Source organism: Syzygium oleosum, unplaced genomic scaffold (assembly GCF_021117445.2).
Source record: "Syzygium oleosum isolate NSW1041296 unplaced genomic scaffold, Sole_v2.1 Sole_v2.06, whole genome shotgun sequence".
NCBI lineage: Eukaryota > Viridiplantae > Streptophyta > Magnoliopsida > Myrtales > Myrtaceae > Syzygium > Syzygium oleosum.
The window spans coordinates 1,896,681-1,967,511 of NW_026607490.1; the positions used below are offsets into that span (position 1 = coordinate 1,896,681).

General features: G+C 41.0%; 4 protein-coding genes, 2 long non-coding RNA genes and 2 pseudogenes across 9 annotated transcripts in view; 4 read left to right on the forward strand and 4 right to left on the reverse strand.

The window, feature by feature from the left end:
- Positions 1 to 9,560: 9,560 nt before the first annotated feature.
- On the forward strand, positions 9,561 to 20,518 carry LOC115688808 (probable inactive ATP-dependent zinc metalloprotease FTSHI 4, chloroplastic). Of its 4 annotated transcripts, XR_008816870.1 has the most exons (18): positions 9,563 to 9,913; positions 10,704 to 10,959; positions 11,633 to 12,008; positions 13,084 to 13,342; positions 14,270 to 14,401; positions 15,623 to 15,697; positions 15,841 to 15,966; positions 16,054 to 16,163; positions 16,256 to 16,334; positions 16,411 to 16,548; positions 16,643 to 16,754; positions 17,170 to 17,333; positions 17,452 to 17,557; positions 17,703 to 17,779; positions 18,416 to 18,559; positions 18,678 to 18,849; positions 19,471 to 19,529; positions 20,053 to 20,518. XR_008816870.1 is itself a non-coding variant. In XM_056312664.1 (17 exons), exons 1-16 carry the CDS (start codon positions 9,644 to 9,646, stop codon positions 18,819 to 18,821), a joined length of 2,568 nt encoding a protein of 855 aa, XP_056168639.1. In that variant the 5' UTR covers positions 9,563 to 9,643; the 3' UTR covers positions 18,822 to 18,849; positions 19,513 to 20,004. The 4 variants fall into 4 exon arrangements, 3 of the variants coding, with proteins under 3 accessions (XP_056168640.1, XP_056168639.1, XP_030470592.2); XM_056312664.1 differs by lacking the exon at positions 20,053 to 20,518 and having other exon boundaries at positions 19,513 to 20,004; XM_030614732.2 differs by lacking the exon at positions 20,053 to 20,518 and having other exon boundaries at positions 9,564 to 9,913; positions 19,471 to 20,004.
- A 1,296-nt stretch (positions 20,519 to 21,814) lies between these two features.
- Positions 21,815 to 24,251, forward strand: LOC115688809 (pentatricopeptide repeat-containing protein At1g62720-like; annotated as a pseudogene).
- Positions 24,252 to 26,159: 1,908 nt separating this feature from the next.
- Positions 26,160 to 29,098, reverse strand: LOC115688810 (uncharacterized). The gene is made up of 5 exons (XM_030614733.2): positions 28,647 to 29,098; positions 27,787 to 28,288; positions 27,435 to 27,636; positions 26,844 to 27,320; positions 26,160 to 26,726 (listed from the first exon to the last, which is right to left on the reverse strand). The coding sequence occupies exons 1-5, from the start codon at positions 28,996 to 28,998 to the stop codon at positions 26,325 to 26,327; spliced, it is 1,935 nt and encodes a 644-aa protein (XP_030470593.2). The 5' UTR covers positions 28,999 to 29,098; the 3' UTR covers positions 26,160 to 26,324.
- LOC130138535 (uncharacterized) lies at positions 26,886 to 27,764 on the forward strand. The gene is made up of 2 exons (XR_008816891.1): positions 26,886 to 27,026; positions 27,481 to 27,764. It is a non-coding gene; the product is annotated as an uncharacterized LOC130138535 (long non-coding RNA).
- A 14,987-nt stretch (positions 29,099 to 44,085) lies between the features above and the next one.
- Positions 44,086 to 46,331, reverse strand: LOC115688785 (uncharacterized). The gene is made up of 2 exons (XM_056312796.1): positions 45,088 to 46,331; positions 44,086 to 44,376 (listed from the first exon to the last, which is right to left on the reverse strand). Exons 1-2 carry the CDS (start codon positions 45,210 to 45,212, stop codon positions 44,100 to 44,102), a joined length of 402 nt encoding a protein of 133 aa, XP_056168771.1. The 5' UTR covers positions 45,213 to 46,331; the 3' UTR covers positions 44,086 to 44,099.
- Positions 46,332 to 53,866: 7,535 nt separating this feature from the next.
- Positions 53,867 to 57,929, reverse strand: LOC115688811 (uncharacterized; annotated as a pseudogene).
- Positions 55,145 to 56,022, forward strand: LOC115688815 (uncharacterized). Its single transcript, XR_004006615.2, has 2 exons — positions 55,145 to 55,283; positions 55,739 to 56,022. It is a non-coding gene; the product is annotated as an uncharacterized LOC115688815 (long non-coding RNA).
- A 10,367-nt stretch (positions 57,930 to 68,296) lies between the features above and the next one.
- The window catches only part of LOC115688812 (uncharacterized), a 3,103-nt gene continuing 568 nt past the window's right edge, over positions 68,297 to 70,831 (reverse strand). Inside the window, exons 3-6 of the mRNA XM_056312408.1 lie at positions 69,896 to 70,397; positions 69,515 to 69,716; positions 68,921 to 69,400; positions 68,297 to 68,698 (exon numbers count right to left, since the gene is read on the reverse strand). Coding sequence (XP_056168383.1) covers positions 68,297 to 68,698; positions 68,921 to 69,400; positions 69,515 to 69,716; positions 69,896 to 70,397 — 1,586 coding nt within the window. The remainder of the gene's footprint in view (positions 68,699 to 68,920; positions 69,401 to 69,514; positions 69,717 to 69,895; positions 70,398 to 70,831) is intronic.

Below are 70,831 nucleotides of genomic sequence, written 5' to 3' on the forward strand. Positions count from 1 at the left end.
GATCGATGTTTAGCAACAGGGGGAAGAAGTTGTGGCTGGACTTTAGGTATGAAAGACTCCCTCACTATTGTTATTCATGCGGAAGATTGGGACATTATGCACAACATTGTGGAGAAGTTCCTTTCACCGAAGACCGTTTTGCAAATAGGAAAGAATTACCCTTTGGTTCATGGTTAAAGGCGGAGGCAAACGAATTCAGCCCCTACTGGGATCTATTTTATGGAAAGAAGATAGAAGAACTAATGGAAGAAGATGTTATACCTGAGACACCAGAGAATTCAAGGCAGCTAGTGGTGTATGAGGGTACTCCGGAGATGGAAAGCAGCAGTAGTGCCGCCGCAAAGGGCAAGAAAGTCATGATGGAGAAAATAATTAGGGAAGACATTGACAAGACAATGCTGGATCCTGCATCAGAATTGCAAGGTGGCACAGGGGTACTTTTAGCTTGTAACCAGCAAGGACCATTGGTTGTCGAGAAACTGAAAAAATGCAAAGGTCACAAGGCTAACATGAGTAAGAAGCAGAAGAGGTATTCCCCATATAAATTGCAGCTATCCAGCAAAGAGGCGTTAGATGAGAAGCGGTTATTGGACACTCCCATCCAGACTATGGAAGAAGCTCAAATTCGGGCTTTGGTGGCTAGCCCTAATAAGCCACCGGGGTACAAAAGAGGTTACAAAGCATTAGGAAAGTGAAATTTCTAGACCCTTTTCATTCAATTTCTTCTTTATTAAAAAAAAGAAAACTTTTCTGGTCTCGTCAACGAATTGCAAAGTCTTGGGGGCTAAAGCACACAAAAGCATTGACGCTCCATCACCTTTCCCGACCATTTGCTTTGCTTTTGGTTTTTCCTCCAATTACGACGGGTTCCAGGTCACGCTCAAATTTCTATATACCGCTTCAGGGCCGTTTGGTTTAACTTTGCAAATGAGTCTCGGGGGAATGTAAATATCTTTAGATTAAAGCTCATTGGAAAAATGCAAATGGCGTCCGGTAAAAAATCCTTTGTAAAGCTATTTTGACCCAAAAATATTTGACAAATTTTTTTTGCAAAGGGCTTTAGGAATTTTCCTTTTTATTAAAAAAAAAAAGATTACCCTACCCTTCGCAGGAGTCGGTGAAGCGCTATGGCCGCCGGTGAGCTAGATCTAGCACCGACGGTTGTCGCCCAAGGTCGGGCGACCCCTGGCGAGCCAAATTTGCCCCTGCTGGCGGTCGCCCGGGTTGCGCGACCTGAGGTGGACGTCGCCAGGGTCGCTCGACTCAAGTGACGGAACCTGGGGTCGGGCGACCGCCCAGGCGGCCGTCGCCTGGGGTTGCGCGACCTAGGCGACGGGCGCCTGGGCGGTCGCCCGACCCCAGGCGACCGTCGCCTGGGTCGGGCGACCTCGCCGGGGCTTCGCCGGCCAGATCTGCCCTCGCCGGTCACCTTAGCCGGTGAAGAAGATGAACAGTAATAGGGGCAAAATCGGAATATTAAAACTAAAAATTGCCAAAGCTCTTTGCAAAAAAAATTTTACCAAACACTACTTAGGCCAAAGTAGCTTCACAAAATTTTTTTTACCAAACACCACTTACATTTTCTCAAGTGACTTTCACCTAAAGGTATTTGCATTTTCCCAAGTTGCATTTGATAAGCCGAACCAAACGGGCCCTAAGTCTAAGCTAAAGTAACTTTTGAATCTCTGTCACTCTTTTTCCTTTTGGTCTTTCAATAGTTGGGCGGACTTATTTGCACACCCTTTTTAACAAAATACAGACACTTTTTAAATAACTGACCAAGATAATTATCTCAGTCGATCAAAGCACTTTTTTCTCTCGTTCCTAGTTTGCAAAGAGTCAATTTTCTTTCTTCATCTATCTCACTATTTTTCCTTTCCTTTGGTTATCTTTTTAATCAGATTAAAAGAAGTGAATTTCTCTTCTTCCTACAAAGAGAGAGAGAGACTCGATCGAAATTCAAAGAGCATCGTGTTGGAAGCTCGATTCCATGTTAGACATTCTTACTATTCAGATCTGAAGTATATAGAGACTGAAAGAAAAATGAACATAAAATAAGAAGCAAGAGATAGAAAATAAATTTTGCGCATGTTCTACCAGATTGGTGTGAGATTCTACCAAAAGAGTAATTTGAGATTGAAAGTGAACATGTTGTAATGAGAGAGCCAACCTCCATATTTTAAATTAAAATACCGTATATAAAAAAATTTTGATAAGTTTTTTACCTAAATGAACAAGAAACTTTTGGATCTGGGGGCGTGGTCCATCGCTAGTCCTCTTAAGTTCGTCACTGCATACTCTCAATCTCTATTTATTGAGGCAACTTTATTCTTGCCAAAAAGTCAACAAAGTCAAGATTGGGTAGTTAAAAAATGCTTTTTCAAGCTATAAAATATGATTTTACTTGAACTTTCTCCGCATAAAATCTGAAATTAAACAAGAGGACGAAAGAACAATGAAACTATAAAAAGTTGTGTTTCAGCTAAAACAGGTGTGGAAATAACCTCGTCCTTTATTGGGTAATATTTGCGTTATCTCAGCCTATTACTAACACGATAGACCGAATTTATGAAACTCTCTAATATTTCACAAAACAGTATGCGGACTATAGTATGTCCGCATGGTTTATAACTCTGGTTTCCCAATTTCGAAAATTAGTTTAGGCTTCAGAACTGGAGTGTTGGCTTCTGCAAACCCGACATTCGTAAAAATGACCTGCCTTTGGAATTTGAATTTTAGCAAAGAAGAAAAGTGTAGATCCATGGGATTCACACTTTCGGAATCCCCCCCTTTTTGCAAAATTCGAGTTCCAAAACCGATAACCAAAGGATTGTACGTATAGTTCGTGTAATATGTATAATGGAAAGTCTAGACACATACGTCGTAGACATAATACCATTAGACAACTACTCTCAAAGGAATTATCTCAATTGACTACGTAAAGTCAAGGGATAATATTGCGGATCCGTAACCAAATGGTTAAACAGAGAGTTAGTTAAGAAATCGACAAGAGGAATGGGACTGAAGCCCATGAAAGAATAAGTTGATATAAAGGAAACCCAACCTAGTTGACTGGAGATCCCAAGATCTAGGTTCAAAGGGACAACCTAATTATATAAACTTAGTGATGTCACTATGGGGTTATCCCTAAAACCATTCCTATATAAAATAACAAGTGATATTGTAAAGGAAAGGATAGCATTTTTGCTTTAATGATTCTTAAGTGGAGTAAACAAATTACTCAAAATTAAGTAATCACCTATGTGAGAGAGAAGTGGGGCCGCTTCAAAGGAGAATTATTAGGCTAAATTCTTTAGAAACTCTTGCAGAACCAGGTTGATGTTCATGGCCAAAACGAACATAACTATGAGAAGCTGAACAAACGTTTAGATGATTCGTGTGAAGTGTATGGTTCATTTACATAAGAAAGTTGGACAGTTCAAGGACATCATGTCTCTGGACAACTAGTAAAAGTAAATATACTTTCACAAGGAAGGTTCAAAGGGTAATACCTACCTATCCTATGCAGGGTTTCAATTGTTGAACACTATCACGAGTCAAAACTAAACAATTTTCATTCATGTGGGGGATTGTTGGAAATATGGGATAAATTGATGGGTGAATGAATGAGAAATTGATGCTCAAAGAACACCCTTGAGTTGGAAGTGGGAAGTGGAAAAACACTATTCCCACATCGGAAAAAAAAGAAGGCTATGGAGTCTTTATATACGATTTACACTTATTTGAAGTGGTAATTATCATAGCACAAACTCTGCGCCTCGCGCGAGCGCGAGGGGAGTGCAAATCCGACGCCCGACAAGGCTGAAACTTGGGCACGATTGCGGGACCGAAAAGTGGGCCTCGCGACAAGCCCAATTTTGCCTTCTTCGAAATCATTCTTCCTTTGGTTTTACACGCTCTCTGCATTGCACCTTTTTTTGGTAGTGTTCATTTCGAGTTTGTTCAAGTTCGCCGGAAGCTTGGAAGTGCCGTGCTCTCTTCTCAAAACCCATATGGTCATCTCCTCTCTCCGAGTTCAACCTTCACCCCTCCTCCGTCGTTGCCACTAGCGGAGTCGCCACCAGTTCTGGCCGACAGTCGCTCGGTATTCGTTTGTATCGATTCCAACTTTGTTATTGCAATTTCGTTTCTTTACAATTCTGTATTGTTTGTAATATTTATGCTAATGCCGATTTGAATTTTTCGCAACATAGTTTACTATGAATTTGCAGTTCTGAAAGTCACATGGGATCTTGAAGTTGACACGCCAGGCTCTGTAAGCATTGAAAAGGTTAAAAATTCTTCGACAGTCATGAAGATTTGACGTAGTTTGACTCTCTTTAGGCTGGGACTTTCACCTTGTCTTCTGTTCTCTTATCCATTTCCCAAAAACCATTCGAGGGCAGAGTCTCCTCTCCGCACTTAACCTAATTCTCGTGTGATGCACCTCTTCCGACATATTTGGCTTGACCTTCTGTGACACCTTCATGTCATAGTGACTTTAGGTATATGCATACATCTAATTGTCGTGATCTTTTCACTTGGCAAATCCAACAACCACACAAATCAAATAAATAAACCTTGGAAAATGTCGTCTTATCAATAACGTTACTGCTCTATAAGGCCATGAATTGCATAGATTCCTTTTGCGTAATAGTCGGCGAAGGATATTATAAATGTCAAAAATTGTGTACGATACTCACTTTAGTATCAAAAGTTGTGTCTGACACTCATTTTAGTATCAAAAGTTTTCACCGACTCATTTAAATGCCGAATCGAAGAAAAACGATCGGTTAAGTGCCTCCGGCGAAAAATTCCGGCCAAAAAATCACGTGAATTTTATAATTATAAATTAAATATGACTTGGCTTTTTTTTAAAAAAAAAAAAATCAGTCCACTTGGACATTTTTGGCTATCGTCCGAAGAAGAAGAAGAGAAAATATTGGCATTTTTTTCTCTTCATCTCTCTCCTCTATTACATTCTGTCTAAGCTCGCTCTCTACAACAATTGCGTCAACCCTCTCTCTCACCTCCACACCTCCGGTCCCTCTTTCTCAAAAAACCCATATGGTCATCTCCTCTCTCCGAGTTCAACCTTCACCACTCCTCCATAGCGGAGTCACCACCAATTCCGGCCGACAGTCGCTCGCGAAAATTGCTCATCCAAATTTGGCCTCGTCCATCTCAGTCTCCAAATGCCGTTCGTCCAGATTTGACTGAACAAAAAGAAAAACTGAAAGAGAGAGTAGACCTTGGCTTGTGGAAATAAGAAAAAAAAGGACAACAGAGGTGTGGGCACAATACGTGAGAAAGAAGAGAAGCTGTTGAAGTGTACGTGTGTAAAGGTGCTGGAGATTGATCATTTTGACTCACTATTTATTTTTCTTACCAAATTTTCTTCTGGTAAATATTTGACCGGGCTCGCCGACGAGCCACGTCATTGGAGAACAAATCAAACACAACAGTTGTTATTCATTTCAATCAAATTTTGCCGCAAATTAAAAAAATTTCTGTGAAACTATAATGTTATACGTAACTCATTGATTGTAAAAACACTTCGATCATCAATAACATTTTCAATTTCTTCTTGAACATTAACGATAAATAAATAAAAAATTGAATGTGCCATCGGTTTCATTGGCTTAATTGGGAACTGAACATGATCGGTCCAATTTCAAGAGACACCGGTCCGGTTCCCAATTTTTGATCGGGACAGATAGCCCGAAAACCAATCACTTATATCTGCAATTATTACGACAGCATGTACGACATTACGCCTCCTGGGGACGACAAATCGCTCCTCGACGACGCTTTGATGCGTTTGGAATTTGGGTCTCGACAAATATTTTATCTATCGGAAACATTGGATATGCTGCGTCAAAAGAAGGAACACGTTATCATCACTCAATCTTTCTCTCCGATTCATGCGGGAGAGAGAATTGCTGGTGCGTTTTAGTGTTGGATCTCCATTGGCCAAGTGCTCACCAAACACACGCACGTAGCGCTTTCGAAACGAGACCCGCCACGCCATTGCCGAACCTCCACGTTACGTGCCCCCAGCGCCGGCTCCTCCTCCCTACGATCCGTGGCCACCCGATCGTGGCCGCCCACGCGTCGGTTTCCGTAGCGCATCAGCTCAGTGTCGCCGGCGACTTTTGCAATATAAGGAGGGGGAGGAAGAAGGCGACGTTTTCCATTCCCCTTCTTCGAAACCCACCTTCATATGAATCACGACACGAGACATTCTCTCTCTCTCTCTCTAAAATGATGGAAGAAGGAGGAGGAGGAGCATCAATGGCGCGCATGGAGGGCAGAGCGTCCATTGACAGCGAGCCCAAGACGCTCAGCTTCCATCAGATAAAGCTTGCCAGGGTAAGGATCGCGTATATAATTCAGAAACCTCTCCGCTCTTGTTGTTTTTCAGTATAAGCAGATGATTTTTCGCTGGGAAACTAACTAATCAACGTGAGTTTGGATGGTGGTGATCGACATCAACGTCCATGGCGTGCGCATGGGAAACAGGAGGCGGCTCTGTACGTGGTGAATAGCTGCACCATGGAAGAGGCCTTGAGGATCTTCACCAAGGTAACGTGTTCATCTCGAAGCATCCTCACCTCTTTATCTTATACTTCCTCCTTGATGGTCATGCGTGATCATCTACATATGCATAGCGGTATGCAAATCGAAGCAGCAGATGACAATGAAACTAGAGGAGTCGATGATAGCTTTCTTGTGCTGAATTCTAAGTCCTCGCCATCAGTTGATCCATATCTCGGAAGTAACGGGAGATTTTCGTTCTTTTTAGGCATGATGGCACCCCTTGTTCGCTCAAGTCTATCGCCGCTCAAAGCAACATTTTACGATATAAATGACGGGAAAATTATTAACACTTGACATGTGATGATTGATTTGAATGGATAGAAACGTTATAATTTTTAGAGCACCTAAAATTTTCTCGATGTGATCTTCACTTTGTGTTTTACATCGTTTACATGTCATTGCACATGCGCCTACCTTGCACACATGGATTCTTAAACCAAGTTGGTCACATGGGTGCATGCGATAATATGTTGGATCCAGGTCGGGACTAACTATTCGGGCACACATAGAAACATGACATGCATATATACTAAGGGTTCTATATCCTCCACGAATAGTTTGTCACATTCGTGTTGCTATTGTTGAATATTATCAATGTTATCGGGTTAATGAAGTTAAAAGTTATTATAATTAAAGTGATTTGCCGGTCTGTATCTTTGTCTTCTTATGAGCACATACGTTATCTTCGTGTGTAAGTGTGTTGTGGTGAAGAGTTCTCTTCATTCTTTCTACTGATGTGGTAATGGCAGACTTGCTGCATCATACAGGGCTTGGAACCAGTAATTTGTTGTGGCAACGGACTCAATCTAGTGGAAGAGCCTAATGACGACCATCATGATGAATTGCGACTGCTGTCTCCGAGGGATGCCGTTTCTGCGCCGTTCTAGCTAGCTTTTAGCCGGCGGGGGCTTTGTACAGATGCTATCGGACTTCTCTTTTTGATACGCTTACCAATAAAATTATTCGATTCATTTTCGCCAACGATCTAATCATGTGATTAACTTCGGTATGGAAACGAAAATGAGCATTATCATTAATCATGTGATTAACTTAAGAAAAATTGTCCAAAAAATCCTCAACCTATTACATGGAGAATTCAGTCCTAAACCTTTTCAATTGTGCTAATTTAGTTCTAAACCTTTTGAGGATTTGCCAATTTAATAATAAAACTTTTGACGATTTGTCAATCACTACAAAAAAAAGTTGGTTTTAGCGACGAATTTTGTCACAAAAAATTTGACAAAATTCGCCGCTAAATGAATTTGCGACGAAATTAGCGACGGAAAAAAATTCGTCGCTAATAGGCCGTCGCAAAATTTTACGACGGAAAATTTCAATTTTCGTCGCTAAATTGAGACAAAAAAAAATTCGTCGCTAATTTTTCGTCGCTAATTTGCCCTGAAAAAACAAAAAAAAATATTCTAATTTTTTTATAAAAAGAAAATTCGTGGCTAATTTGCCACGAAGTGTATTTGTCGCAAAATTTATCGCTAATTTGCCCCGAAAAAACAAAAAAAAAATGTTCTATTTTTTTATAAAAAAAATTCGTGGCAAAATTCGTGGCTAATTTGCCACCAAGTGTATTCGTTGCAAATTTGCCCCGCTATTTTTTTTTATAAAAAAAATTCGTGACAAAATTCGTGGCTAATTTGTCACGAAGTGTATTCGTCGCAAAATTCGTCACTAATTTGCCCCGAAAAAACAAAAAAAAATATTCTATTTTTTTATAAAAAAAAAAATTCGTGGCTAATTTGCCACGTAGTGTATTCGTCGCAAAATTCGTTGCTAATTTGCCCAGAAAAAACAAAAAAAAAATTCTATTTTTTTAATAAAAAAATTCGTGGCAAAATTTGTGGTTAATTTGCCACGAAGTGTATTCGTCGCAAAATTCGTTGCTAATTTGCCCCGAAAAAACAAAAATATATATTCTTTTTTTTTATAAAAAAAATTTTGTGGCTAATTTGTCACGAAATGTATTCGTCGCAAAATTCATCGCTAATTGTCAATCATTTTACAATGAAAATATGAAGTTTTTGTCCATGCTACATGTGCATAAATGAAGAGATGATATCTAACATTGATTCATGATAAGATCTCAAAAAAAAATTATATATATATATCACCAGGTGTAATGACTTACATAATAACTCATGTTATTTTTGTAATATAGATACACCTAACATTTTCGTATATAATCGATGTTACACATACATTTGGATCAGAAAATAGATGGACCTAACATTTTGAGATGTAATCAATCTCAACTTCTCGTTGGATCAATCTTATAACAGTTGAGATAACGTCACTCTAGGTGTTATAACTTTTGTATGACGTTCGTTTAAGGGGCATAAATTTTTTTTTTTTCGATAACTTGAATGCTATAACTTTTAAAAATCATTCACTTAAGTGCTATCGGTGACTTTCCGATACGAAAAATCCCCACGAGACGTTAATTTATTATAAAATCAGATTATATGGCTCGCTAGAGAAACCCAATCAGCAAAAGAGTGCAAAAACGACATCATTTGCTATTTGTTTTTGCTCCAAATCGACGAATTGGGGCTAATAGCTTCAATCGAAACCCTTACCTCAAGAATCGGTCATGTTGAAGTTGCTTCGTGTCCTCCTCTTCCTCTTCTTGGTTGAGAATGGCCATGTCTCTTCCTCCTCCTTCCCTCCTTCGGTACCTCAAAGGCATCATCTTCTGCTCCATCGCCTCCCGCGATCTCTCGGTTCAGACCATCGCAGTTGAACTCAGGATGCCCAAAATAAAACTCTATCGAAAGGTTTCAAGTCGAGTTCTAACGCACTTGTCCTTAAATTTTATCGTAAGGTTTTAAGTCAAGTACAAATTGTGAAAATCCCTTATTCAGATTGAAACGACGTCGTTTCTCACCTCCTCTAAAACCAATCTAAAACCCGCAAACAAGAAAGTCGAGGATAAAGCTCCGCGAGCACCGTCGTTGCTTTCCTCTCTCACGAGAAGGAGCTGCTTCTTCTTCTTCTTCTTCTTCTTCTTCTTCTTCATGGTGGAACGGCAGAAATGAGCTCTCGCAGCTTGAGACCTCTCGATCTCTCCCTGATCCCGAGGCCGTCCTCCCTCTCCGGAGCCTCGTCCGCTCGGTTAGCATTCTCCGTGTCTTGCCTCGGTCGCTCCAAGCGTGTTGGTGGAGCTGCTTCTCGGTCAATCCTCCTCACCGGGCGCCGGAAAGGGTTCCATCGTGGCATACCCAGTGCTTCGAACGTGGGTTCCGGTCCCGACTCAGTCGCGACGACCGCAGAGGAAGACCCCGAGTCGGCCCAGCTGTTCGAGGTTCGGTTCGCCTGTGGCTTCGAGTTCTTGAATTGAATGCGTTCGGGTCTTTGTTGCTTGTGTTAATTTGGGATCAGCGTCGTGGGTGGTTTTGGAATTTTGGGTTTTGCTTTGCTCTGATGAGTGAGGCTGTTCGATGCTGAAAGGTTGAATTTTTGGGATAGTGCATTGGTGGGATGTATTCAAGCGGAACACTCTTGCGTTGTTGCTCGCGTGAGCTTGGGGGTGGTTCTGCTTCTGTAGCCCTTACATTCTATGCTAAAATTTGTTCGGCTAGATAAAGTGGAATTTTTGCCGACTTAGCTAGATGAAGTAGAATCACCCTTTTATCGTTCGGCTCATGCAAAGTATATCTGGTTCTTCGGACTCTGTGTAGCTACTCTACCTTTTCTTATTGGTACAGCATACCTCTCTCGATTCACATATAACTTACGAAGACATTATTCATGGCTAGTGGGATGGTTTAAGGGCACATTGTATTTAGTACATTCTTTTCTTATTCGAGCCTTTTAATTAAAATTAATATGGTAGAGAATGCGATGAAAGACTTGAGGGCATCGGTCATAAAGTTTATGGACGGTTCCCGGCTACGAAGCACATGAAGGGGATGATCCTTCTGTTCTCTGTACTATTCAGATTTGCTGCTAGGAAGTTGCTTTGGCTGTAGGGATTTGAGGTTCTTATGGTTCATTGATGCTTGTCTGCAAATTCATAATTTAGCTGGTATCGATGCTGCATCCCTTTTGCTTTCTTAATTTCTTAAACGCTCTAAAAGTTTCTAAACTTTCAGAAACTGAAAGATGCCGAAAGACAACGGATAAGTAAGCTGGAAGAGCTTGAACGGAAGGCAAACGTCCAATTAGAGAGGCAGCTGGTCATGGCTTCGAGTTGGAGCAGGGCCTTGCTGACTCTTCGAGGAAAGTTGAAAGGAACAGAGTGGGATCCTGAGAATTCGCATAGGATTGATTTCAGTGATTTTCTGGATCTTCTTAACTCCAATAATGTTCAGTTTGTTGAGTATTCGAATTATGGCCAGACAATGTCAGGTTAGATGATTTTCTCGGCTGCTATTATTTTAAAATAGAAAATTTCCGCTATTTTGTACTATCAATCCCTAAGATCACGCCATTTCAACTAGTTTCAAACGCCTTCTTGTTTAGCTATTTCGGTATCCATTTTTTGTGAATGAAATATTGCAATTTTCCTACAGTTGGTTCTGACAGTGGGACAGTTGGAACACATATGATCATTTTCACTAGTGATCCTGGTTTTCCATCTCATCTGAGCCTGTGGAGGTGTATCATGAGCTAATGCTATTGCAATAACTTGATATGTTATATTGTTCCACAAATACCTTTTTAAGGCCCGTACCCCTCACAAGGAAAAGAAAGTAAGATAGAAAAGAAGGAAAAGGATTAACAACAAATAACCAGAAGAAGAAAATTTCAAACTTATGAAAACAGTTACTGTGTATGAAATAAGAATAAAGTCTGTTCTCCTACTAGGTGCAGCTGCTTCCGTAATTTTGAATTCATAACGTTATGTTTATCATCTAGAATGCCTGTGTCCTGGTATTGATGCTGTGTGAGTAGCAGAGAATATATGTTTCGCTAGCTTACAATATTTCCCTTCTCGAATATGCTAGAACACACGCCACTATATCATGCTCCATGTGAATTCTGATTCTTATCTGATAAATGAATTTTCAATTTTCTGCAGTAATCTTACCGTACTATAAAGATGGAAATAGACAAGGAACCCAAGGGAATTCACAGAAAGAAATAATTTTCCGGCGCCATGTGGTTGACCGTATGCCGATTGATTGCTGGAATGATGTTTGGCAAAAGTTGCATCAACAAATAGTGAACGTTGATGTAATTAATGCAGACTCAGTCCATGCTGAAGTTTACTCTACTGTAGCGACTGCAGTGATATGGGGTATGCGGCTTGCCTTGTCAGTTGGCTTGTATCTTTGGATTGATAACATGATGAGGCCAATTTATGCAAAATTGATACCTTGTGATTTGGGAAAACCAAGCGAGAAAATACCACAGCCAGTTAAGCGACGGGCGCTTGGATCATTAGGAAAAAGTCGGTAAGTAAATAGTAGCTTGCGAGTTCTGATTTTTGAATTTGCTGACTTCCTGTTTGATTCCCTACACTACTCACTATCAGTTGTTTGGCTTGTTCTTGCAATTTAATTCTGTGTGGAAACTTTTACCTCCCTTGTTGATTACTCATTTTTATTTCGTTTGCCAAGTTCATCATTTGGTTACTCAATTATAACCAAGGTTCACTGTGGGGTGCAGATCAATAATCTTGATATTACTTTCATCTCAAATTCCTAACTAATTTGGGACATAAATAATCTGATTACATCTTTCAGATGAAATCTTCTATTACTCAGTCCACTGCAAAATTATTGTGATCTACTGGTTATGTCAGTTTGATATCTATCTGAAATTGATAACAGGCATGATATTCCTTTTTGTCAATAGGAAAATTCAGGTACTTGATAAAGCAAACTTTTATGCATGAGAGGATATACTCATGCTTTCAGAAAGGGCTTTTGGATGGGACCTTATGTTCATAAGCCTGAATCCTAATAGATGTGTCTTCAGGGGATGATTAGTTTATAAAGGGAGAAAACACTTAATTCTGGTTTTAGTTATTCAGTGGATACCTATGTGGCAATGCTTTCTTCCTTCATATGAGAAATGTGCACACATCTACCAGGAGAGAATAGTATCTTTAGCCTTTATCAATCTCTTTAGAAATGGACACTCTATGCTGATGAGCAATGCCTGAGGGAAATGGTCTGAGAAGATTATGATCACCATTTACTGTTCAGTTTAAATTAGTTGATTACTTTCGTCTTAACCAATTAAAAATCCAGCAAAAACACTTCCAGAGAAGAGTTATGTCATTTATTTATTACAATTTTTGTTTTTGCCCCTAACATGGAAAGAGTTACATTCCTAGTTGTAGTAATGTAACCCTTGGTCTTTGTCACTTTTTTTTTTTTTTGACCTCGGAGTAACATCTCATGCATGCAATTGTGAAGGAGAAAATGTTTTGAGCAATATACTTTTGCTGTCAAATATGATAACCTGTAGTTTGTGCTGATAACAGTTGACTAGGATCTAACCTTTTTTACTGCTATTACCCAGGGCAAAATTTATTTCTGCAGAAGAAAAAACCGGTGTTACTTTTGATGATTTTGCTGGTCAGGAATACATCAAGCAGGAACTGCAGGAGATTGTAAGAATCCTTAAAAATGAGGAAGAGTTCCAAAACAAAGGAATCTATTGTCCCAAAGGTGTGCTTCTCCATGGCCCCCCTGGAACTGGAAAAACATTGTTGGCTAAGGCCATTGCCGGTGAAGCAGGGCTACCTTTCTTTGCAGCCAATGGAACGGACTTTGTGGAGGTGAGGCATTAGTTCCTATCCGGAATGGTTTAGCTAGAGGGTGGCTACTGACAGGTCTGTATATGGGACATCTTGCTTTCTTAGATACGAAAAAGAAGGCTTCCATAGTGATGATCCGTCTTACTGAACAAATCAGGATTGCGAAGCATTTGAGAGTATTTGTGTGGAAGGTTCTTATTGTGTTAAATCATGTACACAAACCATTGGGATGAACAATCCCGAAATAGCATGGTGCCATATAAGGTGTAATCATGTGTTCAACACATGTAATATCGAGTTGCATATCATGTTATGTGATGGTTAGCAATTGTTTTGATTTCTTGTGACATGTTGATTGGGCAAATGTGCCCACAATAACTATGGTGGAAGTCTTGCATTTGAAAAGCGGCAGTTCCCGTGTTAATTGGCGCAAATAACTCAATTTTTATCACCTGTGAGGATGCATGGAGGATTTGGAATATTTGACCTTTGCACTCTAAGTTTCTATGGACTTCATTCTATGGTTCACAACTTGGGCCAAAAACTATGCTGACCACTCCTAGAAGTGAAAAACTTAAGTGTGTTTTAGCGGTTGAGAGCAGCGGGTGGTGCACTCACACTCTATGTGACTTGTCCATAAGAGTTGTGGGGTCTGTGATTTTAGTGACTCTTTACTGTTCTTAGGGTTAGTGGGGTGTTTTATAGGCCCGTGATTTACCTGTTTTTGTCTTTGCCCATTAAATTTTCTCTTCCTTTATTTTTGTAAACTAAATTTGATTGACTTGCAGACAGTATTCATTATCTTCACTTGATAGTTGGTACAGCTGCTGGCAAAATTGCATTATCTTTGTCATTTCTTTTTTATTGTAATAGAATAAATTCTTGAGTCTGTATATTGTTCCTGAGGTATCACAAATAAACTCCTAACTTGTATTTCGTTTTGTCCAGATGTTTGTAGGTGTGGCCGCATCTCGAGTGAAGGACCTTTTTGCTAGTGCCAGATCATTTGCACCTTCCATTATTTTTATAGATGAGATAGATGCTATTGGTAGCAAAAGGGGCGGACCTGATATTGGAGGGGTGAGACAGCACATTAAAATTTCATGCTCCATCCTTAATAATAATCTGCTATTTCTGTAAAATAAGAAGTGGGTGCGTTCCTCTATACTATCTTAGTAAAAAAATTTCTTGCATTTGAAGGATTTTAAAGCATTAAGTGATAATTGATTGGTCCCACATCTGTCCAGGAAAACCAGTGCAATTACTAACATGCTCTTACTTTTGTCATCTGGTAGCATCTCCCAGGGTAGAAATTCTAGCTTTCTGTCAGCAGCAGTATGCACATTTGCATAATTCGGGTGTCTTGTGATATTCTAACCTGCTTTAAAGCTTCTATCTTTGTTCAGACATGAAATTCAGGGGGTAATTCTGGACTGACCATTTCTTTTTCCTTTTTCTAATTGCTGATCTCCAGAATTTGTTTGAATGAATGTGGGATCGAGGTACCTTGAACGTTGCTTTTGCATATGTTTGACATTATTTTTGTTAGCTTTACCCTTAAGACTAGGCTGCCTCTTTGGATCAAAATTTGGACTTGGTCTATGAATTTTTTTCGTCAACAGTTATGGGGATTTAAGTCTTCAAAAGTATCTATCTAAACCAAGTTTTTGCGGTTCACTCTTTTTTGTTCACTGCAAATATGCTGATCCAGCTACAGAGAAGGCTATGAAAGAGCACTAAGCTCGTTCCTGCATTTTGCTAAACTGATGTGCTCGCATGCTATATGTGAAATTTTGTGGGATTATTGTCAACTAAGCTAAAAGTTTAAATTTGTTAGATTAAGACTTGATTTAACAATTAAATGGTCCGACACTTCCATTCATGTGGAGGCTGAAATTTGATCTAAGACCAAAGCAGGAAAATTATTATTTGGGGAGGCAAATGTTGGACTTGGAGAGATTTGTACATAGGAATTTGTGGGACTACTGCCATTTAATCCTAATGCTAAAGTTATTGATGAAAACACGGTACAATTTTTTTTGCTTATATAGTATGGAACAATTTGTTTATTCTTCATCATCCTGGAAGGCTTTCCATTGCCTGAAGCGGTTATTCAGTCTTAATAACATTGTAAAGATAGTTCTTTGAACTTTTCAGTTGCTTGTACTTTATTCTCCTCAGCTTCAAGTTGAGATCTTACTTAAGCCTGGCATTTATGTGTTTTATTTATTAACTTTTCAGTTCTTATCATCTCTCTTTCTCTCTCTCTCTCTCTCACATCTCTACCTGCTGCTTTTATAGGGTGGTGCAGAGAGGGAACAAGGTCTGCTTCAGATACTGACAGAATTGGATGGTTTTAAAGTCTCTACATCACAGGTTGCTTCCTATTTGTATAGATAAACGTTGTACTTGCTTTCAGTAATTTCCATATATTGCAACCATTGGTGCCTCTGTTGAAAATTTAACTGCAGATAAAAGGAAAATGAACCAAAATATCACTAAACTGCTGATCATTTCAGGTCTTAGTTATAGGTGCTACAAATAGGCTGGATATTCTCGATCCAGCTCTTCTGAGAAAGGGTCGATTTGACAAGATTATACGAGTTGGTTTGCCATCTAAGGATGGTAGATTGGCCATATTAAAGGTACTTTGGTTGCTATTTTGGCTTGCAAATTCTTGCATTGTGATGTTTGCATGGTTTAATGTTTCGGATGGTCTCTGCCAATTACAGGTGCATGCTAGAAACAAGTTTTTTCGCTCAGAAAAAGAAAAGGAGGTGCTACTGGAAGAGATTGCTGAGCTTACAGAAGATTTTACTGGAGCAGAGCTGCAAAATATATTGTAAACATAAATTAATTGTCATTAACACTAAGGATAAGTGCAGAGAGAGAGAGAGAGAGTTTGTGTCTAATATTCATTTTTCTCGATAACAGGAATGAAGCTGGAATTTTGACTGCCAGAAAAGACTTAGACTACATTGGGCGAGATGAACTTCTGGAGGCCTTGAAGAGGGTAAGTGGTGGCTCTCACCCTTCTGCGTCTCTTTGAGACAACCCTTACATCACTTTGATGTTGTATGGCTTTGCAGCAAAAAGGAACATTTGAAACAGGCCAAGAAGATAGTACTGAGATTCCAGAAGAATTAAAATTAAGGTTGGCATATCGAGAGGCTGCTGTTGCTGTTATCTCATGCTACTTTCCAGATCCCTACCGTCCTTTTACTGAGGTCCGGGGACTATGCTATCTGGCTCATGCTGTTTGGTGTTTTAAACTATTCTTATGCTCACAAAAAGTTTCTCATTTGCGTTTGATTTCTGCAGACAGATATTAATTCAATACGAAGCCAGCCGAATATGCGCTATAAGGATATCTCAGGCCAAGTCTATGCAAGGAAATCAGATTATGTGAACTCCATAATCCGAGCTTGTGCTCGTAAGTTACCGATGTATAAATTTGATTTCTTATTGCCATTTTTCTTGTCAATTAGGGAAGATACCCTCATTCTTCTCTTTGACAATAGTAGCTTTTTCTTTTATTGTATCTACTGTTCCTGTTGTTTTGTTGGGGTGGGGCACTTGCATTGGTGGTTGGGATGGCAAGGCCCTGTCTATAAATTTTTTTTGAAGCACTTGGACTTGCCTGCAAAACCTCATTTTCTATTTTCAATGTCTCTCAAACTTTGAATAAGGAAGATGGGATATAAACCCCAAGGCAATTTAAATGCTGTTTTGTGTTTCCATCGTGGATGTATTTTCAACTTTCTTGATTTACAAACCATCTTCCTTTGATTTTATTGTGGCCTTCATCTGCATTTTTGTTTTTTTGGTTTGTTGACTCTATTCTGCAGCTAGGGTAATAGAAGAGGAAATGTTTGGGATCGATAACATGTGCTGGATATCGTCTAAGGCAACACTGGAAACTTCCAGACTTGCAGAGTTTCTGATTCTGCAGACAGGGATGACTGCATTTGGAAAAGCATACTATAGAAATCAGGGCGATCTTGTGCCAAATGTATGTATGGCTGATCCAAGTATGACAACAATGTATTTTGCCCCATAATAGAGCTACTTTTTGAAACAGTTCTCCAAATATAGTGAAACAAATATAAAAACTTGATTAATTTCAACAGCTAGCAGCAAAACTGGAAGCTCTTAGAGAAGAATACATGCGGTTTGCTGTGGAAAAATGCGCCTCGGTATTTCGGGAATACCAATCAGCTGTAGAGACAATCACAGGTTATGATTCTTATATAACAAGTCATTTGATGTTGAAGATAAATGGTAGTGTACTTGGAGATTTTATTATTAAACTGGTTTTATGTGCCTTCTTAGTGATACTAAATTCTCTTTCTCAGTTCCTTAATGTGGTTATGCTTCACAGATATTTTACTGGAAAAAGGAGAGATCAAAGCCGAAGAAATTTGGGCTGTTTATAATGGCACCCCTCGGATACCTCAGGTAATTCTCGAGTTCATGACATATTGAAAATATTTACTTCGGTTATTTTTTGGTCACCTTCCTGCAATTGGCTTGGTTAGTTATCCAGTGATAAACCAGTACGCATGTGATCCATACCTGCTTAAGCTATGCCACATGCAGTGAGTTAGGAGAGTGTGGTTGGAAGCAAGCTAACACAATAAGAATCTTCATTATCTTACCGAACTCCACCACCTCCAGTTCTGAGGATTGGAGAATCATAGTTGAGGAAAAGGACTAATGAGAGCTAGCATAAACTTATTTATTGAACCATATCTTCATTTAATATTTTAAAATAGTTGATCGATCCGTAAAACTCTACAAATCTTAATTGACCATTACTTGGATGTCTTCAACCACCATCCTAAACTGGAATGGAATTAAAAAAAAATGTTGATGCACACTAAAAACAAAAGAAGGAATAGGAAATTTGGCAATAGAGTGAGAACAGAAAGTGGTACATGTTCATCGCAAAAAGTAGAGATAATTGTTTGTTGTTTCATGACTCAAGGGAATCTGTGAATTATGATTTTTGAACTATGTGGTTTCATCATGTAACACTGATGTCAATGACCACATGGACCTGCTAAAAGCACTATTTTATTGGTTCTTGTTCAGCCGTCTGTGAGTCCTGTAGACGAGTATGGAGCTCTCATTTATGCTGGACGATGGGGTATTTACGGGGTAACACTTCCAGGGAGGGTTACTTTTGCACCCGGAAATGTTGGATTTTCCACATTTGGTGCACCTCGTCCAATGGAGGTATGTGTAAATGTAGTTTAGTGAGGTTTTATGTTACTATATTTGTGCCCAAGCAAAATGACGTTGCCTTGCCTTGTGAAATGATGTTGCTTTGCCTTTCTGTCCCATTTATGTGCAGACTCAAGTCATTAGCGATGAAACTTGGAAGCTGATTGATGGTATATGGGATAAAAGGGTTCAGGAAATCAAATCTGAAGCTGCCATGGAGATAGAAGAAGACATTGAAAAACCTCAACTTCTTATGGCGAGCCATTTCTTTTGAAACGACAACACATCAGAATGTCTTTGAGGTTTGTCCATAATCATGGATTTCCTTTCCTCATAGCAACTGTTATTGATCAGTTTTGTAAAATTGAGCATTTGTTAAGAGAACATAGTTGACATGTACATAAGCAAGATGAGACAACTCGATCTTCTGAGGGGAAGCCACTGTGTCCCGTCAAAGCTAGTAAGAGAGAGAAACTGATAGCAGTAGACTCATATGCATCTTTTTCTTATATTTTCCAGTTCAGGTGATACGTATTGCATGATTTTGTTATGGTTGAATGCTGCAATAATGTTTTTTTGCATCTTCAAGGGATAATATACCGGGGTGTAAGGGAGCCTCTGTGCATAGTCAAAAGCTTGTTTAGTCCTCGGATGTGTTTCAGAGCCCATTTTTGAGCTGTGCGTCCATGAAAATGACATGTGATGCCTTCTGTGATGATCTGCGGGAGATAAGTGGAGAGTTGCTCCGGTTATTCTGTCATCAGTTGTTTTTAGTCTTAAACAATGAGCAAGTTTTTACCATTTCCATTGAGCACTGAATGAGAGGAACTGCTGAATGGATGCTACCGTGCATAATTACACATTCCATTCTATCATTTCTGCTCTTATTTGGTATTTTTTTTTTTCTTTTTGTTTTTGGCAAGGCTCTTATCTGCAACTCGAATAACAAGGTGCCTGATGAGCAGCTAGATATATCTCCAGGGTAAGCAGCATTACTTATTTCAGGGCTTCTGCTTCACAACAAGCTTATAATGAATCCCATGGAATCTGAGTACTCTGAGGTCTGATCCATCTGAGAGGTGCTCTCGAGTGACTATTATCCGTTTGTGGACAGCATGATCTCTGTGAATCCTCACCTTGACCGTGCTAAACTACAAGCTTGAGCATGCAAGAGATCTGGGAAGATTTGAAAACTAAGATGGCAGAGTGAATTGTCTCGAAATGCACCAAATGTAGTTCAGTGTATAGAATTTCTTACATGTTTTCAGTTTTGCAATCATAAGGTGGGCTGCGGCCGTCATTTTTGGTTTTATTTTTAAGCACGGCACGGCACGGCTAAACGCTAGCAGTGATAGTGGTACTTGAAGTTTCAAGGTCAATGAGATAAAGAGATGCAGTTTCTACATACACTTCTTGGGGACAGAATGAAAAAGAAAGAGCAGATTGTGTCATGTCAAGTCATTTTTCAGTTATCATCTCTATCTCTCCACGATATTAACATGCAGGATTTTCACAATGACCCTGGATCTTGATCGACCGGATTCGGAAGCACATACGGCTGGATCGGCTTCTTCTGAGTCTCATGCAGGGCGGGAAGTTAAAGGGGGTTTATTGAAATCTCTCGCCCTCTTCGACTATGATGTATTCCTCCATTCTCTGTGGAGATTTTTGGGTCGTTCCCTAGCCTCGCCATTAGTCGGAAGCTGCACCAGTGGATGGTACGATACGAATGCCGAGACTCATCTGTTTTCGCATAATTTTCATGAGCTCCTTCTCTTTTGAGGATGTATCAGTTGTAACTTATTTGATAACCAGGAGGATGAGGAGTGACTAATAAGAATTAAGAGTCATGCCCTCTTGGGGAGGGTCATGATCTTTCACCAAAAGACAATTAAAGCAACGATGAGGATGATGAATGGATGAATGAATATATAAATGATCAAACAAATAACTAAATTATTCATTATTATACTTTATATAATACTCCAATAATTCCCACTATTTTATAAGCATAATAATTCTTCACAAGTTGTTCCTAGAAAGGATCGGAATTGATGATAAAGAAAAGGTGAAATAAACAATTGAGTATCTGTACAGTGCATAACATAAATCTTATGCTTGTACAATTCAAAGTATGACAAAAATCTTGATCTTAGAATGTTAAGAAATTATTCATCTTGAAGGAAAAATTTCAGTAGTTCTTTCAAAGCAAGGTGTTAATAGGTTATGCACTTATCGCGGCTTAGGAAACGCTTTAGAAATTTACCACTGACTCATTGGAAGCAACCCTGACTTCCTCCCATTCAAGGGCGAATCTCTCTATTGCTTTGTTTGTTTGGTGAAAAATAAATGATTTGAAAAATATTTTCATAAAAATAATCTCTTATATCTTTTACAAAAATGAATAGACGAAAAAGAATTTCGTTATTCATGAAAATATTCAAACATAAATTTTTGTCGATAATAAATTTTTTTTATTAATTAATTATTTCTAGAGTGTACGCAACCACACATTTGCTCCTCTAGTGTGCTATGGATTCGTTAAGAACGATTAAGTTCAACCTTATTTTGTTGCGAATAAAATAATGCGCTGCTAGGATGGATTTTTTCATTTTTAATTTCAAACCAAATTACCTCATTAATTCCAAAATTTGGTGCACAGAAATGTAACCTAGCATCAAATTTTCTCTGGACCTCAAATTGGTCGAATTTCCTTAGAACTCTAACAAACAGTATCATTAATTTGCATCGTTCGGTTTTCTAGGTACTTGAAACCTTAAATAAGTTTTATGTATTTTTCTTGATCTATTTTTTTACGTGATCATGCGGTGTTCCATGACGTTAAATGATGAATGTATAATCCGGAACCACTAATTTGAGTTTTTATTTTATGACTTTTTAATGAAATATAAGTTGTTAGTGAATTGCAGCAGAGCAAATGGTAGTCATTAAAGGTGATGGTATGAGACTTGGTAGCTTCCATGTTTCAAAGTATGTAGGTTAGGTTTAAAAAAAAATGATGAACCTGTTTTTCCATGGATAAGTTCAGGTTCTTGAGGTTCCTTTCGCGAAAAATAAATGATTTATGGCTTATATTGTTTGAAAAAAAATTGAATAGAAAATTCTTTTCATCGCCTACGAAAACAATTATCATCGATAATCAAAATATTTTTTCATTAGCGAATTTTTCTAAACGATGTAAATAATTATTTTTCAAAAAATATTTTCCAAATCCCATTTCTCGCTTCAAATTTCTTCAAAGTCTTGAACTTTAAAACCCAGAAGAGGCAAAACCCTACAAACAAGAAGCCGCTTCTCTCTCCCCCTCCCCCTACGAGGGCCACAGCAGACGGCAAGGAGCAACGCGGCGGAGCGCCGCCGCGTCGGGAGAGCACACCCCTTTTCCTCGCCGCCGCGGCCGACGGCAGCGACGGGCCCGTCGCCTGATGGTAGCGGCCGCCGACGTCGCCAAGCTCCTATCTTTTTTCAGACCCATGATTCCTCCTGCGTTGGCTTGCCCGAAACGAGGAGTTCGAATTCCGGGAGGTCTTGTGGTCTTCGCGGGCGCATCCACTTCCTGTGCTGCTCGAGCCATTGAGCCCGATGAAGCGAGCGAGTCCGGCGACGGCGACGATCATGGCTACGCTGAGTCCAAGCGGAGGATGCACCGCTTTGCCTCCTTGGGCCAGCTAGGGAGAGCGCTGGAGGCGTTGAATTGGATGGGCCATTCGCCTGGGAAGCCGACGGTGTACGACTACAATGCCTTGATGTACCGTTACCTGAAATCGGGAGGTGTGGTTTTGGAGGAGTTGTTTGGAGTGTATCGTGGGATGAAGAGGTTTGGCCCTGCGCCTAATGCTCTGACTTTCAATACGCTTCTCAATGGAATGTTGTCTCTTGGGCGCTTGACGGATGCGTGCTTCATTGCTCAGGAGATGAGGGAGTGTGGCTTCTGGCCTTCCTTTAGTTGTTTGTCGAAATTGTTGAAGAAATCGCTAGGATTGGGGAGCTTGGCGGATGCACTCCAAGCGTTTGAATTAATGCTGAAGTGTGAGTATCGCCCCACTGAACCCACGTTGAGATCCTTGATCTCTGTACTCTGCAAAAGCGGGATGGTCCAGGGGGCCCATCGAGTTGTGTCGGCTCTCTTCGACAGAGGTTGTGTTTGTTGTATCTACAGTTGTAATCCGATTGTCTGGGCTTTGTGCAAGTCTGGCCAGAGTTGTCGTGCTCTGGAGTTGTTATACTGGCTGAAGAAGAGAGGTGTTCATCCTAATGTTTCCTCATACACGGCTTTGGTTTATGGATTTAGCAGGGAAGGGTCGTGGGAGGAAGCATTTCAATGCTTTAATGTCATGAAACGCGATGGATGCAAAGCTAACGTGATAACTTACACTGTAATTATAAAGTTTCTTTGTGACAATGAGCAGATTAAAGATGCATTAGCCCTTTTGTCCAAGATGGATAAGGAAGGATACTGTCCAGACTTGTACCCATACAATATCATTCTCCGGGCATTGTGTCATCTGAATAGACTCGTGGATGTTTCAGAAGTTTGTGGGATGATTGATGAAAAGGGTCTTTCACCTGACCCATACACATATTCTGCTTTGGCCGGAGGCCTATTAAAATTTGGCGGAGTAAAAATGCCGGCCAAATTAAAAGATGGCAGAGTAAGATTTGCAGGCGATCTATTATGTGATGCAATTTCTTCGGGCTGTAGCCTGGATATTTGTGTATATAATATATACTTATTGGGTCTATGTTGCATTAATAAAGCCAAGGAAGCTTTGTCTGCCCTTGAATGTATGATAGAAGGGCGGGTTATTCCAAATAATGTTTCGTTGAACACAATTTTGTGTGGTTTCTGTAAGGAGAACAGTATTGATGAGGCTTTACAGATTTTGGACCGTTTTAAGTGGATTGGCAGTGGACCAGATGTAGTTTCTTTCAATACAATTTTGTCTACAGCATGCAGACATGGAAACTCTGCGATGATTAGAAGGGTCTTGTACCGTATGGAGTACGAAGGCATTAAGCTCGACGTTGTAGGTTTGACTTGCTTGATTGGATATTTCTGTACATATGGAAAATTTTCAGAGTCTTTTAAGCTATTGGAATCCATGATGTTGAATGGACCCAGACCGACAATTATTACCTTAAATGTGCTTTTAGACAAAGTTTGCAAGAATAAGCTACTTGCAATTGATTACTGGATCTTCCGCGGCATCGGTCATGGAATCCTTCCTGATATTACCTCATACAATATTCTCCTAAATGCATACGCGGAAGAGAAAAATTATGCAATGGCTGGTAAGCTTCTCATGGATATGCAAAAACAGAAACTAAACCCCGATGTTGTCACATGTGGTACCGTGATTAAGCAGCTCTGTGAGGAAGGGATGGTTTTGGCTGCTCTTCAACTCAGGGATCAAATGATGAAAAATGGGCTTACTCCAAGTATTGCAATCTATAACACCATATTAGCCGCCATGTTTCAGAGAGGGAAGTTTTCAGATGCTATCGCATTAGTAACCGCGATGGTCGGGGAAGGGTGTGAGCCTAGTGAAATTACGTTCAGAATTCTTAATCGAGCCGTGTCCAAGGGTTGTATGAAGAGCTTTCCCAAGGTTGCCAAAATTGTAGAGTTTACCATCTCTGATCGTCCTGAAGGGAATGCCATGGATGATTTCGGCATAGTTTCTTCACGTTAAGAATCCGGCTGAAGTGCGGAAGAAGTTGCACTTGCAAGTGGTGCGTCCCTTACCTGCTTTGAGGGATTCCATAGCCTGCATTTTCTTTTTCAGGTCATGTTATCTGTACCATCTTTTCAGTGGTTAATTGTGTGGATGCTGACTTTGAATATGAAATATGACAAACTAAGCTCCTGGAACTGCTGGATATTTTCTTGGCTAGAATTAAAATTATTTCAAAGTGGGTTTTGCGAGAAATTTTGAATGGTGGTCAGCTGGTGGATCTCTTCATCTTCATCCTCTTGGTTTTTGAATATTTTGAGACCCCAGCAATGTACAATCAGACTAGATCTAGAACAATGCTGTAGAAACGGTTAACAGACAGGGAAGAGAAGTTGTAGACTGCAGATAAATACAAGGGGAAGAAGGAAACCGGCACGATTGATATACATAAAAAGTAGAAATAGGAAGAGAAGCTTTGAGAATACGTGAGAGTAGTTAGCTATAGATTTGATGTGCCTATACTAAACTTCATAAAAAACTGTATGATGCTTATGAGTTAAAGAATTTAAGGAGAATGAAGCACTTCTGACTTGTCAACCGTGGTTTCATCATGTGAGAATGATCTTTACGGCCAAATGGACATGCTAAAACTCTATTTTTCTTGGTCCTTGTTCAGCCGGCTGTGAGCCCTACAGATGAATTCGGAGGGATCATTTATACCAGACGATGAAAAATTCGTGAGCAACATAGGGTTACATTAGCACCTGAAGATGTTGGATCCTTAATTTCTTGCACCTTGTCTTATGGAGGTATGCCTAGATATGGTTTAGTTACTGCTACTATTTTTTCCCATTGCCAGATAATGTCTGAATTTTTGCTCCATTCATTTGCAGACCCATGTCAGCAGTGATGAAGCTTGAAAGTTGACTTATGGCATATGGGATGAAAAAGGTCGGTGAAATCATATGAAGCTTCAGGGGATATAAGAAAATGACAATGAATAGCCTCAACTTATTTGGGTCAAGCCACTTATTCTGAAAGTAACAGGACATCTTAGCACCGTCTTTAAGGTGTGTCTGCATTCTTTCCTTCCCTTATCATTTCTTCCTTCATCAGTTTTTACTTTATCAGTTTGTATGGTTGAAACTTTTTTTTTAATTTGAAAGAGAATAGAGCTAATATGCACATAAGCAAAAGTTCTGTTCATTCAAAGCTGGTAGAAAAACTGATTCTAGTGGATTCACATTTCTTTTTGTTTGATTTTCAGGATGGCATGTTGTGTTTTGTTGCATGTTTCTGTGGTGGTTGGATGCTGCATAAGGTTTGTTGCTTCTTTAAGGAACTTGAGTCCACCCGATAGTTTAAGCAAGTTCATGTACAGTGTTAAAAGCTCGTGTAGTGGTAAACCTTGTTTCAGAGACTATTTCTGGCCGCTGCATGTATAAGATTAATATGTTGTACACTCTGTAATGATATTTGGTAGTTGAATAGAAAGTCAATCTTCGTCATTAAGCGATCAATAATTTCTAGCCATTATTTTCATATTTAATTTGAATATCCAATTAAAATAACTGCTGACATATTCCACTGTTTACATATACATAGAGGATTAGTGAACATGGTTTAGGCTCATATCTGGGCCTTTACCTCATCATATAGATAAACAACTAGTTATGTTTCATGCAAATATAGTAATATAGTAAGCGATATAACTTATTGCGGGGTTCCTGTTTCACTATCAATCTGTCACCATGATTCACATGGTGAGTGCTCCTGAGGTCTGATCTATCTTTAGAGGTTCTCTCAAGCTATTGGCACCATTTTACATAGAAGTTGATCTTGGTGAAGGCGCGTGTTAACGACACTAAAACACTCGGCATATAAACACTGGGATTAAGGAGGGAAAAAATTGATGATGGCAGGGAGAATGTTCTCACAATTCATGGATATGTCATTTTCAGTTGTTACAGGATCAGCTTGGCTATCATCTTCAGATGACACTTGGTGACATAGTATTTGAAAGATTGCATTTTCTATCAGAATGCCTTTATTCAATTTAATATTCTTTCAAAAATCTTCCACTAGATGCGGAAGTACAGTAGCTCTGAATCAATTCCAACCGGTAGCATGTGCAGGGAGGGAAATTTGGGGAGGAGACCTGCAATATGTTTTCCATTCTCCCAATATGACGTGTACTTGGCAATGAGGCTCTCATGTTTAGCATCTCTATTGAGATTTTTACCAGCCTGGTTGTCATTTAAGATAAAAATACCGCCATTTCTTTCTTTCCCGACAATCTCCATGAATGCCTTCCTTTTGAAGGTCCAGTTTCCAGTTTTCAGGTTGAAATGATAGAGCGGAAGGAACCTCTGGCCATAAGAGGCTACAAACTCCAGTGCAGCAATAATGTACTCGAACTCCTCCTCCGAAAGGTAGTAGGGAAAGCTTACTCTGGTCCATCCAGGCTTCACTCCCACATAACCCTGTTATAAAGGTAAACTCACAGAAGATTAGTGAAATGCTTAATCTTATATTACGGTTTGAAAACCTTCAAGGTTTTTCGGGTCACTGTCTTACAGGAAAGAAAACAAGCATCTAACCTTTTCAATGGCACATCTAAATGCACGGGACTGAGCTTCATTGATGCCAAGAAGGGCATGACCATATGGACCGGCACAAGCACACCCGCCTCTCGCTTGAATGCCAAAGAGGTCATTGAGGAGAGTGGCAACAAAAGGTCCATGGAGAGGCTTGTCCCTTTCGTTCCCCGTTTCTCCCCACAGGTAAAGCCCTTTCTCTCTTCCCTTATCACCATCTGGTGGTGAATTAGTTGTTGAGTATATCAGGAAAGACAATATAGCTTGTCTCTTTGCTGTTTTGTTCCCGAGAATCTCTATGTTCTGGTTTGTGGAGAGCCTTTTGATTGCTTCTTTGATGTACTTGTGCTCCAGTTTCTCAATCACTTCATATCCCACGTAGTCTTTCAACCAAAATGCCAATGCCGCTCTTGTTATCTGAATAATCTGGGGAGTCCCTGCATTCTCTCTTTCTTCAATGTCTTCCACATATAATGTATCCTGCTAGGCAAGTAATTTAGCAAGTTACCGACTGATAAAATCAGAATGCTTTGATGGTAATTGCTTTAGCTTTTAAATTTGCTCTTATCGTTTGCAACAGATGAATGCTTTTACCTTTTCATTGAAGCCATTCACATAATCAACAATTCCTCCTCCACAGGTTGATGGGGGAGATGATCCAAGCTGATAGAGAACCTTGCTCATGAGCAGGATTCCTGGAGACCCAGGTCCACCAAGGAACTTGTGCACACTCAGGAAGATCGCATCATAACCGTCGACTTCCCCCGATCTCATGTCGATTTCCACATAAGGTGCACTGTTCAAAATTAAGCAATAAAAGGCCAGTTAGATTAGTCGTTTCGTTACATTTTCTCAGTAAGTGCAAACGGTTTGTTATTATTGGATTATCTATTTAAATAAGGAGTTCTCCAGTTGAGCCAGAAATTCCTCGAGAATAAAGGCTCACCTAGCTGCAAAATCAAAGCAAGCGAAGGCACCAAATTGGTGAAGCAGCTTGGCCACAGCTCTTGTGTCGGTACAAATCCCGGTGACGTTACTGCAAGCTGAGAAAGAACCCAGAATTTGCCTGTTTGCATCTCGATAAGACTCAAGCTTTTGCCTTAAATCTTCCTTGTCTATCAGCCCATCTGCATCTAGTCCAATCTCTATGACCTCTGCTAGACTCTGCCTCCATGAGAGAAGGTTTGAGTGGTGCTCATAAGGCCCGACTAGGACCACCCATCTCTCTTCGCTTGGCATGCACTTAATCATCCTCTCTCTTAGGGTCGACGGCACTGCAATGCCCATGACTTCTTGGAGCCGCTTGATCGACCCGGTGGATCCTGATCCACAGAACAAGATCGCATCCTCGGGTCCGCCTCCTAAGCACCGTTTGATGTAGCTCGAGGCCTCGTGCACCGTCTTGGTGGTCCGATGACCAGCATGGCTGTCGGACGTGTGCGAGTTGCCTATATGTACATATGTAAAATTACCATTCAGATAGTGGTTTCATCCAATATACGATAGACGTTAAAGATGGTCCGCGTAAAATTAACTTTGTATAAAATGTGTACCATACGATTTTGACTATTTTAGGATTAAAAGTTAGAGATAAAAGTGAAATGAGGATAAACTGGAGTCGTATAGCACTCATATACACCATGGAGAGTGATGTTGTCTATATCCATCTAACCTCCAGAACATGAGGCATTCAAATACTAAATGAAACTCGAACGTTCAACTCTAAAAATTAAAAGTACAGAAAATAAAAGTTATCTACTATCAGAATCAAAGAGAAAGAATCTCACAGAAACTCGAAACGTGTACCGTAAAATGGGAGGATGTTGTCGATGATGAAGTCCTCGACGTAGCTAACGCAGCGGCCGGAGGCGGTGCTGTCGGCGTACGTGAGCCGCCGCTTGCCGAACGGCGAGTCGAACTCGGCGTCACCGCCGACGATCTGGGAGCGGACCCACGCGAGCCTCTTCTCCGCGTCGGACATGCCGCCCGCCGCGGGGATGCCCACCCCGAGCTTCCGGAAGGATTCTGAGTGCCTGCGCAGGTCATTCCTCGGCGGCTGTGACGGGCCGCCCCTGCCCTTGCCATTTCTCGGGTCGATGTACTTGTTCATGATGTTGAGGTGGGATTGCCTCATCAAGCCGGGCTCCTCTAGTTCCATCGTATATGGTGATGAAGGAATCAACAAGAGGATCAATGCATTCTTTACCTTTTCTTTGCGGGTGACGAGGGGTTTTGGAGGGTATGATGGGGGAAAGAATGAATGATTCTATGGGCTTTAAATAAGATGGGTATGGCAGGAGAAGTCAAAGATGGGAGGAGCTTCTTATTAAATGAATACTTTAGTTTGCTTTTCCTTTCATACAAGAACTTGTTGATTGGATTCTGGTGGCCAATGTGATGACTCTGTGGTTTGGCGTCCTAGATTAGAACGCCAATTGGCTCTCTGCTCGCACACAGAGACTTGAAAAATTTTCTCATACCATTCGACGATTTGTGTGATTGGTTAGGCAAAAGGAACGAGTTTGAATTCAAGACGCACGACGGGGTCGGTTGCCTCAAGTTTCTCCCTAGATATTTGATCCCTCACTAATGCCATTGTCCATCCATGGGTAGAAAAGTTTTGCTACATGTACCACAAAACATTAATTGGTGGTCCTGAGGCTTGTAAAAGAGACCATACCAAATTTTTTTTTTATTGGTCTTGAAAGTATCTTGATCTGTACCACCAAAAAGTAATTTGTCTCGGACGTGAATCCCACCGGATGTAGTGACGTTTTCGACTCGTTATGGTGCATGTAGCGAGTTCATTGAATAATTTATCCTTCCCTTATTCAACTATATGCCCATCCACAAGGAGAAAATGACTCGTCCCGCTAGAGCTACATCATTTAATTGTCTTAGCAAATAAATACATAAGTAGTCTGATGCGTTGTCTCGGTCATGAATGTCTTACGTCTCGATTATAAATGTATGCAAAACTCGTGTCTTCATCTATGAAGTTTGAATGTGCTCAAGAAACCAATTTAAGTTTGTCTGCATTCTGTTGGGAAAATTATCAAAAAATGTTTTAAATTGATTATACAGATGTCAATTCAGTCTTAAACTTTTCAATTTGGCCAATTTAGTAGTAAACCTTTTGATGATTTACCAATATAATCGCTGATGTGGACACTAACCATCTTTTATGACACGGTCAGTGCTGATGTGATCATTTTTTGTAATTTTCTAAATTTTTTTCCTTTTTTCATCTTTTATCCTTCTTTCTCCGCTAGTTGCCGCGCCTCAGAGATGGCTGGCCAACATCCACGCCGGCGAGTGCGTTGAGGCGGCAAGCCTTGTCGTCGCTAGATGTGGCAAGGTCAAGCCTTGCCTGAGGCCTGCGAGGTAGATTGCCGGCGATGGCATGGTGACCCTCGTTCGTGATCGGCGAGGGTTTGGAAAAAAATGAAGAAAGAAAAGATAATAAAATTAAAAAAATCAGAAAGTTTTTAAGAAATTTTTGAAAATTGTCTATGTCAGCACTTACCACGTAGAACAGCCGATGTCCACACTGATGATTTCCGGTAGAAATTGACCGCAATAATTATGTCAGCAAATCATCAAAAGGTTTACGACTAAATTAATCAAATTGAAAAATTTAGAACTAATACTTTGTACAGCAAGTTAAGGATTTTTCTTATAACTATCCCGCATTTCTTCCCTAGAAGGTGGAACACATTCAACCGTTTAATTAGGGAATTCGTCTTTTTAGCGATGAAATTGATGTCTGTTGCTAATTTCGGCAACTTTTGGCACGCTCTAGCGACAAATTTAATAAAATTTTGTTGGTGCAAGTTCTTGGAGAAAATGTTTTGGATCGAATTGTCTAAAGTGCATTGAATTGTCTAAAATGCAATAAGTTTAGGACTTTTTGATAATTTTCCCCAAGTTCTAATAATGACTAGCATCACCCAAGTTGTGCAATCTATTAAAAAAGTTAAAAGGGAATAACTAATGTGGAACAATCATAAAATCAAGCAGATCTCAATTTAAGCACATTTATTAATGAGAATATCTATTATCCCAATTAGTGTGCTTATTCAAATCTTTTTCCATCTGTTCATCTCACGATGCCTAATTTATATGTACTTAAATAATCTGATGAATCAAGGGGCTCACGGATTCTGGGGATTCATCTTCCTTCCTTGCTTCTGATTGGAGCATTGACGTCAATTTGAACAAATCATTTCCCACACGGTCATGCCCCAATACCACTAGCTCAATCCCACGTCCGTTTCACTCTATTTTTTTAATCAATTAGTAGTTCTCAGAGAGAGAGAGAGGGCCCCTTTTTGCCGCTATGTGCTCATCCAAGGAAACTATAGCTCGTAGCTTTTCTTTATACGTATCAACTAAGACGAAAAACAAATGTAGCTAAGATCCCGTCTATGAACAGCAATAGGAACGGCGCCTTGAAAGAAAGGCTAGGGACTAAAAACCCTATGAATGTCGAAGATTTTGCCTAGGGACTAGAACCCTATGGACGACAAAGGGACTAAAATCCAGAAAATACGCCTAGGGACTAAAACCCTATGAACGTCAAAGACTCCGCCTAGGGACTAAAACCCAATGAACGGCAATATGAACAATGCCTCGAAGGAGCGCCTATGGACTAAAACCCTATGAACGTCGAAGATTCCGTCTAGGGGCTAAAACCCTATGAACAGGCACAGGGAATAAAACCCAGAAGGAACAATATTTCCTATCAAAATGCGAAGAATCTCCATAATGAACAGGTCAAGAGAGATATTACGAGCCATAGTAATGCTCCATGTAGAAAAAGTGTTTCAAGCAACTGTTGAAGCTTGATACATGTCGATTTTACTGGGAAAATTTGCTGTATTGCAATGATTCCGAGTTGTTAAAGCTCACCACACTTGTCGATTCGCAAGTTACTGAAGTGGTTACTGCACAAAATGTGTCTTAACAAACTCCCTGATAGCGAAGAACATCATTACTGAGAGAGTGTTGATTATACGAGCAATTCAAACTGATTTTGATTGTCTAGAAAACATTCGGCATCATTCAATATCACAAAATTGCCATCAGGCTTGGAGAACGTCGTTAATCATTAAACTCCCTTAGAAGACAAATCTTTGTCAAAAAGGACCTTGGTCCATGAAGAGGGCTTGTTAAGTATGCCAAACAAGAGCTCTTTAGTCGGAAAGGACTTTTTACATATCCTTAAGAAGGCTGTTTGATCCCATCCATTAATGTGGAAAATGGTCTGATCACTCAGTATACCTCACATGACAACTGTCGAAGGTTTTGAGAATCATTCGCAATAAGTACACGTTGACCAATCTAAGAGGTCTTTTAAAGGACCGTAATACAGGTTTGGTCATGGCTTCAACAATGGATAAGCATTATCGGCTAAGGAATGCAACAATTGTCAATCAGCATCTCTACTAGATTTACAAGTAAAGAACCCTTGAGATGAGATAAGATAAATTTGCCCCCATTTCTTCAAGCGGTAGCTTCTTTGGAAGTCCAAACTTCTGCTCGAACTATCCCAATCAGAAGAGACTTTGGAAAGGGTTGTAAGATTGGTTCGGTGAAAGGCTCAAAAGGCTCGAGTTTTTCAGAAAAAAATTTAAGAGCTGATGATTATCGTGGCATCATTACCATATCATCTCGTCTTTTCAAAAGGCGCATGACTCCTTAACTCGTCTCAAGAGTCCATCGGCAAATCATTTCAACATAAGAGTTTTGCTCTTTTTCTAATGCCTTTCGCCTTTGCAATGATTTTTCTTTCATGCAAGCACTTTTCTTTGACACCCTTTTTTTTTTTACGGGCATTGGCCTCGCTTTTACCAGGCACACTGCTTTTTCATGCCCCTAGCTTTATTTTGCTCGTGTGAACCTTTTAAGCTCTCAGGATTTTTGATTTTTGATTTTTACGTTGTCGCACAAGCGCCAATCGCTTTGGAAAATCATGTGCCTTGCCCCAGTGTGGGGAAATAATTGTCACTCGGGCTTTTGAAATGAATGTTCAGGCTCAGCTTGGCTAAACAAAGGGTATAAGTGTTTGGGTAGAGCAAGAAATGCTCTTCTTCATTTTGGGACGCTTCGAGCTTCCATAAGGACTCGTTTGAAGTTACCATCAAGATTAATGCAAGTAAGAGCAAAGAAATCTTTCTCATCTTTCTCATCTTTTCCTCCAAAGAATGTCAACCAAAACCTCCGAACTTGCCCCCTTGTGGGGTGGTTCTTGACAAGGGCATTTTGTAGAAATTCTTCACATGTGAAGGCTCGAAGGGACTTAACTATGATTACTGGTAGTGTGTAGGATGGATGAAAGAAATGCTTCTTTTCATTTTGATCCATATACTATTTGCGAATGAATCTCTCGTCCTAAAACACGATTTTTTTGCACTCAACTCACAAAGTGTCTATAGGACGTGTTTGGGAATGGTTCGCCTTTCTTCATTCTAAGTGCTTCTTGCTTGGCATGATTAACATATTTCCTCTTGTTTTGCCAAGATCACCTGAGTTGATTGATCTTCATAGGGAATTTTGATTCAAAATGAATGTTCCATCAAGCATCAAGACAACTTTGGACAAGGATGATATTCAAAATTTTTGTGAAAAGTTTTTTTTCACAGTTTCAACTTTTATGGTTGTTTTTTCAAACCTGTCAAAAACCCTCTTTTTTTTTTTTTAAAGCAAATTTTCCATTCGACTTTCTTTTGGTATTAAGAAAAATGGTACTTACCTGCGGCCTAATGACTTGGTAATCCCCTCCTTCGCATTTGGCTTGTTGGATGCTTGCCAAGATAGTTCAGTCGTTTGTGGATCAATTTGCGGATTGTTTGGAACCTACAAAGTAAACATGTGTGCATGTATGCATGATGTGCATAATCTACAGTTATTCGGATTGCATCGAAAATGGTTCTCGGGCTTTGGATTTCATTCAAGGAAAATACTTTTTCACCGAATCGGCATTTACAGGCTTTGGCAACTCTTGACCATCCATTTCTACAAGAATTAAGGCACCCCCAGGTAGAACCTTTCTAACGACATATGGACCATCATAATTTGGGGCGAACTTCCCACCTAATTCGGGTGTGATGGACAACATTTTCTTTAGCACGAGATCTCCAGCTTCAAAATGTCGAGGCCGGACTTTGCGATTGAAGGATTTTGCAACTCGCTTTTGGTAGCATTGACCATGGCATAAAGCCACTAGTCTCTTCTCATCGATCATATTCAATTGATCCCATCTCTGTTGAGTCCACTCTTCCTCAGAGAGCTCAGCTTGTGAGAGAATCCTCAATGAAGGGATTTCGACTTCTACGGGCAAGACAGCCTCCATACCATAAACGAGCGAGAAAGGAGTTGCCCCTGTCGAAGTGCGAATCAAAGTTTGATATGCCATCAATGCATAAGGCAGCCGTTCATGCCAGTCTCGATAATTTTTGGCAGTCTTCGACAGGATCTTCTTTATGTTCTTATTGGCTGCCTCCACAGCTCCATTCATTTGTGGGTGGTAAGGTGAAGAATTCAAGTGACGAATATGAAACTCGTCAAGTAAGCCATCTACAACCTTGTTGTTCATATTTGAGCCGTTGTCAGTAATGATCGCCTCCGGGACTCCATAGCGAGCGATGATGTCACGGCGAATAAACTTGGCCACATTCTTGGCGGTGACATTGGCATATGAGTTCGCCTCGATCCACTTGGTGAAGTAATCGATGGCTACCAAAATGAAGCGATGTCCATTGGAAGCCTTAGGATTAATTGGCCCAATCATATCGATCCCCCACATTGAGAAGGGTCATGGCTCAGACATTTGGCGTAATTCATTCGGGGGTACGTTGATTTTATCGGCATAGATTTGGCACCGATGGCAATAACGAACATACCGAATGCAGTCAGCTTCCATAGCCATCCAGAAGTAACCTAGTCTCATGATTTTTCTGGCCAAAAGATGACCGTTCATGTGCGGACCGCATTCGCCCTCATGTATCTCTCTCATCAACTGATTAGCTTCTTTGGCATCGACACATTTCAACAGAATTGAGTCAAAAGACCTCTTGTAAAGAGCATTGCCACTGATGAAGAATTTTGATGCTAGCTTCCTTATGTATTTCTGGTCCGCTAGTTCACTCCCATGAGGGTATTCACCCTTTTGAAGATAGTTCATGATGTCGTGATACCACGGCTTCTCATCAGGTTCATCCGCGATTGTCGAACAGTAAGCCGGACGTGTCAGTATTTCGATCTTCAGTGGCTCGATGTCTAATCCTTCCATGACTTATAGCATTGATGACAATGTGGCCAGGGCGTCGGCGAATTGATTCTGCGCTCAGGATAAATATTCGAAAGAAATCTCCTCAAATTCCTTTATTAACTCCTCAAGGAATTCATGGTAAGGGATCAATTTGGGGTTACGGGTTCGCCATTGACCCTTTGTCTGAAGAATGATGAGGGCGGAATCGCCGTAAATCTGCAGCTTCCTAACTTTCATGTCGACGGCCAATTGCAATCCCAGTATGCAAGCTTCATATTCTGAGGTATTGTTGGTACAAGGGAATACCAACTTGGCGGCTGCAAGGTGATGTTGACCCGTCGGGGAGATAAGAACTGCCCTAGTCCCAGAACCAGCCAGGTTAACGGCACCATCAAAGTACATAGTCCATTTATCACCCGCTATTTCTGAAATGCGCTCCTCTATGGGATTTGACTGATCATGGTCTTTCGTCCTTTCGACATTTTCTGCCAACATGTTAGCTATGGCTCTTCCCTTGATGGATTTCCGCGTTATGCTGTGGACATCGAATTCGGACACCAGAAGTTGCCATTTTGCTAACTTTCTGAAAAACGCAGGTTTTTCCAGCAGGTATTTGATGGGATCATTCTCAGTTACAAGTAGAATCCGATGATGGAGTGTGTATTGGCGTAAGCGGTGTAACACCCACACCAAAGCCACACACGTTTTCTCAACTCCAGGGTAATTTATTTCGGATGAAGTAAACTTCTTACTGAGATCGTATATCGCACATTCTTTATCATCGCTTGGTCTCTTCTGAGCTAGCAAGGCTCCCAACAACTCATCATGAATAGTCAGGTAGAGTATTAATGGCACTCTAGGGACAGGTGATATCAGGACCGGCAATATCAGGACCGGCGGATGAGAAAGATATTGTTTTATTTCCTCAAATGCCTCTTGACAATCGGTATCCCACTTAACTTTGGCATTCTTCTTCAGGAGCTTGAAAAAAGGTTTAGCCGTCTCAGACAATTGAGAAATAAATCGTGCCACATAGTTTAGTCTCCCTAGCAAACTCCAAACCTCTTTGACAGTTGAAGGAGGCTTCAAATCACAAATGGCCTTAACCTTCGACGGGTCAATTTCATTGCCTCGACTACTTACCATGAACCCCAATAGTTTCCTAGACTTTGCCCCAAACACACATTTGGCGGGGTTAAGTCTTAGCTTGAACCTTCGAAGTCGATCAAACAACTTCCGCAGCACCTCGATGTGATCCTCTCCATGTTTGGTTTTGGCAATCATATCGTGTACATAGACCTCCACCTCCTTATGCATCATATCGTGGAACAGGGTGACCATTTCTCTTTGGTACGTTGCCCCGGCGTTCTTCAAGCCGAAAGGCATTACCTTGTAACAAAAGGTCCCCCGAGGGGTAATGAAGAATGTCTTACTTTTATCTTCTTCTTTCATCCGAATTTGATTGTAACCAGAAAACTCATCCATAAAAGAGAATAACTCAAATCCCGTGATACTGTCGACCAACACATCGATGTGAGGCAGCGGGAAGTCATTTTTGGACTTGCTCGATTCAGATCGCGGTAGTCAATACAAACCCTGACCCGACCATCCTTCTTCATGACGGGGACGACATTGGCGATCCAATCAGAATAGTACGACACTTCTATGAAACCTTTTTTCAACAACTTCATGACTTCTTCTTCGATCTTCTTGGATAATTCGAGCTTTGTTCTTCTGAGCCTTAGTTTCTTTGGCAGGATACTCGGATCAGTTGGTAGAGCATGCTCTACAATTTCCCTATCTAACCCCGGCATATCCGCATATAACCACGCGAATACATCTTGGTATTCCTTTAAAAGGTCGACCATCCTTCTAGCCTTGATTTCAGAAAGGCCAGCTCCAATTTTGATTTCTCTAACATTCTCTGAATCGCCCAGATTTATTGTGATTGTAGGCTCTACGGTCAACGGCTTAGACTCCTCATGCCGAATCCAATCTTGTTCGATGCTTCTCTGATCACAGTCATCCTCGTCATCATCGGACCCAGAGAAATTTTCGTCCAACAAATCCGACTCACATATACACCTATCATGATTATGTGAAATGTTATGCCTGAGATGCCACAAAGAAGGTTAGTAATTCAATTAGCAAATGTTATTGCAAGTAATGATATGCATGTGTTTTGAAATCATTTTGAAAGAGTTTTTGAAAATGAGGGATCCGTCCTCATATCCTTGGACGTCTCTATCCGCAAATGATTTTGGAAACTAGGAGACGTCCTTATCCGCAAATGATTTTGGAAACTAAGAAGCGTGCGGAAGTCCAGGCCTCAAAGCATCATCATCAGTCTGGTTTGGGTACTTCCTCACGTCCTTAATAAAACATGATCATGATTTCATTAACAAGATGAGGCCGTTGACATGACTCGAGGTCTTGGACCGACGGCTCGCAATCCAAAACTTTGATTACAAAGAGAAACATCACCCATGCCTAAATAGACTTCCTATGGAAGGGATGAACACAAACTTAAACAAGACAAAACAAGAAAGAAAAGCAGCATCCCTACTCAAAAGGGTTGGCAGTGGCAATAGAAGGCTCGGCCTCTTCATTTTCTATGATAGCACAAGCAAACTCCCCCTCGAATAAATCAACGAGACCAAAAACGACCTCCTCTTCCTGTAGCAGCTTGGGTGGACCCAGGAAGATTTCCTTCAACTCCGGAAGAAGTAAGCCCTTCCGACCTTCTCCTAACCCAAATAAACTCCCCCAACCTCCGCAACTTCCATGATTAGCTAGGCCTCCGTAGTCACCACGGTCTTTATTGCTTCCTTGTCCACCATAATTAGTATGGCCTCCACGACCACCGCGGCCCCCATGCTGACCTCGACCTCCGAAACTGCCTCGTCCTCCATGGTTATCTCGGCCACCAGAATTGTCTCCATGATAACCTAGGCATGTCCTTTTGCGCCACTTGGAGACCTGAAGGGGTTCTTTGATACCTTGGCCATGCAGTCCCAGGCCAGTTTCGGGGACATGACCATTTTCGAGCAACACCTTGCTCGACATGATTGAAGGCTTAACCATTTCTAGGTCTCGTATGATGGTTCCAACGGGCATATGGACCATCGAGACTAACTCCAAAGTTTGATAACTTGATTCAGCCTTGTTCTTGGATTCTACGTATGGGATCGCGGTGTCATGAAAGACCTTAAAGTCAATTTCTCCATGAATAGTTACCAGCTTCCCATCCACGATAAATTTGACCTTTTGGTGCAGGCTCGAGGGTACGGCTCCGGCGGTATGTATCCAAGGTCGTCCCAGTAGAAAATTGAAGGCACTAGGAATATCTAGGACTTGGAAGCTGACCAGAAAAAGGACTTGACCAATTAGCAGTTCAAGCTCAACCTCACCAATTACTTCCTTCTTCATACCGTCAAAAGCACGAACGGTAGATTTAGATACCAACATTTTCTCTTCATTCATCCCCAGACGACGAAGGGTGGCAAGTGGGCAAATGTTTAATGCAGATCCATTGCCAATCAGCACTCTCGCCACCATTCTATCACGACACTTTATCGAGATAAGCAGCGCCTTGGTATGGTTGTGGCCTTCCGAAGGAAAATCTTCATCAGTGAAAGAAATCTGATCTTTCAGCAAGATGGACCCAATAAACTCCTCCAACTGGGTGTCATTGATAGTTTCAGGAACATGCACTTCATTTGGAACCTTGAGTAGTGCGTTTTTATGTTTTTTGGAGGATTTGAAAAGATCTAGAAGTGATATCTGGGCTGGCATCCTCCTCAACTGATTGACAACATCAAACTCGCTAGTCTTAATAATTGTTAAAAACTGTTCGGCTTCTTCATTTGAAACAACCCTTTTCTCAACCGCCTTGGTGGGATCATAGCATCGACCAGAGCGAGTGACAGCATCGATTTCATTCACTTTGTAACTCCAAGGGACCACCTTAGTATCGTAATTAGAGGCCATTTCCACTATTATGTCTTCTTCGTCCTCGGGTGGGAGTTCAATCCCCATTGGTTCCACAGCATAATCCTTGATTTCTAGAGTAGCAAACTCTTCAGACATAAGATCAATGACTACATGCTCAACATCTCATTCATCGGGATCTGATAGATCTTCTTCGACTGATAGGTCGATGACCACGGGGTGATCATGTTGACCATCTCCTCCTCGGACTCAAGTGGATCGTCCATACCTCCCCATCCATCAGGAACAACATCTTTGGGATCGATGAAAAAGCTCGGTGACGGTGAATACTTCACAAGATAGTCGAATTTGCCGTTAGGTTGACCCAGTGTGTCAACCACTTCCCCATTCTCGTGAGCGAGCTTTATAAACTCATGGTTCCATTGACATTGTTAGTTTGATGCTCAAGATCTTCATACGAATTCTCTCCTTCACTGTCGGTCACAATTAGGCTCTCCGACACGCCATCATTAGTTGGCTCGTTAGTTTCTGTAGGCTCAACAGGCGTCTCCTCCGACTCATTCTCACAAAATGAGTCAATAACGGCCGTCATGGCCTTCTTACTATCTTCCTTCATGCTATAGATTACTCCCATGTCCACCATCCGAGTGATACATTTCAATTTCTCTTCCATTGGAATATCCTCCCTGTCACGCCCCGTACCCTACGAAGCATGAACATCCGCGTATAGGTCGAAATGTGGTGCGACGCTCCCAGGTTACGTCACCGACCCGAAAACCCAAATAAGAGAAAACACAACACATGCGAAAATGACGTATATATAATATATATACACCCAGACAATTTAAAAGCAACCAGGAATAGCAAGAGATAACAAATTACGAACTATTAAAACAATATATACATTCATTATAAGACTTATATACAATATCCATTTTTAAACAGGAGATACAACAAAAAGGGCCACGAGTACAAAAAGGGATCGGTGGCCTAAGGGGATTGGCTAATCACTAGAGGGCTACAGTCAAAAAAATATCGGCCCTCACTCCTAAAACTGAGGTCTGCCCTAGGGTATCCAATCGAGGTCAGATCCAGACGTCTCGGAAGAACCCTCGGACTGCTCTGGCTCCTCCTCTGAACTCATAGCCTCAAAATTCCTGGGCGGGGATCTGAAAATGTCGGTTTTACCACAACCGTGAGAAATCTCAGCAAGTACAAACCACTAATCCTAAAGTAGGCTAATGTGCACCTCCAGAAGGGTAAATAAAATACATCAAACAATGAACCAGTAAAACAAATTAATTCACCCGAGCTCACAGCCCAATATATTGTCTCATAGCCCTGCAGGTTAGGCATTTGACATCACTTTAACTCATGTGCAATTATACCGACCCGAAGGCCACAATTAATAAAACGACCCGTAGGCCCGACCCGAAGGTCACAAGTGATTATAACGACCCGTAGGCCCGACCCGAAGGCCACAAGTGATTATAACAACCCGTAAGCTCGACCCGAAGGCCAACGGTTGAATATAACGACCCGTAGGCTCGACCCGAAGGCCAACAGTTGAATAAAGCGACCCATAGGCCCGACCCGAAGGCCACAATTAAATAAAGCGACCCGTAGGCCCGACCCGAAGGTCAACAGTTTGATAAATCGACCCGTAGGCCCGACCCGAAGGTCACAATTGGATATAACGACCCGTAGGCCCGACCCGAAGGCCACAGTTAATAAGACGACCCGTAGGCCCGACCCGAAGGCCAACAATTGAATATAACGACCCGTAGGCCCGACCCGAAGGCCACAGTTAATAAGACGACCTGTAGGCCCGACTCGAAGGCCAACAATTGAATATAACGACCCGTAGGCCCGACCCGAAGGCCAACAATTGAATATAACGACCCGTAGGCCCGACCCGAAGGCCACAGTTAATAAGACGACCCGTAGGCCCGACCCGAAGGCCAACAATTGAATATAACGACCCGTAGGCCCGACCCGAAGGCCACATTTTGAACAAAGCTCAGGCATGCACATTATTACACTTAATTTCAAATCAATCACAACCTGGCATACAATTTATACACTCGAGAATTCATGCCAATACCCAAGGCGACATGCCGAATACAATTATTCCCCAAGTCAATGTATCTATCACCCTCTCAACACGATCAAATTATTCCCAATGTAATTCAACCATTTTAACATTTAATCCACGCATTTGTTTCCAAGATAATTTCATGCACCTCGGGCCCGACTTGGACAAATCAATTCCGATAGATGATCTTACGATCAAGGGGGTCATCTAATAGGGTTTATTTAAATCCCAACCAAACCCCAATAATACCCAAGACTCAAACCGATATCCAATGAACCAATTAAGTCTCAACTTAAGTCCAAAAAGTGCAATTCGTTTCTGGTGAACAGTACCAGAACCGAATGTCCAATATGCACTATATCACACTTAAACAATTCCATTAAACCTTAATCACATACCCTAATAATTCAACCACCAAATATACATAATTAAGCCTCAAATAAGCTTAATTAATCCCTACAATGCCCCAATCAAGGTCACTTACCATTGAATCCAACTAGTGCCACACTTGGACAAATTTACACAAATTCGGTGCCCCATGAACAGTAGATCACAGCCACTGTTATTTTCTAATTTTCAATAATTAATGCCCGAATTAAATCCCAATGCCCGCCATAAAATTTCCACTACCAAATCATACAATTCCGCACCTAACTTTATACAGATTTCGCCCAAAATCGCCCGTCAATACCCGAAGTCCAAAATTGTGTTTAGAGCGCGACTTACTAAAATCAAACGAGCATTAACATACACTTCATTGGTCCCGGTAACGGGTCAAAATTCAGGATGTTACACTCCCCATCTTCAAAGTGTCCAGCTGACACTAGTAACTTATAAAGTCTATGAACATCCACATTAAATGTTTGCTTACTCTCATTGCCTCCTTCTGTAACTACGTTGACATTCTCAGCATGATTAGGCAATGGATTTTGTTGGATATTAAGGGGTGGATCCTTGAAGGATAAAATGCCATTGTCGAGTAAATTCTGAACTTTGTTCTTGAGAGTGAAGCAGTTATCTACATCATGACCCTTCTTGCCTTTATGGAACTCGCAAGACTTCGACGAGTCAAACCCAAGGAATTTTGGAGGATTATCCCGAGGTACTTCTTTGGCTATCATTCCCTTTCTCAACAACATAGGCAACAACTTGGATAAAGGTCTAGGCAGAGGAGTGAATTGCCTTGGTGCCTTCTTTTTGAATTCATAACTCTGATATGCCCTCTCTCGAAACACAGACGGGCCTTGGGAGGACGAGGCAGGGGGCCTTGTCACAACCGGCGCTTGTATATACGCGATCTCCACATCCTTTTATTTTCTATTCGGGACCTTTCAACTAGTCCCTTCGCTCAATCTACCATCATGCATGGCCCCCTCTATCCTCTCCCCGACATCTACCAGCTGAGAAAAGGTAAAGCATCCATAACCCACCAACTTTAAATAGAAATCACTAGGTAAGCCCTTGAGGAAAAGATCCAGTAGCTCCTTTTCGCTGAGCGGGGGTCGAACTTGAGCGGCGAGAGTACGCCATCTTTGAGCAAAGGCTCTGAAAGACTCACTTCGTTTCTTTTCGGTTCGAGTCAGTACTTCTCGTGTGGGGGCTATCTCTGTATTGTATTTGTATTGCAGGACAAACGCCTCAGCCAACTCCTCCCACTTCTTGAACTTCTCGGGCTCCGACAACACATACCATTGCAATGCAGGCCCCGTCAAACTCTCTTGGAAAGTCTAAACCAATAATGGGACATTCTGGGCATACCTCGCCATTTTGTTCAAATAGTACTTCAAGTGGATCTTTGGATTTCCAGTCCCATCATACTTAGTGAAATCGGGAATCTTGAACTTTTCAGGAAAGCTCATCTGTGCATATCGAGACAGATCCTTGATCATGTGCTCTTCGTATCCTCGTAGCGCACGGAGTTTCTCTTCTATCTTCGCGAACCTTTTGTTGTGTTCTTCCTCCAAATGGGCAGTGACGGCTTCTGAAATGGGGTCTAGTTCGACCACTATAGGTGTAGAACCCAATGCTTCCTTAGTAACATTCCTTCTCACAGGTCCTTCTACGGGCTCAGGAACAGGGAACAGCTTGAGGTGCGACTTGACCAGCATTTGGTGCTACTAACGCGGCCCTCATATCATTGGCAAATTGAGTGAGCTGAGCCGCAAGATCATTGATCTTGTCGTCGAGAGCGGTGAAACGGGCGTTCTGCTCCTCGATATTCATTTGCGTGGCCCTTAATCGTGTCTGAATCAGCGATTGCCTCAAAGCCTTAGCTTTGCCTTGGTGGAGAAAGGGAGTTGGCGGGCTGTCAGACTCAGTGTGGACCCCGCGATCACCGGAAGATCTCTTTCTCTAGCCTCTTGGTCTCTCAATTCCTCTCTTCGTGCGTTGAATGAGCTCAATTTGACGATTTGAGATTACTTGAAAAATGAGCCTACGTGAGCACACGATTCATATGGAAAGTTGGCCCATGGCAATGATCTAGGCGTTTTATGTCCCTCAAGAGAAGGTTTTCTAAACATTGAGATTTTGGAGTTTTTATACATTATAGACGATAAATGAAAACTCCTGAAAATTGAAATTAGAAAATGAGATTCCCTTGACATTGAAACAAAGAAGGTACATAATGATTCCTAAGCCTCGAAATTAGAAAGAAAAAAAAATTACCTAAACATTGAAGCTAAGGAAATACATGAAACTTCTGGAACATAAGAATAACAGAATTCCCTAAACATTGAAACTAGAAAAGCAACATAACCTCCTAAACATGAAAAGGATGACAAATTAAGTGAAAGTGTCGTTTCAAGCTTCTCGGGGCAACTCATTTTATATGCGATGGAGAACCCACGGCTTTGCGGAGCCGCTTGTTCTCTTGAGTTAACCTTGAGATGAGAGTCTTGTCCATTTCCACCCTCTTTTCAAGATGCTCAATTTGCGCTTTCTAGGTGGGCTTGTCAGTCACTTCCGGGACCAGCGGTCGTAGAATGGTCGGAATTCGGTGATTGCGGATGTAGAATGTGGAGGCATGGTAGATCTCTTCTTCCCCATTCAATTTCTTAGGCACGACAATTCTTTCAGGGCGGCATTCGCTCCATGCGATCTCAATGGCACAGATTTCGTCGAAGTAGTCGTAGTCCGTGCGGGTGAAGCGAGCCTGAAACATCTCCGTCTTGAGAGGTGGCGGAATCTCTTGAAGAGCTCGGTATTGGTAGGCCACCCTGTACAGATAATAGGAAGTGGCGCTAGAGAGACCGAGCAGCGGGATCGGGTTAGCAAACTTGTGAGCGAAGCGGGCTTCCTCAACTTGGAACCATTTAGCATGCCATAGAAATGCCTTGGGTTCGGGGTCTTTTAGGAAATTTATCCAACGGGAATATTCTTTGTTAGGGGAATGCTTTTCTAAGACCTGGAATCTCTGTATTGGGTGTCTAAACTCATCTACTTGAAACAATTGCATAAGGTGCCCAAATCCCCTTATGTGGGAAAGAAACCATATTTGCAAAATCTCCGGAGAAGCTCGCATGACTGTTTCTCCGTTTTGTTTAAAACGATTAAGGGACAAAAATGTTTCGGCTAAAATCATGTTGACGTAGTTTAATCCAACACACATGTGTTTGACCACCCAAGCAATTGAAGGATTTATGGCATTCTTACGATGAGGAAAAATGATGAGCCCGACAAATGCTAAAATGAAAATCCAACTCTTTTGAGCTATCGGTTGATTTGAAAGCACTCGGCCAAAAACGAGAATGGGCATAGGTAACAATTAGCTTTAACAACCTTCCTTACCACCTCGGCCCTAACTCTAAAAAATTATGACAACTCGGACATGGGGTCTATACCTATGGGTGGCTTGACAAGCTCGGTTCCAAGAGGCATTCCAATGGCAATGCTATATTCTTCCAAGGTCGGAGTTAGCTCGAACTCACCAAATATGAAGGTTGTTGTTTGAGGGCACCAAAAGTGCGGTATTGCTTGCATAACTCCGGAATGGATGTTGATCTTGAGTAACGGGAGGAGACGGCCATCCTTGCCTCGACCTGTCTTTGGCCATTTTGATCCAACTGATCCCACCACCCTATGAGCTCTTTCTTGGGAGTGGAAATGAATTGGATATCGGCTCTCCCCATCGTATATAAATTGAGACTAACGACCGACCTAATTTGCCATGGACCAACAAAAGGAAATAAATGAATTGCATAACAGGAGAGATAAAGGCTTACTTTATCGAGAGCCATGGCAAACACAAAGACACACGCATGAAAAGTGAGGCTCGCTTTCTATCTTAGACAGTTTAACAAGGTGAAGCTAAGAGGGTGATCTAACCGTCGTAGTCTCGCGTTGGTGTCAGGTCCTCTTAACTCCGACTCAGTCGAAAGAGATATCCTATAGTCATGCGGTCTCGCGGACAAGGATAAACACTTACGACACCAAGAAAGAACTTTCGGGGAGAAGAAAGGCAACCTCTACATTGTAGTCTCGCGTTTGAGGTTGTATCTTTCTTAACACCATCCTAAAGCGTCCTATCGCGGCCCAAGTCCGGCAGCATGGTTATGTGTGCAATAGTGTAGTGCTAAAACATCTAAAGCATGCACAACAGTTTATAAGCAAACAATACTTCAAGCGTCTGAAAAAATAAACATTCATTCCCCAAATCCCAAACCTGCAAAATAAGGGGTCAATGGCAAAAACATTTACGCTAGGGATGTATTTGAACAAGATAAACGGCCTAAGTCCACTAAGAAGTCCCCAGCGGAGTCGCCAAGCTGTCGCTACCTCCCCGAACCGGCCCTGCCGCCTAAGGGGTTAGGCTAATGGATTACTAAGTTAAACTTAGCTCGAGCTCTCCCAAGCCCGTACCAATTCGCAACTTAAGTTTAAGTTGTTAACATGCAAATCAATTTCATCTAGGAGTCGCTACTAATCGATTTTTGGTGGGTCAATTAGACACCCAAGTAAAGCACGGGAGAAATGCTTTACTTCTACGAACCAGAGATTCAATGAGTACGGGGACTTGATTACACTAATTGACCAACTAGTGCCCTTTCGGTACCTAATCTTGCTCAATTCACCACCTAACGTGTTCACACTAACTGGGAGTCTCAAAATTCCATCCCTAATCAGGCTAAGGGAAGCAACCGTCAATACCTAAACCCAATATGCATGATCAATCACGTTTGATGTTAAATTAAACACGCAATTTAAATTACGGGAACCAAACAACGTGTAATCAAACATTACTCTAATCACACAATAGGGCAAGAAAAACCAATTCCAAAGTCCAAATAATTTTTTTTTTAAAATTAATTAATTTTTTTAAAATTTTTTTTAAATAATAAAATAATATTAACTGGATCCGGGTCGGATCTCCACATCCGACCCGGATCGGGACTGACCCGGGCACGCCGGCCCGGGTCCACCGTGAGGTGGGCTCCATGAGGGCCCAATTCGGAATAAACCCAACACTCAAATAAAACAATAAAAAAAAACACCCAAGCCCAGCCCACTAGGAATAAAAGACTGAATAAGCCTTCAGCCCAAATCACCAATTCAGCCCATTCATGAAATGAACCAAGAAGAGCCCAAATCCATTAAAACATAATAAACCTAAAGCCAGCCTAAGCACAAAACCCTACCCAGTTTCGACCAGTCCGCCCGACCCAGTTCGTGGCCGCCGACCCGACTTGCTGGAAACCCTAGTGGCCGCGACCCACTTGTCTGCCCCTAAACGCCCGACCCGACTGTCGCTCCGTCGCGGAGCGCCTGTTCGGCCTTCATGGCCGAGATCGTGTCCAGCCACCGCCCGTTGGACCCTGGCCTCCGGGGTCAGGGTTTCCGGTCCGGCGGCCGAGCCTATGCTCGGTCGCCACCCGCCGAGCCCCGACTGACGTGGCCAGGAAACTCAGCCTTGCGGCCGGGCCCGTGCTCGACCGCTGACTGCCAACCCGACCAGCCGCGTCGCCGCCACGGCGACTGGCGACCGACCAAGACCGTCCAAGCCCCAACGAGGGACTAGCCAGTCACGGACCAGCCAAATCTTGGCAAGGGATCAGCTTTCCATTTCCTCCCGCGGTCACGCCCGGACCGCCGCCCAAACCGCGAGCCTCCACAGCCACCCGAGACACCAGCTGACGACTAAGATTCTCCCCATACTCAGCGACGCACCCGAGACACCACAAACGAAGAGAGAGACTCCGCGACTCTAGAACACATCATACACAAAGGGAGAGTAATCGGATTTCACACATGCATAACATCAAACGGTTGGAGTGTGTGACAAAAAACGTGAGATTTTTGGTTCGATCAAGGCTCAAACGCATCCGAGATTCACACACAACAATGCACAGACAAGCAGGATTGAGCTCGAGGTGTCACGGGCCAGAACTCGCGCGAGCCGGACGGCCGCGAGCTCCGGCCAATGAGCCCCAAAAAAACAAAGTACACAGACCGGAACAGGGGAGCGAGAGGTGGCCATTTGCGGCACTCCCTATCCCGCTCGGTGGCGGCGAACGGGGGCGACCGTGTGAGGTCGGACCAGATCCGGTCGTCTCGCACGCCTCCGAGCCGAAATCCTCGGGAAAACACCTCGAATCGAGCAAAAACAGACCAAGCCCAACGAGGACTCTAGCCGGGACCTATCGTGAGGAATGGGGTTCACCGGGGCTTCGCCGGCCACGGCTGGGGTGTAGCGGTCACTGGTGGGAGCCCCCTCACCCAGCGATCTCACTCTCGAATGCTCTCGGCCTCCCTTCCTCCAATCTCTCTCTCTCTCCGATCCCTCTCTCTGTGGAACTCTCCGAATCCCCCTCTCTCTCTCGCTCCGGCCTCGATTAAAAGCCGGCCAGCAGGCAGGCACGCATGGCCCCTGCCACCGCCAGCCTGCCGCGGCCGGCTGATCGCCCTACCCGCAAATCGCGCCGGCATGCCCCACGCCTCTCTGGTTTCTGCTCCGTTCTGGCCTCTGTTCCGGCTGTTCGTCCCGCTCCTCCCCCGTACGCTCAAAAGTGTTGACTGGGGAGGGGGAAGGTTGAACAATGCGCGGGCCGGGCCGAAGAGAAAAGGGCCGGCCTGTGTGAAAAATAAAAAGAACACAAAGATGGGTCGCGCGAAAAAAAAAAAAGAAGGGAAAGAAAAAGAATGGGCCGATTGACCTGGCCCGGAAATCTTTTTTTTTTTTTTTTAAATTTTGTGTCCTAATAGGCCCTATTAATGCAAATGTGCCTAATGTCTATATGCCATGAAATTTAATGAAAATATTTTTGTTTAGTGGTTAAAAATTAAACCCTAATAATAATTATTTTTATGCGATAAAACCCTAAATGATTGAACAAAATTTAGGTGTCAACACTTCCAAAATCAAATGATGCAAAGTGCCGACAATGCGAAAGGGTGAGGAGGATTTCGTGTGTTTGTCTTGAGCTCTATGTCATTTGAACTGTTGGAGATTAAGGGTTTGTGTAAGAGCACGTATTCAGGCATGTTGGAGATTAGAGAAATTTGGTACCTTTCAAATAGGGCTAATGTGGTAGTCTTTTCAGGGATAAGATTTGGTATAGGATGGAAAACCATATATCCAAAATCAAATGATGCAAAGTGCTGACAATTGAAAGGGTTAGGAGGGTTTCGCATATTTTTCTCTAGCTCTATGTCATTGTAATTACACCATCGAGCGCCATAGTCAAGTCTATAAGGCAATTTTGAAATGCTGGAGATTAAGGGTCTGTGTATGAGCATGTATTCGGGCGTGTCGGAGATTGGAGGAATTTGGTACTTTTCAAATAGGGCTAATGTGGTCCTCTTTTCAGGGATAAGATTTGGGATAAGATGGAAAGACGTATTTCCAAAATCAAATGATGCAAAGTATTGACAATGCGAAAGGGTGAGAAGGATTTCGTGTATTTTTCTCGAGCACCATGTCACTGTAATTATGCCATCGAGCGCGATAGTCAAGGCCCTAAGGCGATTTTAACCGCTAAGAATTCAAACCCGCTTGCGTAAGCGTGGTTGTACGATCAAGCTGCATTTTGCAGCTTGAGTTTCCGCATGTCAAATAGCTTTGGATGCGAAACTCCTGTAGAACGGTCAACTGAGATGGCTATGATCGCCCGTTTCCACCATTGGTCCTAACAAAAGAGACCCGGTCTTCCTTGCTTCTGATTGGAGACGTCAATTTAAAAAATCATTTCCCACACGGTCATGCCCCATACCATTAGCTCAATTCCACGTGAATGACAGTTTTCCATTCCAAAAGTGGTTTATCCATGATCCGACGATCTAACCAAAGTTCGCCAGCCTGCCATTCCCTACCACCCGCTTCACCGCTTCGTTCACTTCGTTCCAGCTGTACACTATTCCCCCACCTTTCTTGCCAGCAAATCTTCAATATGCTCCCTTGGTGTGCCAACAAAACTAATCAACAAAGGCCTACGTTATGTCTGTTTGCCTCTGCTCAGCGCAGGATGCAATCACTTCAAGCATTGGAAAAAACAAAACCTGTGCTCCGAGACCCAGTATTCTGCCTCTGCACTGGATTTGGACACAGTGTCCTGCTTTTTGCTCTTCCAGGAAAAAAAAGACAGCCTCCAATGCTAAAGGAGCAGGAGTTGGCGGGGTACACGCATCCGAAACAGGGCACGGCATCCCATCATTACCAAGCTAAGATTCGAATGTATAGTGAATTCGAATCAACTAAGCCAAGCCTAATCACGCACCGCAAGGAAGTGAGGAAAGCCTAATATCTCATTGGGGGGTGCTCCCGTGCCTTCCTCAGGGTATGGGTTATATAGTGCTCGATCTATTTAGGAAAAAGAAAGAAAGAGCCCACATAAGAATTTTTTACTCTTTTTTTATTTTTGGTCGAGAGAGAGGGAACCTCTTTTTGCCGCAATCAGTGTTCTACCAAGGAAACTATAGCTCATAGCTTTTCGTAATCCGTATCAGCTAATACGAAAAACAAATGTAGCATCAATCTATATTCTCCACCTTCTTTGTCATGAGAAATTCGTATGCGTAAGGCAGACAGAATAAACTATACTTTTGGGTACGTTTGTTTTATCGAAAATTTCATTATAATATAAAATATTTCTCATGGAAATCATTTGCAAGGAAAATAATTATTTTTCATTTAATTGGTAGTTTAGGGAGATTGATTTCTTTCTTGCTATAAGGAAAAGTTGTTTTCTCCCAATCTAAGCTTGTTTGTTTTTAGTCTATGGAAAACTTTTTCCTTAAATCGATTAGTTTTCTGTCATCCAAATACCAAATAGTCGGAGAATAATTTTCCGGAAACGGTTTTCTTTCAAACAAATAGACCCTTTTTTTTGGAAACCCGAATAAACTATTCATGTGGGTGTGAACGATTTATAGGAAAAAAAACGAATGTGTGAGTTGGGTTAGGCAAGAGATGTGTATATGGACCAAATATAAATCGCCATTTTTTTGATTATGTGGTAGTATACTCTCATTATGTGATCCAAACGATTCTATTGTTCCGTTATGTTCCAAAGACGCGGATTCTTTTCCATGACAATAGAATTCTGAAGAGTTGGCAATCGTTATAACATGTTGATAAAAAAAAATTTACATTTCACATAATTTCTCGATAACGTGTTTGCTTACCAAAGAGTTATATGGAGAAAAAAAAGTAACCGGTCATTTTTCTTTTATTCTTTTTTACCGTTATAAACACTTATTGATATTTACCGGCACGGATAAAAATCCCGCACTTCTTGACACGGAACAATATAATTCTGGTACGCTGGCCACGTTATAACGCATGGGTATACGTTTATGGAAATCTTGATAAAACTGTAGACTATTGAGGTTGAAAAATATTTTGGGCTCGCTAAAAACATAAAAGACATTTTCATAATATTCTGTTTGGACCATCTTCAATAGTTGTTAACTTTCTTTCTTTAAAAATAATAATAATAATAATAACGGCTACTTCTAGCTGTTAATCTTCTTTCCTGGTAAAAAAATTACATTTCTCCTAAAATCTTTTCTTTCACATGCATATTTGCATATCGTCTCTTTCTAATATAGCACACGCGTAAAGAGAAACGACAATAAAAAAAATTTAATTAGTAAAAAATAAAATAATATAGTAAGATTTAAAAAAATCCATTATATGAATATGATTCAAAATGTTGTCCAAGCGAATTTGAGTGATTATGAAGCACTTGACAATTCTGTTAGACTCAAATTTAAAAAGTAAGAGATTCGTTGATTACTTGCCGGTCATCTTTTATGTAAACTTAAAGTATTGTCCATCTATAGTCATATTGTATTTTAAATGTATACGTTTAATTTTCATGGAATTTTTTTGGTAAAACTTTGAAATTGAAATGGTCATACATTTCAAGTGACTTTTGGCTTTTGGCTTTTACTATTATTCGGTTTTTATTTAGTTTGAAGAGCCTCAAATGCTTAGAATTTTAGCAATATTAATAGTTTAGCTTAGTCATTCAATAGTATGTGCATCTTTCCATAATTTCTAGAGCAATTCAATTCTTTCAATGGACTTTGATTGAACGGAAGTTATTTGTACGACCATAAAATGGGAAAAGTCAACTTAAGATGGAGAGTTGCAATTTTCTATTTATATTTCTGTACGTCGCGTGCAGGACTCAAATTAGTCCTCTTTTCATCTTTTTTCCCAGCCATTTCTTTCTTATCATAATCAAAACTCAGTGGTCCCGCAAACTACAAGATCCAAAGTACACTTGACCATCTTGAATGGCGTCACACGTTTGACGAAAATCGGAATCACTAAATTGAATGCTAGTTTCTATATCACACGCTCTCACGCATGACTGACATCCATGTGTGTCACTGGACCACTAAGTTGTAGACTGCAGATAAATACAAGGTACAAAATACGTTTAATTAGCTCAATCCAGTCACAGAAGTCTTTCCGTTATTTTTGTTCTATTTTGTTAGGTTAAAGTCAGAACACGTTTATAGAGGAGAATGGAAAAGACATGCACAAACACTTTGAAGAAAGCTATCAAGTACTTGGATAAATGGAGGATATGGTGCAGCACAGAGAACAGTGGTGTAAGAGGATTCATATATCTGACTCACGTATTGAGAAAAAAAATAGGCTATATTGTTGTCTAGTCATCTTGGACTGTAATACATGACTGCAACTGGAATTGACGTAGTATGTCTTCAACCCAGTCTCAAACTAGAAAGCAATTAGAAAAGGGGAAGAAGGAAACCGGCACGATTGATATACATAAAAAAGTAGAAATAGGAAGAGAAGCTTTGAGATTACGTGAGAGTAGTTAGCTATAGATTTCATGTGCCTATACTAAACTTCATCAAAAACTGTATGATGCTTATGAGTTAAAGAATTTAAGGAGAATGAAGCACTTCTGACTTGTCAACCGTGGTTTCATCGTGTGAGAATGATCTTTACGGCCATATGGACATGCTAAAACTCTATTTTTCTTGGTCCTTGTTCAGCCGGCTGTGAGCCCTAAAGATGAATTCGGAGCTATCATTTATACCAGACGATGAAAAATTAGTGAGCAACATAGGGTTACATTAGCACCTGAAGATGTTGGATCCATAATTTCTTGCACCTTGTCTTATGGAGGTATGCCTAGATATGGTTTAGTTACTGCTACTATTTTTTCCCATTGCCAGATAATGTCTGAATTTTTGCTCCATTCATTTGCAGACCCATGTCAGCAGTGATGAAGCTTGAAAGTTGACTTATGGCATATGGGATGAAAAAGGTCGGTGAAATCATATGAAGCTTCAGGGGATATAAGAAAATGACAATGAATAGCCTCAACTTATTTTGGCAAGCCACTTATTTTGAAAGTAACAGCCCATCTTAGCACCGTCTTTAAGGTATGTCTGCATTCTTTTCTTCCATTATCATTTCTTCCTTTATCAGTACTTTATCAGTTTGTATGGTTGAAACTTTTTTTTTAATTTGAAAGAGAATAGAGCTAATATGCACATAAGCAAAAGTTCTGTTCATTCGAAGCTGGTAGAAGAACTGATTCTAGTGGATTCACATTTCTTTTTGTTTGATTTTCAGGAAGGCATGTTGTGTTTTATTGCATGTTTCTGTGGTGGTTGGATGCTGCATAAGGTTTGTTGCTTCTTTAAGGAACTTGAGTCCACCCGATAGTTTAAGCAAGTTCATGTACAGCGTTAAAAGCACGCGTAGTGGTAAGCCTTGTTTCAGAGATTATTTCTGACCGTTGCATGGATAAGATTAATATGTTGTACCCTCTGCAATGATATTTGGCAGTTGAATAGAAAGTCAATCTTTGTCATAAAGCGATCAATAATTTCTAGCCACTATTTTCATATTTAATTTGAATATCCAATTAAAATAACTGCTGACATATTCAACTGTTTACATATACATAAAGGATTAGTGAACATGGTTTAGGTTCATATCTGGGCCTTTACCTCATCATATAGATAAACAACTAGTTATGTTTCGTGCAAATATAGTAATATAGTAAGCGGCATAACTTATTGCGGGGTTCCTGTTTCACTATCAATCTGTCACCATGATTCACACGGTGAGTGAGTGCTCCTGAGGTCTGATCTATCTTTATAGGTGCTCTCAAGTTATTGGCACCATATTACATAGACGTTGATCTTGACGAAGGTCCGTGTTAAGGACACTAAAACACTCGGCATATAAACACTGGGATTAAGGAGGGAAAAAATTGATGATGGCGAAGATAATGTTCTCACAATTCATGGATATGCCATTTTGAGTTGTTACAGGATCAGCTTGGCTATCATCTTCAGATGACACTTGGTGACATAGTATTTGAAAGATTGCATTTTCTATCAGAATGCCTTTATTCAATTTAATATTCTTCGAAAAATCTTCCACTAGATGCGGAAGTACAGTAGCTCTGAATCAATTCCAACCGGTAGCATGTGCAGGGAGGGAAATTTGGGGAGGAGACCTGCAATATGTTTTGCATTCTCCCAATATGACGTGTACTTGGCAATGAGGCTCTCATGTTTAGCATCTCTAATGAGATTTTTACCAGCCTGGTTGTCATTTAAGATAAAAATACTGCCATTTCTTTCTTTCCCGACAATCTCCATGAATGCCTTCCTTTTGAAGGTCCAGTTTGTTGGAGTTGGCGAATACTTCGGGGACCCTTGTTTCTCACACCGGGTACGCCCACGTGAGCTTAGGGAAACTGAAGTGTTGTCCGACGACATGTGACCCATGCGTGCGGAATGCGGGGGTTCGGGGGCAGCGCCCCCGACACGGGTGCCCCGCTGCCCGGTCAGCGGGCGGGGGTTCGGGGGCAGCGCCCCCCGACGGGGGTTCCGCTGCCCGGTCAGCGGACGGCTGCCCCGCTCGCCGGTCAGCGGGCGGGGGTTCGGGGGCAGCGCCCCCCGAAACCTCAACGGGTTTGGGCTGGCCCGTATAGTGCGAGATTAAGAGATTTCATATAGGTTTAGGTTTTGGGCCCGTTTGGGGCATATATATATTTTGCTCGTTTTTCTGATCATTGTAATGAGTTGAGTGGCTGTAAACCGAAAACATAGTGAAATCTCTTTGCAGGACGTAGCCCTAATCGAGGGTGAACCTGGGTAAATTCGTGCATCGTCTATATTCTCTGTTTTCTGCGTGATCGTTCTGTTTCGGTTCTCGATACGTCCCTTCACAGTTTCCAGTTTTCAGGTTGAAATGATAGAGCGGAAGGAACCTCTGGCCATATGAGGCTACAAACTCCAGTGCAGCAATAATGTACTCGAACTCCTCCTCTGAAAGGTAGTAGGGAAAGCTGACTCTGGTCCATCCAGGCTTCACTCCCACATAACCCTGTTATAAAGGTAAACTCACAGAAGATTAGTGAAATGCTTAATCTTATATTACGGTTTGAAAACCTTCAAGGTTTTTCGTGTCACTGTCTTACAGGAAAGAAAACAAGCATCTTACCTTTTCAATGGCACATTTAAATGCACGGGACTCAGCTTCATTGATGCCAAGAAGGGCATGACCATATGGACCGGCACAAGCACACCCGCCTCTCGCTTGAATGCCAAAGAGGTCATTGAGGAGAGTGGCGACAAAAGGTCCATGGAGAGGCTTGTCCCTTTCGTTCCCCGTTTCTCCCCACAGGTAAAGCCCTTTCTCTCTTCCCTTATCACCATCTGGTGGTGAATTAGTTGTTGAGTATATCAGGAAAGACAATATAGCTTGTCTCTTTGCTGTTTTGTTACCGAGAATCTCTATGTTCTGGTTTGTGGAGAGCCTTTTGATTGCTTCTTTGATGTACTTGTGCTCCAGTTTCTCAATCACTTCATATCCCACATAGTCTTTCAACCAAAATGCCAACGCCGCTCTTGTTATTTGAATAATCTGGGGAGTCCCAGCATTCTCTCTTTCTTCAATGTCTTCCACATATAATGTATCCTGCTAGGCAAGTAATTTAGGAAGTTACCGACTGATAAAAATCATAATGCTTTGATGGTAATTGCTTTAGCTTTTAAATTTGCTCTTATCGTTTGCAACAGATGAATGCTTTGACCTTTTCATTGAAGCCATTCACATAATCAACAATTCCTCCTCCACAGGTTGATGGGGGAGATGATCCAAGCTGATAGAGAGCCTTGCTCATGAGCAGGATTCCTGGAGACCCGGGTCCACCAAGGAACTTGTGCAAACTCAGGAAGATCGCATCATAACCGTCGACTTCCCCCGATCTCATGTCGATTTCCACATAAGGTGCACTGTTCAAAATTAAGCAATAAAAGGCCAGTTAGATTAGTCGTTTCGTTACATTTTCTCAGTAAGTGCAAACGGTTTGTTATTATTGGATTATCTATTTAAACAAAGAGTTCTCCAGTTGAGCTAGAAATTCCTTGAGAATAAAGGCTCACCTAGCTGCAAAATCAAAGCAAGAGAAGGCACCAAATTGGTGAAGCAGCTTGGCCACAGCTCTTGTGTCGGTACAAATCCCGGTGACATTACTGCAAGCTGAGAAAGAAGCCAGAATTGGCCTGTTTCTATCTCGATAAGACTCGAGCTTTTGCCTTAAATCTTCCTTGTCTATCAGCCCATCTGCATCTAGTCCAATCTCTATGACCTCTGCTAGACTCTGCCTCCATGAGAGAAGGTTTGAGTGGTGCTCATAAGGCCCGACTAGGACCACCCATCTCTCTTCGCTTGGCATGAACTTAATCATCCTCTCTCTTAGGGTCGACGGCACTGCAATGCCCATGACTTCTTGGAGCCGCTTGATCGACCCGGTGGATCCTGATCCACAGAACAAGATCGCATCCTCGGGTCCGCCTCCTAAGCACTGTTTGATGTAGCTCGAGGCCTCGTGCACCGTCTTGGTGGTCCGATGACCACGTGGCTGTCGGACGTGTGCGAGTTGCCTATATGTACATATGTAAAATTACCATTCAGTTAGTGGTTTCATCCAATATACGATAGACGTAAAAGATGGTCCGCGTAAAATTAACTTTGTATAAAATGTGTACCATATGATTTTGACTATTTTAGGATTAAAAGTTAGAGATAAAAGTGAAATGAGGATTAACTGTAGTCGTATAGCACTCATACACACCATGGAGAGTGATGTTGTCTATATCCATCTAACCTCCAGAACACGAGGCATTCAAATACTAAACGAAACTCGAAACGTTCAATTCTAAAAATTAAAAGTACATAAGAAAAAGTTATCTACTTAAACCCTTATACAATATATATGGATAATGATCTTGCCTATATACATATCGTCTTTATCACGGAAAATTTATCGTGCTTGTCAAGCATTATACCAAAGGCTACGATTCACTGAGGCAGTTGATACAATATAGATCTTTTATGATCATGTTCGCAGCATGACGCTCAGTACATAAGTGATCGAAATTTGATTCCAAAGAGCATATAATGATTTCGAACGCGCGAAATGCAAAAAAAAATAATTTTCCATCATAAGTTCAAAGAATCGTAACCCTTCAATGAAACTCACGCACTTAAATAATGCCATTTGACATACAAATATATATATATATATATATATATATTATTAGAAGCTACACGTAATCATGCTGAGGCTAACGACTGCAGAACAACGTGCTCTTACCAAGTCATCCAATACATAAAGTCTAAACGCAACGAATTAACTAAAGATAGTGGTTCTTCTCAAACTTCTAAGCTTCGAGTTCTCGTTTTCGGAGAATGCGGATTAACTTACGTAATGCAACTGTAGATTGAATTGTTTTTACGGCCGCCCGGTCTGCGAAACCAGAAGCAAAATCTCACTTACACTCAACACGTGTACCATAAAACGGGAGGATGCTGTCGATGATGAAGTCCTCGACGTAGCGAATGCAGCGGCCGGAGGCGGTGCTGTCAGCATACGTGACCCGCCGCCTGCCGAACGGCGAGTCGAACTCGGCGTCGCCGCCGACGATCTGGGAACGGACCCACGCAAGCCTCTTCTCCGCGTCGGACACGCCGCCTGCCGCGGGGACGCCCACCCCAAGCTTCCGGAAGGATTCCGAGTGCCTGCGCAGGTCATTCCTCGGCGGCTGTGACGGGCCGCCCTTGCCCTTGCCATTTCTCGGGTTTATGTACTTGTTCATGATGCTGAGGTGGGATTGCCTCATCAAGCCGGGCTGCTCTAGTTCCATCGTTTATGGTGATGAAGGAATCAACAAGAGGATCAATGGATTCTCTCTCTTTTCTTTGCGGGGGACGAGGGGTTTTGGAGGGTATGATGGGGGAAGGAATGAATGATTCTATGGGCATTAAACAGGAGAAATGACGCAAACAAACGGTCCCTGAACTTTGGCTCAATATGCATTTTGTCCCTGAACTTTTAATTTATTCAATATAGTCCCTAAACTTTAATTTAATGTGCAATGTAGTCCCTGAACTTTTAATTTGTTCAATGTCATCCCTGAACTTTTGGTACATGTTCAATTCAGTCCCTAAACTATATGAAAATGTTCAATGCAGTCATTTCCATTAATTCAAGTTCAGGGATTACATTGAACATTTTCACATAGTTCAGGAACTGAATTGAACATGTACCAAAAATTCAGGGATGACATTGAACTAATTAAAAATTCAGGGACTATGTTGAACATTAGCTTAAAGTTTAGAGACTACATTAAACAAATTAAAAGTTCAGAGATCAAATTATATGTTGAGCTAAAGTTTAGGAAGTGTTTGTGTCATTATCCCCTTTAACTAAGATGGGTATGGCAGGAGAAGTCAAAGATGGGAGGAGCTTCTTATTAAATGAGTACTTTAGTTTGCTTTTCCTTTCATACAAGAACTTGTTGATTGCATTCTGGTGGCCAATGTGATAACTCTGTGGTTTGGCGTCCTAGATTAGAACGCCAATTGGCTCTCTGCTCGCACGCACAGACTTGAAAAATTTTCTAACCATTCGACGATTTGTGTGATTGGTTAGGCAAAAGGAACGAGTTTGAATTCAAGACGCACGGCGGGATCGGTTGCCTCAAGTTTCTCCCTAGATATTTGATCCCTCACTAATGCCATTGTCCCTCCATGAGTAGAAAAGTTTTGCTACAAGTACCACAAAACATTAATTGGTGGTCCTGAGGCTTCTAAAAGAGAACATACCAATTTTTTTTTTTTTTGGTCTTGAAAGTATCTTGATCTGTACAACCAAAAAGTAATTAGGCATGGACGTGAATCCCACCGGATGTAGTGACGGTTTCGACTCGTTATGGTGCATGTAGCGAGTTCATTGAATAATTTATCCTTCCCTAATTCAACTATATGCCCATCCACTAGGAGAAAATGACTCGTCCCCGCTAGAGCTACATCGTTTAATTGTCTTAGAAAATAAATACATTGGTAGTCTGATGCGTTGTCTCGGCCATGAATGTCTTACGTCTCGATTATAAATGTATGCAAAGCTCGTGTCTTCATCTATGAAGTTTGAATGTGCTCAATAAACCAATTTAAGTTCGTTTGCATTCTGTGGGGAAAATTATCAAAAAAAGTTCTAAATTTATTATACAAATGTCAATTCAGTCTTAAACTTTTCAATTTCATCAATTTAGTCCTAAACCTTTTGATGATTTGTCAATATAATCCTTCCGAAAATTTTTAGCTGGCAATCGCTGATGTGGACGCTAACCATTCTACATGACATGACCAGTGTTGATGTGATCGTTTTTTGCAATTTTTTTTGTTTTTTTTTCCCTTTCTTTCATTGTTTTTTCATCTTTTATCCTTCATTCTCCGCTGGTTACCGCGCCTCAGAGATGGCTGGCCGACGTCCACGCTGACCAGGGCATTGAGGCGGCAAGCCTTGTCCTCGCTAGATGTGGTGAGGTCAAGCCTCGCTTTAGGCCTGCGAGGTCGATTGCCGGCAAGGGCATGGCAACCCTCGCTTGTGATCGGTGAGGGTTTGGAAAAAAAGGAAGAAAGAAAAGATGATAAAAAAAAAATCAGAAAGTTTTTTTAAAATTTCTGAAAATTGTCTATGTCAGCGTTTACCGCGTAGAACAACCGACGTCCACGCCAATGATTTTCGGCAGAAATTGACTGGAAGAATTATCTCGGCAAATCATCAAAGGGTTTACGACTAAATTAGTCAAATTGAAAAATTTAGGACTAATAATTTGTACAATAAGTTAAGGATTTTTCTAATAACTATCCCGCATTTCATCCCCAGAAGGTGGAACACATTCAACCGTTTAATTAGGGAATTCGTCTTTTTAGCAATGAAATTGATGTCTGTTGCTAATTTCGGCAACTTTTGGCACCCTCTAGCGACAAATTTAATAAAATTTCGTTTCTGCAAGTTCTTGGAGAAAATGTTTTGGACTGAACTGTCTAAAGTGCAATAAGTTTAGGACTTTTTGATAATTTTCCCCAAGTTCTAACAATGACTAGCATCACCCAAGTTGTGCAATCTATTAAAAAAGTTAAAAGGGAATAACTAATGTGGAACAATCATAAAATCAAGCAGATCTCAATTTAAGCAAATTTATTAATGAGATTATCTATTATCCCAATTAGTGTGCTTATTCAAATCTTTTTCCATCTGTTCATCTCACGATGCCTAATTTATATGTACTTAAATAATCTGGATGAATCAAGGGGCTCACGGATTCTGGGGATTCATCTTCCTTCCTTGCTTCTGATTGGAGCATTGACGTCAATTTGAACAAATCATTTCCCACACGGTCATGCCCCAATACCACTAGCTCAATCCCACGTCCGTTTCACTCTATTTTTTTTAATCAATTAGTAGTTCTTTTAGAGAGAGAGAGCCCCTTTTAGCCGCTGTGTGCTCATCCAAGGAAACTATAGCTCGTAGCTTTTCTTAATCCGTATCAACTAAGACGAAAAACAAATGTAGCATCGATGTATATTTTCCACCTTGTTTGTCGTGAGAAATTCGTATGAGCCAGGTGGACGGGATAAACTATATCTTTGGGTGCGTTTCTTTCATTTGAAAATTTCATGATAATTTGACTTGAACCATGTTCGAACCAGCCGACAATGCCGATGTTGCAGCCCTGTCAATTTTAGATTTCGCTTTCGACGATCCGGAGATTTGTTTACTATCGCCCTTCTTATGGACACGACAGACAGACTTCTCTGGTTCTTCTTTCCCAGACCAAGCTCTTCGAAAGATGGTACTTCCCGTTGGCCAGCACCACGTGTCGGACTTCCCGTTGGCCTCTCGCTTTGACTTTGCGAGCGGCTCCCGGCCCCATCCGACGACGGTCGACCATCGTGTGGCCGTGGTTTGGTCCTTGACCTTCGGGTCCTTTCTCTCTCTCTCTCTCTCTCTCTCTCTCGAGAAACGACTAGATTTAATTTTGTTTTCGGAAATTACTAGATTTTTTTGGGGGATGGGATTCGTGAACAACGTGCGACCGTGGGACGCACTCGGCACGCGGAGAACAGTGCGTGTGTGCACATGAGAAGTCCTTTAAAATCAGTACCAACCACCTCGAAGGGGTTGGAAGAATTGGTTGGGTAGATGGGTCATTAACTGGAACATGAGAACAACGTCTCGAGCAAATTTTTTTCCCTTCCTTTCCCTTCTCACGTGTCCCGCTTGAAGCTACTTTGATGTCTATCTTTATCCTCTGTGTCGGTAAGCTGCTCGTAGAATTAACTACCGTGAATAATCTATAAACTCTCAAAGGGAGTACAGCACTGATCAATTAGTATCATAATGGACTCGTGATGTGGTGTAATTCATGAACTTATCGCCGAAAAAGAGTAGTCTAGATTCTTAATGTCTTGACACGTATACGTGCGTGGGGTTGCATTTTGATTTCATTTTCATCTCCCATTGAATTACCGGTTCCTGGGTGGGATCGGACCCACTGGACCAGAAACCGATCACACCTATTTCAAGTTGCATGCGCATTGCCAGGCGAATGGACGGTGTTCCAGTTCAGAGTCACCGATTCGCTTTTGCAATGCCTGTTCCTCCCACATGAATAGTTTATCCGATTTTCTATTCGCAATCAGTGTTCTACCAAGGAAACTATAGCTCATAGCTTTTCTTAATCCGTATCAGCTAATACGAAAAACAAATGTAGCATCAATGGATATTCTCCACCTTCTTTCTCATGAGAAATTCGTATGGGTGAGGCAGACAGAGGCAGACAAAATAAATTATATTTTTGGGTTCGTTTGTTTCATCAAAAATTTCATGATAACATAAAATATTTTTCATGGAAATCATTTGCAAGGAAAATAGTTATTTTTCATTTAATTGGTAGTTTCGGGAAAATGATTTCTTTCTTGCCAAAAGGGGAAGTTGTTTTCCCCGAGTCTAAGCTTATTTGTTTTCGGTCTATGGAATACTTTTTCCTTTAATCGATTAGTTTTTCGTCGTCCAAAAACCAAAAAGTCGGAGAATAATTTTCTGGAAATGGCTTTCTTTCAAACAAATTGACCCTTTATTTTGAAAACCCGCATAAACTATTCATGTGGGTGTGAACAATTTATCGGAAAAAAACGAATGTGTGAGTTGGATTAGACAAGAGATGTGTATATGGACCAAATATAAATCGCCATTTTTGTGATTATGCGGTAGTATACTCTCATTACGTGATCCAAACGATTCTATTGTTCCGTTATGTTCCAAGGACGCGGATTCTTTTCCATGACGATAGAATTCTGAAGAGTTGGCAAGCGTTTTAACATGTTGATAAAAAAAATTACATTTCACGTAATTTCTCGATAACGCGTTTGTTTACCAAAGAGTTATATGGAAAAAAAAAATTAACCGGTCATTTTTCTTTTATTCTTTTTTACCGTTATAAACACTTATTGATATTTACCGGCACAGATAAAAATCCGGCACTTCTTGACACGTAACAATATAATTCTGTTACGCTGGCCACCTTATAATGCATGGGTATATGTTTATAGAAATCTTGATAAAACTGTAGACTATTGAGGTTGAAAAATATTTTGGGCTATAATATTCTGTTTGGACCATCTTCAATAGTTGTTAACTTTCTTTCTTTAATAATAATAATAATAATAATAACGGCTACTTCTAGCTGTTAATCTTCTTTCCCGGTAGAATAATTACATTTCTCCTAAAACCTTTTCTTCCACATGCATATTTGCATGTCGTCTCTTTCTAATATAGCACACACGTAAAGAGAAACGACAATAAAAAAAAATTAAATTAGTAAAGAATAAAATAATATATTAAGATTTTAAAAAATCCATTATATGAATATGATTCAAAATGTCGTCCAAGCGAATTTGAGTGATTATGAAGCACTTGACAATTCTGTTAGACTCAAATTTAAAAAGTAAGAGATTCGTTCATTACTTGCCAGTCATCTTTTATGTAAACTTAAAGAATTGTCCATCGGGAAAATTACCAAAAAAGTCTTAAACCTATTGCAATTGTGCCAATTCAGTTATAAACTTTTTTTTTGGGCCAATTCAGTCCTAACCTTTTGTAATTATGTCAATTCAATCCATTCGGCCACTTTTGGCCGGCCAGTACTGAAGTGGACGCCGACCGGTGCCGATTGTCCGGCCGACGCTAATGTGGCAATTTTTTAATATTTTCTTTTCAATTTTTTTTTTACTTTTTTTCTCTCTTTCTTTTTTTTTTTCCTATCTTCTTCCCCGGTCGCCGGTTCGGCGATCGGCGACCGGCGAGAGGTTGAGGCCGGCAAGTTCCAACTCGCTAGCCATTGGCGAGGTGGGCCCTTGCCGGCACTGGCAAGGGCAAGCCTCGTTGTCGCTGAGGGAGCTCGACCTTGCCCACCGACGGCGAGGGTGGATCTGGGTGGCCTCGTCGTCGGTGGGCGAGGTCACCCAAATCTGGCGAGACCTTGCCGTCGCTGGGTGAGGTCGAACTCGTCTGGCCATGGTGAGGCTCAACCTCGCCCGCGGCGAGCGAGGCTCACCCTCGCCAATGCCCGGCGAGGGCCGGCCTTGCCCATGGGTGGTGTGTTGGAACTTGCCGACCTCGGCCCTCATGACAGGTCAGAGAGCCGGAGAAGAAGATAGGAAAAAAAGAAAGAAAGAAAGAAAGAAAAGTAAAAAAAAAAAATTCGAAAAAAATATTTAAAAAATGCCACATCAGCGCCGGCCGGCCAAAAGTGGCCGGATGGATTAAATTGGCACAATTGCAAAAGGTTTAAGACTGAATTGGCAAAAAAAAAAGGTTTTGGACTGAATTGGCAAAAAAAAAAGTTTAGAACTGAATTGGCACAATTGTAATAGATTTAGGACTTTTTTGGTAATTTTCCCTTGTCCATCTATAGTCATATTGTACTTTAAATGTATACGTTTAATTTTCATGGAATTTTTTTGGTAAAACTTTGAAATTGAAATGGTCATACATTTCAAGAGCCTCAAATGCTTGGAATTTTAGCAATATTAATAGTTTAGCTTAGTCATTCAATAGTATGTGCATCTTTCCATAATTTCTAGAGCAATTCAATTCTTTTCAATGGACTTTGACTGAACGGAAGTTAATTGTACGACCACAGAATGGGAAAAGTCAACCTAAGATGGAGAGTTGCAATTTTCGATTCATATTTCTGCATGTCGCGTGCACGACTCAAATTAGTCCTCTTTTCATCTATTTTCCTAGCCATTTCTATCTCATCATAATCAAAACCCAGTGGTACCGCAAACTACAAGGGGTTAATTCCAAAAAAAAGGGCAAAAGAACACTACAAGTGCCATAACTTGTGTACGGCGCTCACTTTAGTGCCATAACTTTTTTGGATCACTTTAGTGCTAAAATTTTGAAAAACGATAACTTAAGTGCCAACTTCAGCCGTACACAATTTTTTGCCGGAAATCTGACGTGGCATTTTTTTATTAATTTATGAAGGCGCGTGGCTCGCGGAGTCTCGCCGGAGATTGGCACTTAAGTGATCTTTTCAAAAATTTTAGCACTTAAATGATCGTTTTCAAAAAATTTAGCACTTAAGTGATCATTTTTCAAAAATTTTAGCAACGAGTGATCCAAAAAAAGTTATGACACTTAAGTGATCGTTTTTCCTCCGACTTGGCACCAAAGTGATCCGAAAAAAAGTTATGGCACCAAAGTGAGCGCCGTACATAAGTTATGGCACTTATAGTGTCCTCTTGCCCAAAAAAAAGCACAAACTTTAGGTTGAGGGACAATTCTTGCCTGAACTTTTTTATCCCATAAAAAGCACCAACTTTAGGTCGAGGGATAATTCGCCCGAATTTTTTTTTTGTCTTGTAAAAAAGCACCAACTTTCATTTAAATCCCAAATTTGGCCTCCCATTGACTTTTCGCATAAGTTACCCTTGTTTGAGAAAAAGTTATGGTGGTGAGCTTGGCGAATCTCTTCCATGGCGTCTGTCGACGGATGGTGGTCTGACTTGATTACGACAAAACGATGAAGTTTGGCGGGAAAGATTCAATCTGGAGATATTTTTTACTTAGGTGAAGTGAAGGGGAGACGACAGGTTTCAGTTATTCTTCAAGTGTGGGTCGGAGAATAAGACAATGAATAATGCTTTAAATCCAGTCAGCAAGTCACGTGGATTTATTGCTAAGGTGGAATAGTCAAGTTGGAAAATCAATGGTTTTAAGTTAATAAGGACCAGATTTGGAATTTAAGTGAAAATTTGTGAAAAAAGATTGGGCCAAAATTGTCCCTCGACCTAAAGTTGGTGCTTTTTTTTTGGAATTAACCCAAACTACAAGATCCAAAGTACGCTTGACCATCTTGAATGGCGTCACATGTTAGACAAAAATCGGAATCACTAAATTGAATGCTAGTTTCTATATCACACGCATATATAGGGAACTCGCGCACGACCGGCATCCATGTGTGTCACTGGACCACTAAGACGGCGCTCCAGGCCGTGAGCTACATCAAACGGTGCTTAGGAGAAGGTGGGCTGGAGGAGTGATCTTGTTCCGTGGATCAGGATCCGACCGGTTGATTGGCCGCTCCGAGAGGTCATGGGCATTGCCGCCCCAACGACCGGTTGATTGGCCCAACCTTGTATGAGAGATGGATGGTATATGTTGGGCCTCGTGAGGACCACTCATACAAGGTTGGTTTAGATCAAGATGGCTAAATAGAGGTGGAAGGTTTGGAGCAAAAGTTTTGAGTCTGAAAGTATAGTTAGGCAATTGGAAAACAATCTAATCGGCATTGACAAGTATCTCAAATGAAATTTCGGTAACTCAATATTATTAATTGGTAATTTTATCGAAAAAAGTTTGAAAGTAATATGAAAAAACGAATACAAAAGGAAAAGTGGGGAAGTTATTCAAATAGGTGGCCGAATTAAGTTATTTTATCAGGGTTTTTGTGTGGGAATGAGCTATAAAATGTGAGAATGAGCTGTAAAATGCATGTATGAGTTGCAATCAGCTAAATTAGATGTTATGCCTTATTAGGAATCTTTCCTTCCTCTGTATATATATACCTCTAGGTCATTGTAACATATATAGAAGAAAATATACAGAAAATTGAGGAATAACATTTTTTCCTCTAAAACTCTCTGTGTTAACATTTTGAAGCCGCGTCCGTCGCGTTTCTTGCGTTCGACAGTTCGATTCTCTGTGTTGACTTCAAAAATAGACGAGAGTTAACTCGATTCTCTGTGTTGGATGTGATATTTGTAGCTGTCACATTCAGACAAAGCGAAGTTGTTTCGGGCCTATGCATTTTCCGATGCTGGATGAAATACGACAGCAGAACAATATATCCTTTACATGTCAAATGCATTATCTTAGTGCATAAACATTTTTCTGAAATCATTGTAAATTCTTTAATAGCTCGTTTCAATCACTTTAAAAGCCTTCGCTGTAGCATGTTGTGTTCGATTGCATGTTTCTGTGGTGGTTGCCTGCTGCATAAGGTTTGTTGCTTCTTTAAGGATCTCAAAGTCTACCTGATAGTTCAGGGGATAGTTTTAAGTGAATTATAGTACAGCGTTAAAAGCTTGTGTAGTGGTAAACCTTTGTTTCAGAAACTATTTCTAACGGCTGCTTGTGTGAAACTAGTATGTTATATACTCGGTAATGATACTCAGCAGTTGAATAGGAAGTCGATTTCGGTCCTTAAGCAGTCATTACTTTTTACCATGATTCATATGGTGAGCGAGTGCTCCCGAGATCTGATTAATATCAATGGGTGCACTCAAGTGATTGGCATCGGTTTGTATATGGAAATTGATCTCGATGAAGGTGTTGGAAGTTTGTTTGTAAAACAAACAAAAGTGCTTTGTCCCACATAGGAAAGTTTGGAGTATATGGGCAAATATTTAAGTGTGAGTGTCTTCTAATATTACAGTTGAAGACAACAATACCTGCATGTGGGTGAGTGATTTTGGCGCCCTTAGTGCGCTCGCGGATCATAATTGGCACTAGTTCTCATTTATTATTTATTATTTATTAAATTTCGAAGTTATTATTATAAAATAACCGTTTTATCCTATTGAAATAGTGTGACTGATTGCAATAGAGTTGTAGTTATTTTTTAATTAATTAATTGCGAATTTTATTATTTTTTCCTAACGGTTATTAGGAGCTTTTACAACCTTTGGAATAATTATGTCTATTTGGACAAAACTACTTCACCTTTGGAAGGTTATGTTTTTTCGGATATAACTCCTTCATCTTTGAAAGGTTGTATTTGTACAAAAATTATTTTTTAAGAATTTATAAAATTTGGGATAATAATAATAGTAATTAATAATAATAATAATATTATTATTATTAATTGTTTTTTAATCCGAATTTTCAATATGTCTTTTGAGAACATATTTATGGGAATAACTTGTCCCGAAAGGTTGCATTTGGTTCTAAAAGACCGAAATATATATTCATATTTTTCGGTCTCTTTTCATTAACTTTTTGATACTTCTTTCTTAAAACGACCTAAGTACAAAAAAAAGCACCAACTTTACCTTGAAAGACAATTTTGGCCTAAACTTTTTTTTGTCTTGTAAAAAATCAAAAACTTTCACTTAAATCCCAAATATGGCCCGAGCAATTTGATAATTTTACATTATGGGGGCCAGATTTGGGACTAGAGTAAAAATTGGTGCTTTTTATTGAGACAAAAGAAGTTCGGGTTAGAATTGTCACTCAAGGTAAAATTGATACGTTTTTTTTTTAATTGACCCTTCTTAAAACCATACAGTCATTTTTTCCAATCGTTTTCCTTGAGAGATCCCGGAGAAGTACTAGAATTACTATATGGTATTCTCATTCGGAACTTTGTTGTATCTTGGAAGATTTTTGCCAATAACCATTAGTAACGTTGTGATGGCAAATAATTCATTTAAGAGAGTGTTATCACGCCTTAAATTCTGACTTCATTCTTCTTCCCGATTCACGTTTCTTTATATTTTCCCAATGGAGGACTCATGTTAACTATGCTAAAACACTCAGCATATAAGCACTAGGATTGAGAAGGGAAAAAATTGACGATGGAGGAGAGAATGTTCTTACAATTCATGAATACGTAATTTTGGCTCGGCGCATATACTTACGGGTGGCTGTAAGTGTGACAATCAGCCTGTCTATCATCTTCAGATGACTCTTGGTGACAGTATTTGAAGTTGCATAGTCTATAGGAAGAGACTTTGCACATTACTTAATTCAATTTGAATTTCTTCCAAATCTTCTGCTAGATGCGGAAGTACAGTAGCTGTGGATCAATTTCTACCTGGAACCTGCGCAGGGAGGGAAATTTGGGGAGGAGACCTGCCGTATGTTTTGCACTCTCCCAGTATGATGTATACTTCCTGATGAGGCTCTCTTGTTTATCGTCTCCTTTGAGATTTTTACCAGCCTGATTGTCCTCCAAGATACAAATGTTGCCCTTTCTTTCTTTCCCTACAATCTTTATAAGTGCCTTCTTTTTGAAGGTCCAGTTGGCGGTTTTCAGGTTGAAATGACAGAGCGGAAGGAACCTGTGGCCATAAGAGGCTACAAACTCCAGTGCAGCAATAATGTACCCGAACTCCTCCTTGAACAGGTAGTAGGGAAAGCTCACTCTGGTCCATCCAGGTTTCACTCCAGCAAAACCCTGTCATAAAGGTAAAATCACTGAATATTAGTGAAATGCTTATTGTTACATGGCACTAGGAGGAGATCATCGCATTGGTCGAGGGGTAGTGCCTATTAGATCCTTCGCCTATATGGCTATTACAGTATTAGAACCTTCATGGCTTTTTATGGCTACTACAGTATTAAAACCTTCAAGGTTTTGGCTGTCACTGTCTTACGGGAAACAAAACAAGCATATTACCTTTTGAATGGCACTTCTAAATGAATGGGACTGAGCTCCACTGATGCCAAGTAGCGCATGACCATACGGACTGGCACAAGCGCACCCACCTCTTGCTTGAATGCCAAAGAGGTCATTGAGGAGAATGGCAACGACAGGTCCGTGGAGAGGCTTATCTCTTTTGTTCCCCGTTTCTCCCCACATGTAAAGTGCTTTCCGTCTTCCCTTCTTACCGCCATCTGGTGGCGAGTAAGTTGTTGAGTATATCAGGAAAGACAATATAGCTTGTCTCTTAACAGTTTTGTTCCCGAGAATCTCTATGTTCTGGTTTCTGGACAGCCTTTTGATGGCTTCGTTGATGTACTTGTCCTCCAGTTTCTCAATCACTTCATATCCTACGTAATCTTTCAACCAAAATGCCAATGCTGCTCTTATGATCTGAATAACCTGTGGAGTCCCAGCGTTCTCTCTTTCTTCAATGTCTTCCACGTATAATGTATCCTGCAAGGCGAATAATTTAACAATTTATGGACTGATAAAAATCAGTATGCTCTGATGATAATCGTTTCAGCTTCCGAATTAGCTCTTATCGTTTCCAATGGATCAATGGTTTGCCTTTTCATTGAAGCCATTCACATAGTCAACAGTTCCTCCTCCACAGGTTGACGGGGGAGATGACCCCAGATGATAGAGAGCCTTGCTCATGAGTAGAATTCCCGGAGACCCAGGTCCCCCTAGGAACTTGTGCACACTCAGGAAGATAGCATCATAACCGTCGATTTCCCCTGATCTCATGTCGATTTTTACATAAGGTGCACTGTTGACAATTAAGCAATTAAAGGCCAGTTAGATTAGTCGCTTCATTACGTTACCACAGATTTGTATAGTCTTATAACATTTTCTCAGTAGGTGCAAACAGTTGCTTATTATTGGATTATCTATTTAAATATCTAGTTCTCTAATTGAATTAGTAAATCCATGAAAATGTAGGCTCACCTAGCTGCAAAATCAAAGCAAGCAAAGGCACCAAATTGGTGAAGCAGCTTCGCAACAGCTCTTGTGTCGGTGTAAATCCCTGTTACATTACAGCAAGCTGAGAAAGAACCCAGAATTGGCCTGTTTGCATCTCGATAAGACTCGAGCTTTTGCCTTAAATCTTCCATGTCTATCAACCCATATTCATCTAGTCCAATCTCTATGACCTCTGCTAGACTTTGCCTCCACGAGAGAAGGTTGGAATGGTGCTCATAAGGCCCAACTAAGACCACCCATCTCTCTTCGCTTGGCGTGCACTTATTCATCCTCTCTCTTAGGGTGGACGGCACTGCAATGCCCATGACTTCTTGGAGCCGCTTGATCGACCCGGTGGATCCTGATCCGCAGAACAAGATCGCGTCCTCAGGCCTGCCTCCTAAGCGCCATTTGATGTAGCTCGAGGCCTCGTGCGCCGTCTTGGTGGTCCGGTGACCCACATGGCTGTCAGACGTGTGCGAGTTACCTATATGCAGATTCATAAAAGTAGCATACATTTAGTGGTTTCTTCTAACATATGATAGACATTAAGAATGCTCAGCGTACCGCTCATCTTGTCCACACGAAGGGGGAGTGACGTTGCCAATGCCTATATCTTTATAAACGCGGGAAAATGAGGATTCAATACTAAATAAAACTAAATATTTTGAAAATAAAAAAATTAAAATTAAAAGCAAGAAAGAAAAGTCACGTACATAGATCCTTGTATTATAGATACCATGAATTAATGTGGCAAAATGGATCATAGACCCACATTTTGACTCATATTTGTGAAGTTGGGTGAAATATGAGTTTCTTAAAATTTAAATATGTGTTAAAATGGGTCTAATAAAACGAAGTCCAATTAATGATTGGTTCAAACGGGTTTGTAAAAAGCCCAACTTCAACCCATTTAATAAA

Bases quoted from the DNA above. Each gene is read 5' to 3' on its own strand.
- LOC115688808 (XM_056312664.1), top strand. From the start codon at position 9,644: ATGAGCTCTCGCAGCTTGAGACCTCTCGATCTCTCCCTGATCCCGAGG. The intron at 9,914-10,703 runs GTTCGGTTCGCC...CTAAACTTTCAG, and splicing joins AGTCGGCCCAGCTGTTCGAG to AAACTGAAAGATGCCGAAAG. The intron at 16,164-16,255 runs GTAAACATAAAT...TCTCGATAACAG, and splicing joins GCAGAGCTGCAAAATATATT to GAATGAAGCTGGAATTTTGA.
- LOC115688810 (XM_030614733.2), bottom strand. From the start codon at position 28,998: ATGGAACTAGAGGAGCCCGGCTTGATGAGGCAATCCCACCTCAACATC. The intron at 28,289-28,646 runs GTACACGTTTCG...ATGTACATATAG, and splicing joins CAACATCCTCCCATTTTACG to GCAACTCGCACACGTCCGAC. The intron at 27,321-27,434 runs GTAAAAGCATTC...CTTGCCTAGCAG, and splicing joins TGAATGGCTTCAATGAAAAG to GATACATTATATGTGGAAGA.
- LOC115688785 (XM_056312796.1), bottom strand. From the start codon at position 45,212: ATGGCCAAAGACAGGTCGAGGCAAGGATGGCCGTCTCCTCCCGTTACT. The intron at 44,377-45,087 runs GTGAGTTCGAGC...TTATCTGTACAG, and splicing joins AACAACAACCTTCATATTTG to GGTGGCCTACCAATACCGAG.